Raw genomic sequence first — 61,494 nt, forward strand, 5'->3', positions numbered from 1 at the left:
TGATTCCAGAATCAAATCTGAGCAAACATAGCAAGGAACACTGTCAAAGTGCAGAATCTTTGAAGTGTTCCTGGCTATATTAGCTGCAGATTTGGTAATTCTGGAATCAGTGCATGATTGCTGCTCACTTGATGGTCTTGACAATGCAAAGTTGGGAAGATAAAGTCAGGTCTCCGAACTGATGGCAAGGTGAACCTCAAGTTTTGAGAAGCAGAGTGCAAAATAGTGGTGAATGAAGGGTTGTTTAGGGTGTAAGAAGTAGTGGAAAATGAGATGAAATTGTTAGTTTCTTGAGAGACATTGTAGAAAACTATTTTGGATTGGAAGCAATGAAAATATCGATGGTGATAACAGAAGAACCAGAAGTATTGAGTAATGAAAGAGAAAGAAGGAACCATATTGCTGCTATTCTTGCTTCTCTGCTTTGCATTTTACAATCGGTCTGAGCATTCCTCTACCTCTACGAATCCGAACATCACTTTAGCTCAGCCAGTATTATTTAGTCAGGAGTCTCTTTTAACTTTTTGTTGGCTTGTTTTTCTTTGAGAAGGCTGAAGAGGAGCATAAACCCATTGGATTCCTTAACTAGCAAGGTTCTAAGAATAGGTTCTGATTGATTTGAACTAACAAACTCGGAATTTCTTCTTTTGAGAATGAAAGATGGAATTCTGACTGTTGCAGCTTTAGCTTGGCCAAAGGTATGTGCCTAGCTAAGTTGAGTCCAGATATGCTTAGTCTTGATGTATGAAAACTGGTCCGGAAATACTCTAAAGGTCGAGTTTGTTAGGCATGAAATCGATATATGCGTGTGCGATGCAAAACCTAACAAGTAGATTTTATAAGTAATTCAGGTGCTAATCTCAGAATTGTCTATCTGATGTCTGTGTTCTTCTATAAGACATTCTCTGCGTTTCCGGAAAAAAAAAAAAAGTTGATTGATTTGCACACTAAAGATCGTCATTGCTTTGAAAAGTGATGCTACGCTGATGTGTAATTTATGATTCTTTTTTTCTACTTTTCTAATTGAAATTATAGTTATAAAACAACATCTGGAGTGATTCAGAGCAAAGTGTAGCACAGAAGTAGAGAGGTTAATCTATAAAAAAAAAAAAATGAAAGGTAAAAATGATATTATTTTGAATAAAATAATTTATTTTTTTTCCAAAAAACAATAGTTTTTTAGCAGGTTTAACCTGGTTTATTCATCTTAGGCTAACCCAAGATTTTTAATGGGTTAAACCAAGTTTATCTTTTCTTAATTTTTTTTTAAACTCGGACTAATGTATCTTTAGATCAATTAGATCCCGAGTTAACCACCAGTCTAGATTTTATAGCTAGAATCAATGACACATACTTGTCCACAGCCACGTAGTAAATTTTTCATTTGTAATTTAGACTTCACTTGCATCAATGAGTTGGATTTATCTTTCAAAAACATGACAGTTAAAATACTTGCCGGGAAATCTTTTTATTACCCGTGTCAAAGTCAAGAATTCCAGAGAACTATAGACATAAGACATCAAGATTTCTAACATCTTGCCAAGGAAATAATTTGCTAACTGGTCAATTATTTCGGCACCGAATCCTGTGATACTGTTCAGGATGACGTCTTAAAATGGAAAGTAAAAATTGGTATGGAAACACTGTTTCTTTAATACATTTCTTTAAAATTTCTTATTCCTGTTTATACTAAACTTTAAACTCTATATATATATAAAATTCCTGGCTGTGATCTGATGGAGACGAGTATGGTGCACCTACCAAACATATCTGTAGCCATGAATTCTTCTTCAGTTTCTCATGGAAAGTGGGAGAGGTGGGATGCTTTGTTCATGCCTGAAGAAGTTGTCAGGATCAACTTTGGTCTTCACCAGTACCAATCTCTTGAAGTTATCCTTGAAGTATTTGGTGCCCCAAACACTTGCTTCCTTAAAGCTTGTGTTAGTCTTCTTGTTCATGCCCAAATCAAGGTCCCTATAATTGACATATGCAGTCCTTGGTTGAATAAGGTTTCATGTACTCATAAACGTTCCTAATCCAATCTAGATGCTTTGGATCATTCTCTGAAGGATGATCCCAGCTGGTCATGTAGCGGATCATGAACAGAGTACCCTTTCTATGAGGGAAAGGAGTCTGATTTTCTGAAATTTTGCTCATCATTCCACCATAAGGAGTCAACGCTATATTAGGGCTCTCTTCTTCTAACAACCTTTCCCATAAACCTTCAAGTATGGTTTCAGATATGGGTTCTTTTGCATAGTCTGACTTGGCTTTGAAGTAACCCTTGTATAAATTCTTCCTTTCAAGTAGAAATTCAGGTGTTGTATCATTGGAGTATCCAGCTACAAAGAGCACAGAATTGATCCAGCTTGTTTCAATACAATCCTGTCTTGTCAAACCCAATTCAGGGAAGCTGTCTTGCATTACTTGGAGGAGTCTTTTGGCATCACCAAGAAACAAGGAAATGTAAGTGGTTGATACTGTTCTTTCTCCTTCGTTACCAGCACCAGCCAATTGTAAGTGAACTCTGATGAAGAGATCCTCGTCAAATTTATCAGCAACTTGTTGCCATCTATTAAGGATTTTGATAGCACCTTGTTCCGGGGTCTTAGTAATCTGAAAAACTGTCACAGTTGATGGAACTGGAACCAATTTTACTTTCCAGGCAGTAATGATTCCAAAGCTGCCTCCTCCACCTCCTCTAATTGCCCAGAAAAGATCTTTCCCCATGGCTTTCCTGTCAAGAACTCTTCCATGAACATCAACTATGCGAGCGTCGATCACATTGTCTGCTGCTAGGCCATATTTCTCATCAGATAACCATAAGCTCCTCCTGTGATGTGCCCACCAACACCTATGGTGGTACAAAGACCAGCTGGGAAACCATGAGTTCTGCTTTTCTCAGCAATTCTATAGTAAAGTTCACCATTTGTAGCCCCCGCTTGAACCCATGCGCTGTTATCATCGATATCGACACTAATGGATCGAAGGTTGGCAAGGTTTACAACAATGAATGGTTTTTCAATTTCAGAGACATAAGAGAGTCCCTCATAGTCGTGGCCTCCGCTAAGGACTCTAAGATGAATTCCCAGCTGCTTTGAGCAAATAACAGCAGCTTGGATGTGAGATTCCTGTAATGGAGTGAATATAAACTCTGGTTTTGGTAGTGAAGGCGTTGTGAATCTGGGGTTTTGAGCAGAAGATTGCAGAATAGTAGTGTATGAAGAGTTTTTTGGAGTGTAAAAGATGGTGGAAAAGGGAAAGGAGAATTCAGAATTTTTTGAGAGACATTGCAGAAAGCTATCCTGAATTGGAAGCGAGAGTAACAACGAAGGATGTAAAAATAGAAAAACAAAAAATAACAGAATGGAAGAACCTGAACAGGCCATTTTGCTTGTTTTTCCTGCTGCCTAGGCCTGTGTTTCAAGAATTTGTGTTGCAAGATTTGTCTTAAAGAGAGCTGTGATCCGTGTATCATTTGTCAAAACTCTATTTAATACTCTGTTTTCGGGGAACACAAGCCCTCTAAAATAGATTTGCTTGTCCATGACCATACATACCGTTACAACACTACTTAGATTTGATTTTTACTGCACATCAATTGCAGAATGTTGACCAAATAGCTGATTAAAACTCCAGTTAGTTGGTATAGACAAACTTATTTATTAACATGTTCTAATCACATTTGGTTCATCGAATCTTGTAATAATTGACTTTTCCAATAGCACATTTAGACTTGTAATCATTTGGAAACATAGTGCAAACTATGTTTTATAAAAATTTATTTTAAAAAAATTATATGTTTTGGATCGTTTTAATACGCTAATTTCAAAAATAATTTTTAAAAAATAAAAAAAAAATCATTTTGATTCATTTCGGCACGAAAAACATTTTAAAAAGCAATATCAACCACACTTCTAAATAGGCACTAACAATTCAACTCGAGAAGATAATATGCACTTTGAGCTGATTTTTTAAAAAATAAAAAGAATTGACCTGACAAAAATTTTTTAACATTTAAAATTTTCAAAACAATATAGTTTTTTATTATTTTCAATAAATTTTTTTCTTACTCGCTCAATTTATAACATACGATCTGATTTTCAAACTCATGATTGACACATTCTTCATATTTTTATATCTTTATGAATTCAAAATTATATACAAACTTTTTCACCTAAATAATAATAATAATTTAAAAAAAGTCACTTATATAAACAAAACAAAGTTCTACGCAACATGATAACATAATTAACCTCATAATATAAATTGATTATCTTAATACAAGAATTAATACAAATATCATAGCTGTAAAGGAAAAAATATTAATTACAATCAAAAAATAAGTTTTAAAAGTCCAACAAAAATGTTATGTTATAAGCCTGAAATTAATAAATAATAAGATGATAAGTTCAACAACTTAGTAAGTGGATAATGTTTAATATACATATACGAGGTAATACAACAATAAAAAATATATATACAAATATGACTTAAAGTTCTTAGAGTAAAGTTTCTCAAATAAACCATAATAAGAATATCATAAGGTAAAGCTTATTGAAAAATCAAAATGTAATGAGTATGATGCTCCGTACTGTGAGAAAATCAATTGTTACAGGTCGGTGACTCTCCCAAATAATTAGGGTTCAAATACGATGTGTATAAAGACTAATACTACCTTGTTAACATGGATATTTTGACTCGCATACTATATATTCATATCATAATCAAACAGAAAAATTCATATGTTAAAGTTCAACTCATAACATAAATAAGAAATAAATAAAGAGCTATCAATTCAAAAATACATAATGGTTAATATCGAAGATTTAGTTTATGCTTAATCATAAATAAAAAATAAATAATAATATAAAAATTACTAAGAGGCACGATCAATTTTATATTAACAATTTAAGTATTTATATTAATCTTTTATTATATAAAAAATTATTTGCTCACTTAACTTAAAAGTAAAAATAACTTCGAAATATGTGCGGAATACAATTCTATTAATGTCCTAAAATCAAATGGTTTTTTAAAAATGTAATTCAATAAAAAATAAATTATAAAACTTAATAATAATTCACCAAATTAACCTTAATTACACGTAAAACCAATATAAAAAACTAAAATTACAGTTATGGACTAATATGAAATCTTCTTATATTTTTAAAGATCAAGATGTATTTTTTTTCAAATTAAAAAATCAATCTAAAAATATTATAAATTCATAATTATACTAAAATTTTATCCATAATTCTTATTTAAATATCCAGAACCTCCAAAGACGTGGTTTCTTTTCCTAATAATTCTTACTCTATTAATTTTATTTTATTTTTAACATGAAATCAGGTTTAATAAACAATCTGTAGGCCTAATGTGAATACAACGTGTTTGACCAAACCATTCAGATTTTTTTAATGTTAGTGCCTGAACGTGACTTGTCTTTTTGCAATCTTTGCAGGTGGATAGAAAGAGACTTTATAGAGAACATGGAACACAAAATCCAAGCATATCTACCGTATAATCAGGGGCGGAGCTAGTTGTATTTTACAGGAGAGGTCAAAATTAATATAATAATATATATTATTTAAAAATTTATTTATTTAAATTAAAAAATATTAAATAAAAAAAAAATTAAAATGTTTTGCAATAACTCGGACCCTGCTTGCCCTCTCCTTAGTTCCACCCCTCTTATAATATAAAGAAAGGGCAATAAATATGTAGACTTGGAGTTGGAGGGGTGTCAACCACAAAGTCATATCTTACTATGGATTGAAACTTTGTCTGGCATTGTATTTCTATTTTTATTTAAATATATTTTAAAAGTATATTTAATTTGAAAAAATATTAAATTAAATTTTTAACATTTTTTAATGGTTTTAACATTGATAATATATATATATATATATATATTTTCAAGTAAAAAATATTTATAAAAAAATATTACATTATAATATCAAACATACATTTAATGCCTTTAATCTTCTCATAAAAATTCAAAATTGATTTCAACACTCAAGATCCTCATTTCTTTGAAAAATGATGTTATGTAGATGTATAATTTATGGGGGAAAAAATCTACTTTTCTGATTAAAACTACAGTAAATTTTGCATTTGTAATTTAGAAAAAGAAAAAAAAAAAAAAAGAGGAGAAGAAGACGTTAGTTCAACTTTAGTCTTCACTTGCATATATGAGTTGGATAAAACATCCACGACACCCCAAATACTTGCCGAGTAATCTTTTTATTACCACATTGTTCAAATGAAGAATTTCATAAAATGGTATCAAGATTTCTAACATCTTGCCATTTGCTATCTGGTCAAAATGCCTGAAAAACAAACTAAACATTCTAAATTTTAATCATTAATATGAAAATAATTAGAGAGTTAATATAAAATACAAATAACATTAGAACTTCTAAAAAAAAAAGGAAAAAAAAACGATAACAAAAATATTTATTTTTTCAAAAAAGCTCCAGCATTAATTTCTTATTACTATTTACATCAAAATTTAAACGATATTAAAAAAAAAATCCTGGCTGCGATCTAATGGAGACAAGGATGGTGCACCTACCAAACATATCTCTAGCCATGAATTCTTCTTCAATTTCTCATGGAAAGTGGAAGAGGTGGGATGCTCTGCTCATGCCTGAAGAAGTTGTCAGGATCAGCTGTGGCCTTCACAAATGCCAATCTGTAGAAGTTATCCTTGAAGTATTTGGAACCCCAAACACTTGCTTCCTTAAGGCTTGTGTTAGTCTTCTTGTTCATGCCCAAATCAAGGTCCCTATAATTGACATATGCAGTCCTTGGTTGAACATATGGGGTCATGTACTCATAAACCTTCCTAACCCAATCTAGATGCTTTGCAGAATTATCTGAAGGACTTGTCCAGATGGTCATGTAGTGGATCATGAACAGGTTGCCCTTCCTGTGAGGAAAAGGAGTCTGTTTTTCTGAGATTTTGCTCATCATTCCTCCGTAAGGAGTCAATGCTATTTGAGGAATCTCTTGTTCCAGTAACATTTTACATAATTCCTCAAGTGTGGATTCAGGAATTGGCTGTTTGGCAAAGTCTGATTTGGCTTTGAAGTAGTTTGAATATATATTCTTCCGTTCAAGTAAAAACTCTGGTGCTGTGTCGTTGGAGTAACCAGCCAAATGCAGCACAGAGTTGATCCAGCTTGTTTCAATACAATCCTGTCTTGTCAAACCCAATTCAGGGAAGCTGTTTTGCATTACTTGGAGGAGTTTTTTGGCATCACCAAGAAACAAGGAACCGTAGGTGGTTGATACTGTTCTTTTTCCTCCGTTACCAGCACCATCCAATTGTAAGTGGACTCTGATGAAGAGATCCTCGTCAAGTTTATCAGCAACTTGTTGCCATCTATTAAGGATTTTAATAGCACCTTGTTCCAGGGTCTTAGTAATCTGAAAAACTGTCACAGTTGATGGAACTGGAACCAATTTTACTTTCCAGGCAGTAATGATTCCAAAGCTGCCTCCTCCACCTCCTCTAATTGCCCAGAAAAGATCTTTCCCCATGGCTTTCCTGTCAAGAACTCTTCCATGAACATCAACTATGCGAGCGTCGATCACATTGTCTACTGCAAGTCCATATTTCCTCAACATAGAGCCATAAGCACCACCTGTGATGTGCCCACCAATACCTATGGTGGTGCAAAGACCAGCTGGGAAACCATGAGTTCTGCTTTTCTCAGCAATTCTATAGTAAAGTTCACCATTTGTAGCCCCCGCTTGAACCCATGCGCTGTTATCATCGATATCGACACTAATGGATCGAAGGTTGGCAAGGTTTACAACAATGAATGGTTTTTCAATTTCAGAGACATAAGAGAGTCCCTCATAGTCGTGGCCTCCGCTAAGGACTCTAAGATGAATTCCAAGCTGCTTTGAGCAAATAACAGCAGCTTGGATGTGAGATTCCTGTAATGGAGTGAATATAAACTCTGGTTTTGGTAGTGAAGGCGTTGTGAATCTGGGGTTTTGAGCAGAAGATTGCAGAATAGTAGTGTATGAAGAGTTTTTTGGAGCGTATAAGATGGTGGAAAAGGGAAAGGAGAGTTCAGAATTTTTTGAGAGACATTGCAGAAAGCTATCCTGAACTTGAAGTGAGAGTAGCAATGAAGGATGTAAAAATAGAAAAACAAAAAATAACAGAATGGAAGAGCCAGAACAGGCCATTTTGCCTTTTTTTTCCTGCTGCTTAGGCTTGGGCCTGTGTTTCCAAGAATTCGTGTGTTGCGAGATTTCTTTTATAGAGAGCTGTGATCTGCTGGGATTCTTATCTTAACATCACTACTTGGCACAACTTGTATCATTTGCTCAAAAATCTATTGAATATTCAGTTTTCAGGGAACTCGACTATAACAGATGAGTTTGTCAAAGACCGTATATAATTTTATTAACTTCAATTAGATTTGTTTTTTCCTGCATAATAATTGTGATATATAATAACTGTGATATCTTATTAAAAATATAATTATAACTGTCATTGATAGACTTTTTACTCGCATTTAATGCGTTATAATGACATTTGGGTCATCAAATTATTTAATTATTCACTCTTCAAATAACTCTCCTAGACGCAGTATGGATATCCCCGTCTTTGACCATGTCATCATAGAGTTATTTTTAATCTTAATGTTTGAAGAATAGCCTATAAAACCCTAAAAAAAAAAGACACAAGCAATCAGTTTGGTAATAGAATATTATATGCTCCCTGTTGACATTAGCTCTACATTGAGTTAGTTGAGAGTTTGTAGGAGAGATTTTAGCAATTGATTTACTTTATAGCCGTATAAATCCTAATTGTGGCAGAAATTCATAGTTTTTAAGAATCCCTTCTAGGAGTACTGTAAACTTAACACAATGAATGACATGAATGCAAATTCTAGATCTTTTCTTTCATTGATATGGTATCGGAGTGATACATAAAAAATTATTTTTTTTTAAATTAATGAAAGTTACTATTGTAACAATAGCAACAGCACAAAAGATGATGGCAACCCTTACTGATTTAGTAGAACAAAATCAACAAGAAACCACTGCTATCCTTAAAAATTTAACTACAAGAATTACTTAGGTTTTGTCACAAAACTAGATCCCAACCTCTGTAATAACATATGATGCTGCTACATCGATTACTATCAAACTTAACGGAACCAACTACGCTCTATAATCCCAAATCATCAAGATGTGTATCTCAGGAAAAGACAATCTAGGATATATAAATGGTGACCTTCCAAAGTTTAGAAGATGGAGGATAGAGAACTCTATTGTAAAGGGTTGGTTGATCAACTGAATGGACCCCTCCCTATTCAGCAACTTTATTCAGTTTCCAACGGTCAAATAGGTATGGAAATCAATTGCTACAACCTATTTTGACAAGAATGACAAATCCTAGGTATATGACTTGAAGAAATGGGTCACTCGAATAAGAAAAAATGGAGAATCCATCGAGTCATACTACAATGATCTTCAAGGCCTATGAAGGGAAATCGACTTTAGCCGCCCAAGTCCAATGAAGTGCACAATTGATATACAGAAATATAACACCTTGTTTCAAGAAGTTTGGGTTTATGTTTTCCTTGATGGATTAGATGTTAGATTTAATGAAATCAGGAGTGATGTACTTCAATTACAACCATTTCCAACTGTTGAACAAGCTTATGCCCATATCTGAAGGGAAGACATCAAACAATCAGTCTGCTCGCAACCACTAGTGGTCTTACTACTTCAGTTATGGCAACTAGAGAAGGGAAAACTAGTCCACTACTATATATGACCAAAGGACAAACAGGGTATGCAGCACCTAGGGAGGGGACCAATTTTTTTAACAAAAATTAAAGGATAGACAAAGGGTAGAGGATATGGTTGTTCTTATTGCAGGAACGTAAAACATACACTTGAAACTTGTTTCAAGCTACATGGCTATCCAGAATGGTGGAATGAACTCAAGGCAAAGAAACTAAAGGAAGCTAATGGTGGAACAGGATAAGCATCAATAGCATACGCAAAACCTAACTTTCTCTTACTCCTCTTGTGGAATCAAAAGCAGAGACTATTATTAATCACAGTGATCAAGGTAATGATTGTTATTACAACAATAGTGCTTTTATAATCTCTAAGGAACATAGAAAAAATGATTGGATACTAGACTCCTGTGCAACAAATCATATGATATTTAGTTCATATGATCTTGCCAATCACACAGAACCAAGAAGAACTAGTATTTCTAATGCTAATGCGGTCACGTATCTAGTTATATGGGCTGGAACAGTGCACTCGTCTTCGTCAATATCTTTACCCAATACTCTTTTAGTACTGTCTCTTACAAATAAATTAATGTTTGTGGGACAAGCTACTAAAAAATTAAACTGTATAGCATTAATGTATCCAACTTTTTATCTTTTTCAGGATATTCTCACGAATGAGATCATTGGGCGTGGTACTAAGAAAGAAGGGTTATACTACATGGATGATTTTAATTCTGGTAAAGTCAATACGATGAAACATTCATCCTGTACAAAGAAAAAACATATTTGGTTATGGCATGCTTGGTTGGGACACCCGTCATTTAGTTATATGAGGCAGTTATTTCCATAATTATTTTTTAGTCTGAGTTATTTAGAGTTTAAATGTGAAAGGACCATCTCATATCACAACAATACACGGTATATGTTGGTTTGTGACTTTTATAGATGATTGCACCTGAATGACATGGTTATGTTTGCTGAAACATAAAGGTGAGGTATTTGGTGTATTCTGTGCCTTTCATGCTATGATCTAGAACTAATTTTCAGCAAAAATCAAGTTCCTGATTTCAGATAATATAGGAGAATATGCAAACCAAGATTTTGTGAAATATTTTTAGAAATATGGTCTCCTCCATGAATTATCTTACAGTTAAACTCCACAACAAAATAGAGTGGTCGAACAAAGAATAGACACATTCTGGAAACTGCTCGTGCATTACTAATTAGGGCATACGTACCTCACCACTACTAGGATAAAACTATAGTAACCGTTGTCTACCTACTGAATTGCATGCCTTTTAAAATCTTAAGAATTCAAGACTCCATTACAGGTTGTGTCTAATCATGCTACATTACCATTTGTACTCATGTTTCCCCACGTGTTTTTAGATGTGTAGCATTTGTCCAACTACATAAAAACCAACAAAGCAAACTAGATTAATATGCTGATCAGTGCATTTTTCTAGGGTATGGTACAAATAAGAAAGGCTACTGTTGCTATAATTATACCATAAAACATACCTACATCACAATAGATGTTACATTCTTAGAATCTGAGAATTATTACTCATCACTAGTATCCAATTCTCCTCTTTAGGAGGAGATATAAAAGAAAGAACAGAAGTGGTGGGACTGCCTAGTTATAAAACCAACAATAATAATGACAAAAAGGGATGTTATAGGTGTTGTTGATCTTCCTGCAAAAGTCGGGGTACCAACAGTAATAGTGGCAGAAAGGGATGATACAGTGGATAATACAGCTATAATAGAAAAAGATGTTGCAGGAAGTGTTATAACAGACGATGCAATAGTGCTAGAAAATCTTGAACATCACACGCCCAGCAGACAAACCCCTCTAATCCTTGTACCCGACAATGATCATTCTTCGCTAGAGAATATCTATGAGGTAACCTCTCTTTCTTCACCTTCTAACCCTATTCTGGATACTCCTATTAGTTATCAATTACTTACCAAACATAATAGGGGTAAGCCTCCAGCTCAATACTCACCCAGCATTGAAGGAAAACAATCACAATATCCTATCTCTAATCATGTAACTACTCAAAAGCTGACCAAACCTCTTAGAGACTTCACCGATAAGCTATTTGCTTGTCATATCCCTCATGAAATTCAGGAAGCCTTGACTAATTCTAGATGGACACAAGAAGTAGAGGAAGAGATGGAAGCAGTGGAAAAGAACAGAACATAAAAACTTATTCCACTACCGGAAGGGAAGATGATAGTTGTGTATAGATGGATTTTCTTTATTAAACACAAAACAGATGGATCAATTGATCAATATAAAGCAAGATTGGTAGCCATGGGATATATATAGAAATATGGAGTGGACTATCATGAGACATTCTCTCTAGTAGCAAAACTAAATACTGTCAGAGTATTATTATCTTTGGCAGGAAATTTAGATTGGTCACTACACCAATTTGATTTCAAGAATGCTTTCCTTCATTAAGACCTTAAAGAGGAAGTGTATATGGACATCCCATCAGGGTATTCCTCATCCCTTACTTCTAGAATTGTTTGCAGATTACAAAAGGATTTATACGAGTTGAAACAATTACTATATGTTTGGTTTGGCAGGTTTAGTATGGCTATGAAAAAATATGGTTTTCAACAAAGCAACTTTGATCACATTTTATTCCTAAAACAACAACAGAGAAAGGTAACTACCTTAATAATTTATGTGGATGACATGATCATTACTAGAGATGATACAAAAGAAATGTATAAGTTATAGAAACAATTGGCTACTAAGTTTAAGATGAAGAGCTTGGAAGGACTTAAGTATTTCTTAGGGATTGAAGTGACTAAGTCAAAACAAGGCATATTTCTTTCACAAAGAAAGTATGTGTTAGACCTACTAACTGAAGTAAAGATGCTTGACTACAAGCCAGCCGACACCTCAATGGTTCAGAATCAAAAACATGGGGATTTTTCAAAGCGAGTTTCAACCAGTAAGGAAAGGTATCAACGATAAGTGGGCAAGTTGATTTATCTATCACATACTCATCTAGATATTTGCTATGATGCCAATATAATCAGCCCATTCATGCATTATCCAAGTGAAGAACAAATGGATGTCCTAGTTAGAATACTTCGTTACTTGAAATCAGCTCCTGAAATAAGGCTTTTATTTTCTAAAAACGACCATCTAGAGGCTAAAGGGTACACAAATGCTGACTGGGCAAGAAGCATATCTGATAGAAAATCTACAACTAGATACTTCACTTTTATTGGTGGCAACTTAGTCACATGGAAGAGCAAGAAACAAAAGATAATTGCCTTATCAAGCACAAAGGTTGAGTTTCAAGGGATGGCAAAGGGAACTACTTTGACTCAGAAGATTATTTTCAGAAATTGGTTTTGGTCCCAAATCAAGAATGAACTTGTACTATGATAATAAAGTTGCCATTAAAATATCTTATAACCTAGTTCAACATGACCGCATGAAACATATTAAGGTAGATAGATATTTTATTAAACAAAATCTTAAAGAATAAGTGATTAATTTTTCATTTATTAGATTAGAGAATCAGCTCGCGGATATCCTTATAAAGGTCATCTCCAACAAAAACTTTTAGAGCTCACTTGACAAGTTAGGCATGAAAGAAATCTTTGCACCAACTTAAGGGGGAGTGTGGGCATTAGCTGTATATTAAGTTAGTTGAGAATTTGTATGGAAGATTTTACCTATTGATTTACTCTACAGTTGTATAAGTCCTATATGTGATAAGAATCCGTAGCTTTCAAAAACCCTTTCTCTCTATATATATAGGAGTATTATTAACATAAAACAATGAATAAAGTGAATACAAATTATAGATCTCTTTCTTTATTAACACTCCCATGTTATTTAATATCTATTTGGTATTGTAATGGATTTTATAGTTATAAAATATAAAAAATTAAACTTATAGAGTTTTTTTTAATAGGATTGAAGAGAAAGTTTTCAATAAAACATAATTACATAAAATTTAACCCTAAAAACAACCAGACTGTTAGAATTACTAAGCTGAAAACCAAGAAAAAAAGAGTAAAAAATTGAAATAGTTTAATGCGTGCAACCATTTCTTTGTAGAGAAATAGCCAAGGATGCAAGATAGTATTTTTGGAATTGGTTTGAATCTTCTTGATTTGACTCGGGATATAATTTTGATGCTTATAAATTTGAGTGACGAAATTGAAGTTATAATTTGAAAAATGAGCTTCACTAGGTTCAATTTATGGGAACACCTCATCATGCCTAACCTCTCAGTTTTACCTAATAGTTCTTAAAGGTTTTAATTCTTTCCTTAACTGATAAATAACTAATTAAAGCTATTTTCTATATTTTTGTTTTATTTATATTAATTATTTTTCGTTAAATCGTAAAATCATTATATAAAGTTAAGGGAAGAAAATTAAAAGTCCTTCTATCAATATATCATTGTATATGACATCACTTCTCAATCATATCATTTTATAAAAAATAATTAATAAATTGAAACCTTTAATGTTTTTTATTCTCACGTATCACTAGCGATAATTTTATTAAACTTGATAATCACGAGTGCAACTCTTGATTAATTTGATAAAAATATATTTTTAAATGAATTAAAAAATATCTTTTATTGGAAAATATTTTTCGGTACTGTGATAATTTTTACAGTTATAATTTAAAAAAATATATTTAAAAAATTATAAATTATATTTTTTTAATCTATAATTAAGATAAAACACATATGGCACCATTCCACACTACTTTGCACTGTGCAGTGTGAACACAGGAATTTTGAATACACTATTAGGAACTGAGAATTAGGCTAAAAGACAACGATAAAAGGCCTAGAAAAGTAAAGGCCATGCATCTCACTAGTCTGGGCTTCTTGATCAATCTAATCAAATTCGTCGCGTCTAGGGCAAAAAAACAGTAATACCTATGCCCCATAACAGTCCTACATGTTATGACTCTCTTTTAAAGCCCAAGTACAGTAGTTTTTTTTTTTTTGTCTTTTTATAATAGGCTTTTTGTTATTACAAAGTTAATTAAAAGCAATTTTTTATTTTAATAAACATAAAATAATATTTTAACAAAAAAATTATTGACATATACAACTTATATGCTAGCATGTAAAAAACATTAGCACATGAAAAAATTCATGTTTTTTTAATTACTTGTATGATATTTTTAGCGGTCAAATATTTCCTTTTATCTATTGAGGTAACAAATAAAGGTGATATAATTTATCATTAATAAATATTTTTTTTCCTCTTTAAAATCATATTGGTCATTCAGATTTTCAAAGTTGTCCCTTTAGTTGTTATATTTCAATAATGGTACTTATTTTTTTTTTTCTTCTTATTCCTTTTATAGAATTTCATTTTTCAATTCTATTTTGTTATGTATTATTTTTTTTCAATTTAATATTTATTCTTTTAATTTTTTTATTGACCCTTTTGTGTAATTTTTATTTGCCTTTATTTTTTTCAATTTCATTTTTTTTTAAAAAAATAAACACTATGATTTCCTTCATTTTTGTATTAAGCTATCCCAATCTTATGATTTGGACTTTATGTTTAGCATGTTAATCTTATTTGACTTACCTTTTATTATCTAGATTATAAATTTTTTATGCTAACTCGTTTTGACTAAAAATTGAGATGTATTATTTTTTTATTCAATTACATCCTTTCATATTTATTAACTAAGAATTGAGATGCATTATTTTTTTTACCTAATTACATCCTTCACCCGATTACTTCCTTCCATATTTATTAACTTAGAATTGAGATGCATTATTTTTTTATCCAATTATGCCCTTCTATATTTATTAACTAAGAATTGAGATGCATTATTTTTTTTAGAAAAAAGGTTTTTTTCCAAGTAATCATGATTATTTTTTGTAAATAGTTCATTTACTATTATTGTTTTTTATATCATCTAATTAAAATAAAACAAACTTAGTTGATTTAATCGGATTTATAACTCGATTCATGAATTTTTTTAAAAAAACTGCATACAACACCTTAATATATTTTTTAAGAAGAAGATAATAATTTAGCATCGTAGCGTAACATTTATCATGTAGAGTATCTGAATATATAAAGAATATATAAAGAGAGAATATATTTAAATTCTAAACTACAAGGATTTTTAGATTTTGATATTCAAGAGTGGTATTATTGTTGTCAAAGAATTAAATCAACCAAAAAATTTAAGTTATTAAATAAGATTTTAAGATATAATTTGTATAATTCTTTAATATATCAATTCAAATAAAAACTCTTTAAATTTAAAATTTACACAAATACACATTATTTTATTTTTTTATTTTTATAAAATAAAATAAAATAAAAATAGTGAGTTTTGAATTCATGATTGCTTAGTTAATATATAATTTCCAAGAAAAAAACACTCATTTGAAAGATGAAATTTAGCCTCATGAAATTCACCTCAACAATTTTACAATAATCAACTCGTAACTGTTTAGTTATCAAGATTTTAATATTATGTTATAAAATCATTTCACTTAATAGCATAAACGGTTAAACATAAAATAATATTTTAATAAAAAAATTATTGAAATATATAATTTATATGCTAGCATGTAAAAAACATTAGCATATGAAAAATATTCATGTTTTTTTAATTGCTTGTATGATATTTTTAGCAGCCAAATATTTCCTTTCACCTATTAAGATAACAAATAAAAGTGAAGGTGACACAATTTGTTATTAATAAATAGGTTTTTTCTTTTTTTTTTCTTTTTTAAAATCATATTGGTCATTCAGATTTTCAAAGTTGTCCCTTTAATTGTTATATTTCAATAATGATACTTATTTTTTTTTCTAATTTTTCTTCTTGTTCCTTTTATAGAATTTTATTTTTCAATCCTAATTTATGATGTATTATTTTTTTCAATTTAATATTTATTTTTTTAATTTTTTTATTGACCTTTTTGTTCAATTTTCATTTGCCTTTATTTTTTTCAATTTTATTTTTTAAAAAAAATAGACACTATGATTTCCTTCGTTTTTGTATTAAGTTATCCCATCCTTATAATTTGGACTTTATGTTTAGCATGTTAACCTTATTTGGCTTATCTTTTATTATCTAGATTATAATTTTTTTATGCTAACTTGCTTTGACTAAGAATTGAGATGCATTATTTTCTTATTTAATTACATCCTTTTATATTTATTAACTAAGAATTGAGATGCATTATTTTTTTACCTAATTACATCCTTCACCCGATTACTTCCTTCCATATTTATTAACTTAGAATTGAGATGGATTATTTTTTATCTAATTACATCTTTCACCCAATTACTTCCTTCCATATTTATTAACTTAGAATTGAGATGCATTATTTTTTTACCCAATTATGCCCTTCTATATTTATTAACTAAGAATTGAGATGCATTATTGTTTTTAGAAAAAAGGTTTTTTTCCAAGTAATCATGATTATTTTTTGTAAATAGTTCATTTACTATTATTGTTTTTTATATCATCTAATTAAAATAAAACAAACTTAGTTGATTTAATCGGATTTATAACTCGATTCATGAATTTTTTTTTTAAAACTGCATACAACACCTTAATATATTTTTTAAGAAGAAGATAATAATTTAGTATCGCAGCGTAACATGTATCATGTAGAATATCTGAATATATAAAGATAGAATATATTTAAATTCTAAACTACAAGGATTTTTAGATTTTGATATTCAAGAGTGGTATGATTGTTGTTAAAGAATTAAATCAACCAAAAAGTTTAAGTTATTAAATAAGATTTTAAGATATAATTTGTATAATTCTTTAATATATCAATTCAAATAAAAACTCTTTAAATTTAAAATTTACACAAATACACATAAAATAAAATAAAAATAGTGAGATTTGAACTCATGACCGCTTAGTTAATATATAATTTCCAAGAAAAAAAAACTCCTTTGAAAAATGAAATTTAGCCTCATGAAATTCACCTTGATAATTTTACAATAGTCAACTCGTGACTATTTAGTTATCGAGATTCTAAAACTATTTCATTTAATAGCGTAAATTGTCAAGTGAGGTTTTATAATATAATTTATATTATTTTTAAAATAATATAAAAATAAATAAAAATAAAATATATTTTTTATGCTTTTAGTGCGTTTTTTATTGGGCCTCAAATACAAATCTGCCGGCTTAACCAAACACATTCCTCACTTCAATCCATTAATTGATTGAAACTTAACGATCCTAGTCTTGACTCGTAAATCACGTCTCATTCTTGGTTTTGTTTTTTTTAGTGACCAGGTGAAGGTCCATGCATTTCTAACATGTCGACAAAGGATCGACCTAACGTTTTGGCCTTGTCAACCACGTGTGCTAATTTAGTTTTTTCTAGAAAAAAGGGATGGAGGGTGTTCAATTCAAGATTTTAATTATAATTTGTTGATATTAAATTAAATTTAATGAATGATCTTGTAGTCACTAAACTCTAGCTTATATAATTATGTTTTTATTTACTTCTGGATTATGAACTACATTACTTGCTGCGTTTCTTTTAATCAAAACATTAAGCAAAATTTAATTTGCAGAGAAGGGAACATTTCATCAACTTTCTACTACATTTAGAAAACACAAAAGCTATTTTATTGCATAACCTGTATGAATAACTAGAAAACATTATCATATTTCTTAATAAAATCAAATTCAGTACAATATTGACCCCAATAAAGACATGGATATATGATGCTCCAACCAATTACTTATCTCTAGCTAATGAATCCCATGGTGTCCCTTTCCTTTCCCTTTTCTCGAGGAGAGTGGAAGAGGTGGGATGCTCTGCTCATGCCTGAAGAAGTTGTCAGGATCAATTTTGGTCTTGGCTTGTACCAACCTGTTGAAGTTGTTCTTGAAGTACTTGGTACCCCAGACACTTGCTTCTTTAAAGCTTGTGTTCCTCTTCTTGTTCATCCCCAGATCAAGGTCCCTGTAATTGACATATGCTTGCCTTGGAAACATGGAAACATAAGGTGCCATGTAGTTGTAAAGCTTCCTAATCCAATCTATATGCTTTGAAGCATCCTCTGAAGGACTTTGCCAGCTGGTCACGTACTGGATCTTGAAGAGGATACCTTTTCTATGTGGGAAAGGAATTGACGACTCTGAAATCTTGCTCATCATTCCACCGTAAGGATTCCATATCATGAAAGGAGTCACTTCTTGAAAATACCTTTTCCATATCCCCTCCAGTGCGGTTTCAGGTATGGGATGTTGGACAAAATCTGACTTGGCTTTGAAGTAGTTCTTGAATGTTGACTTGCCTTGAAGCAGAACTTCAGGAGTTGTATTGGCTGGGTAGCCTGCGATGTATAGCACAGATTTCAGCCAGGTAGTTTCGACGCAATCCTTTCGTGTCAAGCCCAATTCAGGGAAGCCAGTCTTCATGACATTGAGTAGTCTGTTCGCATCACCAAGAAACAAGGCATTATAAGAAGTTGTGACAGTTCTTTGACCCTTTTTCGCACCATCAGCTGCTTGTATGATGACTCTGATGAAGAGATCCTCATCAAGTTTATCAGCAACTTGCTGCCATCTGTAAAGAAGCTTAGTGCCACCCTGTTCCAGGGTCTTAGTAACTGTAAAAACAGTCACAGTTGATGGAACTGGAACCAGTTTTACTTTCCATGCAGTAATGATACCAAAGCTGGCTCCTCCACCTCCTCTAATTGCCCAAAAAACATCCTCTCCCATGGCTTGTCTTTCAAGAACCCTGCCACTAGCATCAATTATACGAGCATCAATGACATTGTCAGCACCAAGGCCATACTTTCTCATCATCGAACCATAAGCACCTCCTGTAATGTGCCCACCAATGCCTAAACTGCTGCAAAGGCCAGCTGGGAAGCCATGAGTTTTGCTTTTTAAACACCCCTGCCACTAGCATCAATTATACGAGCATCAATGACATTGTCAGCACCAAGGCCATACTTTCTCATCATCGAACCATAAGCACCTCCTGTAATGTGCCCACCAATGCCTAAACTGCTGCAAAGGCCAGCTGGGAAGCCATGAGTTTTGCTTTTTTCAGCAATTCTATAGTAAAGCTCACCAATTGTAGCACCTGCCTGAACCCAAGCACTGTTGTCTTCAATATTAACTTGGATAGCTCGAAGCCTGGCAAGGTCTACAACAATGAAAGGTGACTCAATTTCCGAAGCATAAGAGAGACCCTCATAGTCATGACCTCCACTACGGACTCTAAGGTGAAGTCCAAGTTGTCTACAGCAGATAACAGATGCTTGGACATGGGCTTCATACAGAGGTGTGAAGATAAACACAGGTTTTGGCACTGAAGGCAACAAGTACCTCAGGTTTTGAGCAGTAGACTGTAAAACAGCACTGAATGAAGAACTATTGTCTGGGGTGTAAAAACTTGAGGTAGGAACGGCGAGTTCTGAATTTTGTAAGAAGCACTGGACAAAATTATCTTTAATTGAAAGTGAAACTGTCACTGAAGAAGATAGCAGCAGAACTACAAGAGTTGAAAAAATACAAAAACTTGAAGGCACCATTTTGCCTCTTTTTTTTCCCCTGCTGCTTAGGCTTGTGTTCAAGAATTGAATGTCACTAGACTTCTCTTATAGAAGGGTTACACCGTGTTGATGACTCTCCATGATCTAATCCTAACGTCACGTTAAAGAAGTCAGCATAGGTTGGTCAAGAGGCAATTAAATTTAAGGTTAAATTCATTGTGTGATCCCTCAAGTCTCAACAATTGGTTAAATTAGCCCCTCTACTTTAATTTTTAGCTTGCCGACTCTTACATTTTGAATCCACGTGGTCAAGTGTGGATATCTCATGCATTTGGCTGTGTACACTTGGTAACGCGTGATACGCTTCTAACATGGCCGTACCGTAAAAATATAATAATGAAATATATTAATTTAAAAAATAAAAAATTATTAAAAAAATAATGAAAAAAACATATAAATTAATTAGATTAACTCTTTAAATTAGAGATAATTAAATAGAAAAAAATTAACAGATTAACCTGTCAAATCTGGAATACATATCATTAAAATATAATAATTAAATAGAAAAAAATTAATATTAACAAACTAAATTAAACAAAAAAATAATTAAAAATAAAAAAATAATAATAATTTTGAGTTAACTCGTTAAATTAGGTTAACCTGTCAAACTTGGAATCTGTGACATAAAAGTCTAGTAACTAAATAAAAATTTAATATTAACAAACTAAATTAAATAAAAAATTCATTAAAAAAACACAAAGAAAAAAAACTATAAAGATATTAAAATTTAAATAAAAATTAAAAAAAATTTAGAGTTTCACTGTGCACTGCTGCACAATGAAACACTATTATATGTTATAATAATATAATAATTATAATATATAAGTAATAAAAAAATTATATTGATTTTCCTATATTTTTTAGAGTATTATTAATAAACAGGAGTTGTAAATGCGACTAGATTTAAAAGTATAGATACATGAATGTTAACTTGTTTAAAATTAAAATACATGAATTAATTCTAAAATTATTAAATTCAATTTAAATTATAATTCAAAAATTATTAAATTCAATTTAAATTATAATTCAGTGTAGGAATCGAGTCATAGGTAATTTTAAAGTTATTAATATAATATAACTCACGACTCAATATAACACTCGATCACAGGTTAAGAGAGTTGATCCAAAATAATTTAAAATAATACCATTTTAATATTTTTTTGAAATGACTATGTCTTCAAAAAATTTAAGAAAAATAAATTAAGTTTTGATTAAATCATGAACGAGTAGATCAAGTCACAAATTAGTAAGTCAAACCAATATAATCATATCAAATTAATTTTCATTCAATTCAATTTAAAAATCAGCTTAAATCAAGGTTTTTAATTTGAAAATCAGCCTAAATTAAGGTCTGGTCAATTAATAATTAAGTTAAACCGCCAGGTTAAATCAGGTTTAATATCACAATGTAATTCAACTAAATACTGGATTGATTTACATCTCATAATTATACAGGGGGACTATATATTGAATTTACCCTGAATGTAAGGCTATGTGAATCGAACAATTAATGTTGACAAAGATTTCTATGATATTATCAACTACCGACATGTAACTCTACCTAAATTAACGTACAGGAGCTTGTCATATGGTCCCTTTTGGTATCCCCTAGGTATCGAAGCATGCAGGTAGGCAACATGTGGAGCACAGTTAGATATGGTTTTCATTGATGACTATAAATTTGATGATGAATGTGAAGGAAATATCTTAGCCCATGTTGGATTATAGTTAATGCTGTATGATATTCTCTCTTTTCTAATTGATTAATGATTAATTAAAATTTAATTATGAATGTGAATGAATTATCGTAGCCCTTGTTTGATCTTGGTTTATGCAGCCTAAGATTCATCATCTCAAATTTCTTTTTTCTCAGATAATGTCTTCTAATTTAACTCAGGCAATTTGAGTAATTAAACCAAGCATTAACACATGGTTTTTTTTTTATTATTATTATCTATCAACACAGAGAAGAACCCAACTGTTAGATTAATCTTCTACAGCTTTGCCTGATTATACAAGGGAGATTTAGCTAGCTTCCACTGTGATTTATCATTGGTGTTGTATTTTTAATTGAAACATCAATACTAAAAAGATTTTTTTTTTTCACCAAGTGTTAAATTATTTTATTTTGATACTTTTTCCGTTTTAAAAAAACTCATTTCACTTCTTTCTTATTAAATCACATTTAATTTGAAATTTGAAAGGACAATACTACAAATACAATAAAAATTACTATTATTAAATTCAGCATAGTAGGTTAAGCTAAGATTTAATCTAAATCAAGTTTTAAAATAAATTTAGTGAGAATTAATCTAGTTAAAACTGAACAACCGAAGTGACTTAATTAAAACTATTTTTTACTTTGAGAAAAATTTAAAATAATGTTATTTTTATTGGTTAATATTAATTCAAGTTAACTCATCTAACATATTTAAATTTAAATGAACTGGTGGGTCAATCCTAAATTCAATTTACTAAGTCAAATTTTTTAATTAATTCAGATTAATTCATGTTAAACTATCTAACTTATAACTAGAGAAAATTTATTAAACTTAGGTAAAAATTTAATAAAAGAGTTTTTGTTGACAATTCTCAATCATTTTTAATTTTAGTCTTAGAGTTTATATTAACTATAAATTAAAAAAGGAGGTAGTTTTATTGTATCGTTCATTATTTGTTCATTATTTATTGTAATAGTGCTTTGCTTTTTTGTTTTTTTTTTTCAATCAATGTTTTTTTTTTAACTTCATCCTTTAATTTATTTTTTTGAGTTATCACACTTTCATAACATAAATCATAAGATGGTGGGATAATCCAATTTGGCAACTTAACTCAGTTGACTTAAGTTTTTTTTTAGTTTTTTTTAAATTTTATTTTTTAATATTAGACAAATTAACTCAGTTGACTTAAGTTTTTTTTAATTTTATTTTTTAATATTAGATTAATTAAGAATTAGATTTTATAATTTGTTTTGTTTTGTTTATTTTATATTATGTTATTTTGACCTCGTGACCTGCGAATAATACTGATTGAATTAACTCAAGTTGACATAGGTTGTGTTTTGTTTTTTTAAGTTGATTTTTTTTAAATTTATCATTTAATACTGAGTTAGTTGAGAATTGAGTTTCATAATCTATTTTTATTTGTTTTCTATGAGGATATCTTAGTCTCACAATCAAAGTTACGAGTTTTGATATTTTAACCCTAGTTAAGTCAAGTTATTTTTTTTAAAAAAATTATTTTGGTCTCTTGACCCGAGTCACGAGTTAAAAAAAATATTTTGGTCTCTTGACCCGAGTCACGAGTCTTTCAACATTGGATTTACTTTTTATTAGGTTGTTCACGTCTTATGACTCAAGTCATGAATTTGACAGGTTAATTCAATTGACTTGGTTTTTTTTTTGTGATTTTTTCTTATAATTTTATTATTTAATATTATGTTTGATTAATAATTAAGCTCCATGATTTGTTACAGTTTACTTTTTATTAACTTATCCTTAACAAGTCAACTTGGGTTAACTTGACTTATTTTTTGTGTCTTTTATGTCATTTTTTGAATTAAAACTTTTATAAATTTCATTATTCAACATTAAGTTTGAAAAAGGCAATTGAGAATCGACTTCATAATTTATTTTGATTTACTCTCTATTGTATTATCTCAATATCATAATTAAATTCGTGGATTTGACAAATTAATCCTAATTAAACCAGGTTATTTTTTTTTATTTTCTTTCAATGAGGTTATCTCAATCTGATGATTTAGGTAATGAGTTTGACAAATTGACTCAAGTTGTTTTTTATATTTTTTTAATTTAATTTTTAATCATCCTTTAAAATTGAGCTAATAAGGGATTGAAATTTATAATTTATTTTAATTTATTTTCCATGGAGTTATATTGATTTTATGACCTAAGTTGCAAATTTGACAGATTAACTCATATCATTTTTTTAAGTCCTTTTTAATTTATTTATTTCAATTTCTTCAATATTAAGTTGATTAAGAATTATGTTTTATAACAATTTTATTCTTCAATATTAAGTTAATTAAGAATTATGTTTTATAATTTTCTATATGGTTATTATAGTCTCATAATCTAAATTGTATATTTAACATGTTAACTTGGGTTAATCCAAGTCAATCTAATACGTTGTTATCTTAATATAAAAAAATATCATTTTAATTTTTTTTTTAATCAAGCTATGTTTTTATGGGTTATATAAGTTACTCTTGGACCTATGAAACCAACTATATTATATCGGGTCAATTTTCTCATGATTTTTTTTTTAAATTAATTTAAAAAGCATTAGCAATATCTAAATTTTTTTTAATATTTAAGAAAAATTTCACTCAACCTCCAATGCAATATAAATAAATGATCTAGTAATCAACTGGTACTAGCCGGTTCAAACTTCAATGGTCAGGCTCTCACTCATGTTCTGGTTGAAAAATACACTAAATCATTAAATTTTGTTAGGCTGAAGTTTTCTTTTTCTTTCAGATTTCAACTATTCCTATGACTGTTTCATATTGCTTAGTCTTTAACCCCTGTAGCTTGAAGCAACTAGCACCTCAATTTGTTGCTGGCACTCTTAACTATTTGTTGCTTGAAGCAATTAGTTGAAGGAATCCATACTCGTAACATTTGCAATTTGAAGTAGAAATCAAAAAAGCAAAGTGAGTCTTGTGTTAAATGTAGACTGAAAACATTTCATTTGTTATTTATCCACTGAGTGGACATGAACTGAAAACATTTGAAAAAAAAAAACCAATCAGTTCCGCCCAAAATGGCTTCAAGAAACATTTCATTTCTATGCTCTTACTACCGCAGCAGCCAAACGAGAAAATCAAGTTGACTTCTCACCCCCAAAAAAAAAAAATCAAGTTGATTTTTGAATAGCTATTTTTCTCCAATTTTTGCAGCCAGAAAACCCGTTTTAGACTCTGATAATAGTTTTCAATATGGAAATTACTATTTCATTTATTTATTAATTTATTTTGTCTTGAACTTCTGGTTATAGATTTTCTTAGGACGAAATTGATTGCCTTTTTACTTAAGGCATTGGCAACATGGTTTGTTCATCTAGAAGAATGCGAAATTATTGTAATAAGACACCCAGTTGAAAAGAAAGATTAGAAATATTACAAAGAAAAAAGAAAAAGACACGTCAATTAATAAAGCTAAAGCATATGAGCAAGATGAAGTCTCTTCATTCTTGTCTTTATGATTTGCGTAGTTGTGTCTAATGTGAATTTTCTTTTTGTTTAATGATCATATTTGATCAATCATAATACTTTATATTTTAGACATGAGAAATTGATACCCACAATCCGAGTTAATATATATCAGAAATTTTTATAATATTCGAGTAAAGGAGTATCTAGAAGGAGGAAAAGACAAGGACTATATATATATATATAATTGCTTTTCGGCTTAAAATTATTAATTAGGGGAATTTAATGCTCAATAAATATGTATAGAAAATCACTTCCATAATGCCTGATTTGTCCAGGCAAGAAATCTCCATCGATTAATTAGAGTGTATGTGAACATGATTCAAGTGACTCTATTTTGAGTGAGACTGGTGATTGAATAAACACATTATGGTACCTCCACTTTAAACTCTCAGTCAATTCAGTCCCTTATCTTTTATGTTTTTTTTTAAATATACCCCTGTACTTTCCAATAAAGGTTATCTGAGACCCTCTATGGCATCCACCTTGTTGCGAACTGATCAGACAGATGTTACTTGCGCATTGGCTGAAGGATCTTAAATCGCAAGTAGAAGGACTGATTTGATAAAATGCAGAGTTAGGGATTTGATTTAACAAATATACAAGGTAAAGAGGACCATTGGTATCTATCTATGCAAAGCAGGAGGGGCTAGAACTGGAATTTGCACGCCTCCTCCATGATAAAGATGGTTAATTATTTATTAGGGATTCCATTGCGTAGTCACAGAAAGTGTGAGTTTTGTTAATAATTAGATTACTTTAGCTAAAAGATAGGTCTAAAAGGGATTCAGTAGTGATATTTCAGAAAACTACCCTCCTCTTCACCTACCAGAATGATTGATTGCGTAATTTCTTTTGGGAATTATCCATCCTATTAAGCCATAGTTATCCAACTTAACGCAATGCTCGGATCATGGATTGGTTCATCAACTAATATTATTTCGAGTTTTCAATGAATGAGCTCGTTTGAAAATAAAAATAAAAAAACCGTTAAAAATGACTTAATCATATCCCATAGTTTTGTTTAAATGAAGGAATTCTTTAGATTTTTTTAAAAAAAAAACATATCATTTTGAATAAAAATTTAATTTTTTAAAAATCAACCAATAAGTACATAAATTAACCTCAATTAATTTTAATAAAACATTGTTTTAGGTTTCTTTTAAATGAACGAATTTGTTTTGAAAAATAATTAGAAAAACAAGATGTTATTTTGAATAAAAATTAAAGAAATCATTAAAATAAATTGATGGTATTTCAAGTTTTATTTAAATCAAGGAACTCCATAGAAAAACTTTTTTAAAATTTTTGGTAGAGTGATAACTACGTAAGCAACACGTCAACCTTATGTAGTTAATAATATTTATTTTTATTTTTATTATTTTAGTATTAATGATATTGAGAGTTCAGCAGCATAGCAAAACAATAAAGGAAGTAGTTGTTATCAGCTTTATCGAGAAAAAGTCGATATCGTAAGTCTTCTGTCCTGTATATTTAATATTAATATACATCTTATTTAATGTATAAGACCATAATTGAGTATCAATCTTTTGAGAATTGATTTGAATATAAAATCAAGTTTGGACAACTCGCATTAAATTTGAGCTTATGATTATTAGTTTTTATTTATTTATTTGATAGTTAGGTAATATTAGTTTATAGGCTGAGGTAGGATTAAAAAAATAATTTCAACAATACTGCTCATAAAAATTTATTTAATACTATTATTAAATTTATATTTGAAACTTAAAATCTCCCAATTTAATTATTTTTTAGTTTATATTTAAAATTAATTATGTAAAAGCTGTCACGATGCATTCTAGTTAACTATAAATCTAAAATCAACTTATATGATCAATGAAAAAAACTTGGTTTGAATTTAAAACATATTAACAATAATATTTTTTTAATATTAAAATATTAATATATTTAATTAATCTAAAGAAAAAATTTAAAAAATAAATTTAAAATTAAAAAACTATTGACCTATGAAATTGAAAAAATAAAAGAAATAAAATGAAAAAAGGGTTAAAAAAGGACCTCCTTCACAATGGTGGCATGTTTTTATCATTTTTTTTTTATTAAAAGATGAAATTGTGAAAAAAAAAGATGAAAATAAAATAAAAAACAGGGGGCAATGAAAAAGAAAAAAAAAACAAATAAATCAAAGGAGATTGTATTTTATTTATACTGTATTTGAGATGAATCTTGTATTTAATTTGATAATTTAATCATAATTGCATGTCTAATTTCATCAAATTAAGTTGTAGAAGTGTCTAATTGGAAGAAAACAATGAAGCATCATAATATTTTTGAAATATTATAATATAGTTGAATCATTTAGATTCATCTACACGACATAACAAATGAAATTATTGGTGAATGGTGCTTATAACATCCATATCTTAACATTATCTTATTCAAGTTAAGTTCATTCTATTTTTTAATTATTTTAAAATAAATATATTAATGAATCGATGATATAGTTTTTTTGATTGAGTTTTAACTTAAATTGATTGGTTCATGAATTAACTTGAATTTTTAATTAAATTAGATATTTTTTTAATTTTTTTTAACCTATGCAAGTTCAAATTTTACATGAGCTGAATTTTAAATCAACCTAAAAATAAATACAAGTTTTATAACTAAATTTCAAAGTTTTCATCTAAAACAAAACTAATTTAAATTGATTGGATCATGAATTAATTTGAGTTTTTAATTAAATTAATTTTTATTTTATTTTTTTAACCTATACAAGTCCAAATTTAAAATGAACTGAATTGTAAATCAACCATAAACATATACAAGTTTTATAACTGGATTTCAAAGCTTTAATATAAGATGAACTTCTTTTTTTTTTTAACAATTTAAGCCTCTATATCCTTTTCACATTTGTGCCCTTTATTTCATAAGTCCAATAATTTAGAGCCTCGTGCTGATATTTTATGTTGTTATGGAGCTTCTTTGACATTCCTGTACATAATGCCCCATTCAAAAGAAAAAAAAAGAAAAAAAGAGAGGCTATCTTCAGCTTTTAATGTCCAACAATTTGACCACTTAATGTGTGAATGAAATATCTTCCCGAGTAAAAAAACATAAAATTTCTTTCGTAAACGAGTCACAGGATTCACATTTTCTTATAAATATTATTTTTTAAAAATAATTCTTGTTTGAAAATATATTCTTAAAAAAAATTATTTTTAAAATTAGAATATTAAAATAATATAAAAAATAATTAAAAATTAAGTAAACTAGTCTTTTTAAAAAACATATTTACAGCACGCATCAAACAGTTAAAAAAAGGGGCGTGACCCTAAAGAAAAAAAAGTTCATAGGGCATTGAAAATTAAGATCTTAAGGAGGTGATTGATTAGAAATGGGAGCATCAATCAAGATGATAATGACATGACTAGAAAATTGAAGCTCTGGTCTACCTTACTTGAAAGCAACAGATATTTTCCATGTTCAGTGGAACAGGATCATCCGCCATCATTCTTGTTCAGATTTTTCAAAGGAACGGATATGTGCATTCACAGAGAGGTTGCCGCCGCTTGATGAGTCTATTCGTTGATTTTTAATTTATTTAAAAATATATTATAATGATATTATTTTATTTCTAAAATTTTATTTTTACTATTAATATGTAAAGTAAATCTAAAAAAATTAATTTAAAATGAATTAATTAATTTAATTTTTTTTAAAATGTTTTCAAAACACAAAAATAAAAGAGAAACGCTATCTTTTCATTCAATACTAAATAAAAGATAAACGCCAATTTCACATTATCAAAAATACACATGATACAAGCACAAAAAACCAAAAAGAAAAAAAAATTCATTGTTTAATCTCCCAAAAAAAAAAAATGTCCCTCGCCAACCCTTGTGATTAATGAATGTCAAATATTTCAACTCAAGCCACCTATCAGGAGGCATTATATACAGGCAAATACACCGCACCATGCCTTCACCCGAGGACTGGTGTACCACTTTCCATTGCATTTAGTGGTCATTCTTTATACTGAAAGTCTAACATCTCGGTGTGTGCATTAATTCAACCACTATATTAATTTTACAAGGATCAATCATATTTTTCTAAGCTCTCTTTAAATTCTGGCCACTACTTTGGATTCATACGAGAAGCTGTGTATGCTCAGTGGATTGATTATTGTACTAGTAATTCTCAGTGCTGATAGCTTCCATTCCATTAAGAAGAGTGTTCATAATATAGCAACGTTTGCCGAGCAAGATCATGCTGTCAAAGAGCATACAATGGCGCGCTTCAGAAGTTTTTTCTCTTGGATTACGTTGGGTTTACCAAAGTTGTAGCCAAAAAGAGACGTTATAATAAGCTAGTATATAGAGTATGGATGCTAAAGATACAATAACTGTTTCAAATGTTTATTTATTTTATGATTTTGTATTTATCTCGTTAATCAAATATGTCTGACGAGTTCGTTGGTCTTGAATCTGTTATCTAGTCGAGACTATTATATATTTCTCTCCTTTATTATGGAAGATTACCCAAACGACAATCTTAGCGTTTGTGTCCTCATTAATTTGTCAAAGAAATTTGAATTCTATGGCAAGTCAACTATCAACTATTAATGTTAGTTTCTCGATTACTTAATAAAAAAGAAAATAGATACAAAAGAAATTGTTTAGTACTCCTAGCCCAGTTCCCATGTCATATCTGCCGTCATACTGTCATGGGTTTGGCAAATCTAATGTGTAAAGGGTCGGGGAATTTAACAAAGCACTTAGCTTAGTTAGCTATCGCTAGAGGAAGAGCCAAACAATGAAAAAACTGAAAAATTGTCATCGTGGAAGAAGTCCGTATTGGAGCTTTGCTGGTGCGTTGAAGCTAGCATCCGTTTCCCTCTTCTACTTTGAATTAGTCTTCATGTATTGTGGGCCGAATTCTTGGAAAGAAAGGGTCCTTGCATGCAAGATCTTTCACCAATAGCATTTTCCTTGTTTCTGCAATTTTTTTGCCCCCTCACAATGTCTTTGAAAAATATATATTATCATATTTTTCTTTCTTGAAACCCCAGCAATCAAATTCACCATCTCTCGATTTTTTTATTTTTTATTTTTAACAGCAGCAGTCAAGATAGTGAATTAAATGCAGTCGTCTGAGCTGCAGATTGCAATACTTATACGAAGTTCTGTCAATTCATCATGAGATATCTCACAAAAAGGAATCACAGTGGGATCATTTTTTGATATATTTCCATGAAATGTCGCACTCCAGGAGAAAGATAAAGTGAAACTTTCATCATTGTACCAAGTGATTGTCCCTGATTTGATGCAATAAATAGTGGAATATGCAGCATTTAGATAGTGATTGAAAACTGAAGTTGAATAGTAGACAAATAAAGCAATCACATGGCTCATTTCTGAATTTCAAAGTTTTGTCTGTCGAATTCAAGTAGGTGAGGAATTTCAGAATGGTTAGAAAATACGAGCTAAGAGTTTGAGACAGCAGACCTTTTCAATTGGATTTTAGTTGACTCTGCTGCTTTTGGTTGGTGAATGTTTTTGGTTAAGAACTGCTTTTAGTTTCTTGAATTTTATGCACTTGTATGACAAATCAAGCAAAGAAATATTGCAGATTTTGCTTAAAGATCTTATGTAAATGTATTCAGTCCGGTGAGCCATGGCTATCAAGGTGGTCTTCTGCCAAGAACTCTTGTTCAAGTAACTTGAACCGAGGAATATAGGCTTCCAGGTGGTCCAGTCCAACTCTGTCCTTCGGCTGTGGATCTACCAGAAGGCCTGGGATGTTTTCTTTAAGGCATATTAAAAGAGGCCCAGTTGTGCACAAGGACTCGCAAAACCTTAAGCCTAACCCAAAATTGGGAAGCCAATGCACACCTCGTAGTGGCAGAGCACAGGCAAGGAGCTGAAAAGAGGCCATTACAGAATTCTAGCTCAAAGGGCAAAACTACAAATGGAAGCAAACAATAGATTTAGATTTGGTGGTTCTTCGAGGTTTTTGACCAATACAAATATTTATTCTGCTGTTACACAAAATCCTGGTAAATTTATTTCAGGTTCATCTTTCTTTGCCCCCATGATGGAAGCACAGGAATGCTTTGTTCATTCCTGAAGAAGTTGGAAGGATCTGTTGCGGTCTTAACCTGCATTAGTCTCTTAAAGTTGTTCTTAAAATATTTCAGGCCCCAAACACTTGCCTTTGCAAAGCTGGTATTTCCATTATTATTCCTTCCCAAATCAAGATCTCTATAGTTGAGATAGGCAGCTCTTGGCGAGTTTGAAACATATGGGACCATGTAGGCATACAGTCTTCTCATCCATTTTAGATGTCTCTCTATTTCCTCTTCCACATCCCAAGTTATAAGGTACTGGATTTTGAAAATATTTCCACTTCTATGGGGAAAAGGTATCTCCGAGTCCGAAATCTCACTCATTCTTCCATATGGTGTCAGGATCAACATTGATGCCTCCTCTTCAAGGAGCCTTCTGTACAGCCCTTCCAAACCAGTTTCTGAAATAGGTTCCTTCACGTAATCCGATTTTCCTTTGAAGAATCCTTTAAATTGAGCTGTCCGGCTAAGCAGCACATCTAAGGAGTCTCTTGGTGAGAAACCACCAAAGTAGAGGATAGATTGGATCCAACTCATTTCGCTGCAGTTTTCACGCATTAAGCCCAACTCAGGAAAGCTATCTTGCATCACTGGTAGAAGTTCTTCAGCCCTTCCCAGAAACAACGACACAAAGGAAACTCGAATGGTCTTGTTGCCATTGGGGCTAGAGGTAGCAACTTCTATGGCAGCATGGAGGAAAAGGTCTTCATGGAACTTATCTCCAATGCTTTGCCACTTCTGAAGAAGATTGCTTGCACCTTGCTCCAAGGTCCTTTTGATATTAAAAACAGTAACAGTTGGAGGGACCGGAACCAGTCTAACTTTCCATGAGAAAATTACTCCAAAGCTAGCCGCCCCCCCTCCTCGAATGGCCCAAAAAAGATCTTCTCCCATTGATTCTCGATCGAGAATTCTTCCATTGGCATCAACTATCTGAGCATCAATAACATTATCAGCTGCTAAGCCATACTTTCTGAATATGGTACCGAATCCACCTCCGCTAAAGTGTCCCCCAACTCCTACAGTAGGACAACTGCCTGCAGGGAAGCCATGGACCTCGCTTTTGTCTGCAATTTTGTAATATAACTCTCCTATGCTTGCACCGGCCCCAACCCATGCCGTCTCGTTTTCGATGTCAACAATGATGGAGCTAAGTTTAGCTAGATCAACAAGTACAAATTCTTGATAAGACTCAAAAGACAGGCCCTCGTAGTCGTGACCTCCACTTCGGACTCTTATTTGCATGCCATATTCCTTGGCACAAACAATGGCAGCTTGAACGTGAGACTCATCAAATGGAGTGATGATAAATTGAGGTTTCACAATTGAAGTGTTCAAGAATCTATAGTTTCGTATGGATGACCGGAGAACAGACGAGTAATCGGAGCTATTTTTGGTAAGGATAACTTCTGAAACTGGATTGGAAGGCTGTATACGAGATGAAAAACATTGCCAAAACTTCTCATGAGCTGAACTTCAACTTGCAGGCCAAACTGATGGGGCTAGAAATATAAGCAGTAAAAAACGCATATTGAAGATTGTCCTTTCCATTCTTTCCTTCAGCTTGAGATTTAACAGCAGGTAAGATGTTGCATATTTATAACCAGTAACCAATGTTGGCTCCCGTTTCTTATAAAGAATGTAAAGATCAAAGTACATTCGAATATATTACACTAAATTTTCTTGAATGCACCAGCAAATAAGTCAGTTGTTATAGGATTCCAGATATGATCGATTTTAGAGGAATCGTATAAAATAGGCTGCAACAGTGGTGAAAGAGATTCTAATGTCCTGAAGCACAAGTCCTTATGCTGCCACAGAATCTATGACAGCAACTTATAAATTGATTATATGACAACCAATGTTAATTCTAATAAAAAAAAATGAATACATGGATTAAAAAATCTGAATATATCCCTTATTATTGGGAAAAATCAATTAAATGGGGGACCTTATTTCAAACTTTTGTGCTATAGAGATTCCTTGGTAATTGAGTTCTGACCAGTATAAATTCCAGACACGAGTCCTGAGCCCTGGTCAGCCTCAAGAAAAGCCATGGCCTATCCAAAGTTCCAATTTTTTCTCTTTCTTGGTTGACACTTAACACCGATTGGGTTAATGGATTCCAGTCAGAATTTTGAATTGGATGCTGGTGAGTCGACTTCAAAGAATATCCAAAGCTAGCTGCTAAATATTTTATTAAAAAATAATATAAATTATAGCTTAAATTTTATTTAATAATTTAAAATTTAAAATTAAATTATTTCTTCAATATTAAAATCTTGATAATCATATGATAATAAATTTAAATTTTATTATTTTTATTTTTTTTAGTAAAAATTAAGTATAACTTAATATAGATATGTGTAAATTTAAAGCTTAAAAAAATTTACTTAAAAAATTAAATTTAAAAATAATATAAATTAAATTTTATAAATTAGTTTAAATTTTTAAATTGATTGCCTTGCATTGAAAAATATTACAAGTTCTATATTTTCTTCGGTCTTTTTGTCTTTTGCCAATCCAACTTCGCATTTTAGGCGCCACCAACAAACCAAGGTTTCTTGCTGACAGGCCTAGGCTTAGCTTTCCCTTTCTCGATACAAACTAAACGCACCAATAACAAGCCCAACTGGACCGATTTCCTAGGTGGTCTAGCTAGCTCAACTGGCACTCAACTTTTCTCTATTAGGGTAAGCCCGAGATCCTAGTGCCATAGTTGGGCTAACAAGGCGGCAAAGCATCATGATGCGATCAATAATGTAGCCACTGCTATTATATTGAGGGCTATTATCTTCAATAATAAATTGGGTTTTCCTCGTATACCGCTCTCTATAAAAGCTAGTGTGTTTGAGATATGGAACTTTGTTTTATATACCCTCTCTTTATACAAGTTGGCATGTTTAAGACACGAGACTTTGTTTTGTAGGTGTTCCCGAGCCTTACCGTTCTTTGATTTTATGTGTGCAATCCTAACATATCGATTAATGAAAAATAATTCTGAATCCAAACACTCGATATCGGACTAAAGCAATTTACAAAGTTCAACGCTTCGGACTAAAGCAATTTACAAAGTTCAACCCTTTAATTTGCACTACAAAATCACGAGGTTCTCTCAGCCTAGGTTTTTGTATTAGTAGAGATTTATATCAATGTAACAACTTAGATGAGAGGTTTTGGATTCGAAGATTTATGCAAGGAAGCAACGGGAGGAAGTGGATTTGTGCAAGTCATTTCTTAAATTCAACCCAGTTGTATTAATTTGCTAGGAGGTCACTTCGTTGGCTTATTCTCGCTTTGTACGATTAATTTGCTAGGAGGTCACTTCGTTGGTTTATGCTCGCCTTGTATTGGGGAAATCTTGCCATAATACGTAAGGAGAAAGAGGAGCGTTTCATAGAATCATTGAGAATTATGACTGGAAACTATGGAAGAAGAAGCAGATAGTGAACTCTGAAGCTTTAACAAAAAAAAAAAAAAAACCGCAATATGTGGCAGATAGTGAACTCTGAAGCTTTAACAAAGAAAAACCGCAAGTCGACCAGCCTAACACTCGGTCATCACAGTTTAACACCGAGTGTTAGGCTTTCAATTTTAACCCAAACCTAAACCCTACACTTGGTAAAATCGAACCCTCTCTTCTAAAACCCAACTAAACTTTCTATGAATCTGAGATTTGAATGATGTAGGAGTGGTTAGTTCATTGGTTTTATGGAAAGAATTTTAATTTTTCAATTTAATTGTTGTTCATCTATTGCTTTTGATTGCTATTTCTACAATATTCAAATTCTGTGCATTCTTTTATACAGTAAGAGCATAAGGACACCACTACTCATCGCAGCTACAATATTCTAAACTTCTACATCATATATGTATATGACACGAGTAATTTAAACAAAAGTAATATTAAGCATTAAGAACATATAATAAGAACAAATTCCAAGAAGAATACATGTGAATGATTAAATTAATGTGACTTAGAGTGAATCCTTGATATCATTATCCAATAGTTTATGTAAATCTTGTATTTCTTATCATGGATTTTGTTTTTTTTTTAATGATTAGCGTTGTTTATAGTATAATTACATGACCAAAAGCTAGCGACTGGGCATCCATAATTTAAATCGAGATTCAAGCGTTTTGGGAAACCTACCAAATTGTAGATGGGCTCTGGTTTTTTACCTTACAGAGGAACTCTTCTACTGGTTCGCATAGTATATTCAGTTAGAACCCATGGCAACTTCTGGCCATGCTCCCTCAGTCAAAGCCCAGTCAATGCATGAAAACTTGGAGAATGAAATTCATAGCACTCAAATATGATTCGGGCTCCCAAAGTATTGCCAAACTGATATGATGGGCTGTTGATCACGTTGGTGGGAATGTGTAATGGCTGGAGTCTCTCTCCTTCTTGTAAAACTCATTTCAGTGAAAGGAGGTTAATTCGATGATCCAACTCGGTTTAGGTTATGTTTTATGTTAGACTAGATAGAAAATTAATCCCATCAACCTAAATCTAATCAAAGTTAAAATGAAACATAATTTAATTTTTAATAAATTTAAAAACAATAATTGTTCCAATATTTTTAAATTTTCTTAAAATAATATTATGTTAATTGATCTCGAAATAAATCAAATTTTATAACCATGATATCTCTCTCATTCTCGTCTTATTAGTGATAACTGATGATTTTTATATTCAGGATCTTCAAACCTTCTGGTATCATCGAGCTATATAAGAGAAAAGAAAAAGCAAACTGCTACACTTGCTATACCACTATATTTATTTCCTTTTTCAGATTGCATGGCTGGAATGAGCGTTGACATTTTCATTATGCCCAAAACCAGAGACATTCTGAACTCATTGTCACCCCCGAGTCCTGCATTCTAAACTCAGTCTATTCCTGCAATAAACCAACAAAGGTAGCTACCAGGAGGAAGAGAATGAGCATGAGGAGGACACCCCCTTGTTTGATTCATGAGTTATGGCCGAGGTCTATTATAGTCGACATCAATACAAGCCGCATGTGGTAGTTACAAAGCCAGTTGATGCAACTGGGACAGGGCACACAACACTGATGAAGAAGGATAATATCATCGTGAAAAATCTGTAAAGGAAAAGTTGGAGGGCAATAATTGTAATGGCCATGTGATGCTGTATACATCACGGATTGCAAAGTACAAATGTCAATCATAAAGCATATGACATTATTTTATTTACCCGAAATCAATATCAATTCTAAGTTAATTTCATCAACTCAATAGGTTAGGTTACTATTCTATTGACTCCATTAAAATTCTTAAATTTTTTAAAAAATAATAATATATTTTTTTAAATTAATCTAAGATTGATTCAACCAATCCATTATCTAAATTTTAACAAAAAAAACCTTAAAAATAATCACCGTCTTAAATAATAATTTTTTACAAGTGAAGAGATGTAAAAGGAATCTGAAGGAGGTGGACACAAGCAATTGTTTTTTGAGTATTATCCTAGTCAGCCATGTGGAGACCGGAGACTTGTCATATGTGTTTGACCGAAGACAAATTCTTGCACAAGAACGTATGGAATGCTTTTGTACGGAATTGAACAGAAAGCTAGCACATGTTCCTTCCTTGAAACCATGGCAAGAATCATGGGGTTTAAGCAGTCGACAGTTTTCTAATCAGAATCAGAATGTCAAGAGCCTCAATCTTCCATACATGAATGATAAGTGATAAGCTTCGTTTCCTCTTCCCTTCACATCCCTCATGTGAAAAGGGAGAAGGGTGGGGCATGACTTTGAAAATTTCTGGCGTTAGTTAATGCACCTTCTCTCATCTTCTGTGTTCTGTGGTCGTAGATGAAGTTGCTCTATCGCAAAACAAGTACCATTCATTCATGAGATAGCAACCGAAGAAAAATCAAACACTTTGGTACCAAGGGATTTCTCAATTTTCATCCTTCAAGCAGGCAACTATGTGAAGCAATGATCACAAGATTTACATTACTCTAAAGGGAGCCCAGAACATTTATTTTATAAATTATAGGAATAAAAAGAAAAGAACAATAATGATACAAGGGCATAATTCCACCAAAAAGCAATGATGTAGCCTTTAAATTAAAATAAAGGAGCTATGAATTATTTCCATTACAAACCATTTACCTAACCGATCGGTTAATCACTATTGAAATCTTCTATGCCTTTCTTGGTAGAGTAGGGATGCTCTGTTCATTCCTGAAGAAATTTTCTGGATCCACTGCAGTCTTTACCTTCACCAACCTATCAAAATTGTCATTGAAATACTTGTAACCATAAACACTACCCTGCTCAAAACTATCTTTATCAGGCACCATAACACCAATGTCAAGATCCCTGTAGTTCAAAAATGCACTCCTTGGATTCTTGGAAACAAATGAGGTCATGTAACTGTGAAGCCTCCTTATTTGAGTCATGAATTTCTTGTCTGCTTCCTTTCCAGCTTCTTTCCAGTTCACTGAATACTGGATCTTATACAAATTGCCTGCCCTGTGAGGGAATGGCGTTGCCGAGGCAGGAATTTCACTCATTCTACCACCATAAGGATTGAAGACCAATCCAGTCTTGCCTATGTCAATCATCTTTTTCCACAACCATTCTAACCCATCTTTTGGAATTGGTTTCTGAACATAATCTGATTTCCTCTTCAAGAAATTGGCATCATTAGGATTCCTGTCAAGAAGAACATCTGGTGATGTTCCGAGATCAAAATTAGCCCACCATAACACAGACTGAATCCAGCTTGTTTCGTTACAGTTCTCCTTCTTCAATCCCAACTCAGGAAATTCTTTTCCCAGTAAAGCCACGAGACTATCAGAATCCCCTAAATACAATGTCACAATTGATGCTCTAATAGTCTGCTTACCTTTCCTTGTCACAGACTGCAAAAGCATCCTCATGAAAAGATCTTTGCTTATTGTTGGAGCAACTAATTGCCACTTGTAAACAACATCAGTAGCATTCTGATCGAGTGTTCTTTCAACTCTGAAAACAGTAACTGTCTCAGGAACAGAAACAAGCTTGATCTTGTAAGAAATTATAACCCCAAAACTTCCACCACCACCTCCACGAATTGCCCAAAAAAGATCCTCCCCCATTGCTTTCCTATCAAGAAGTTTCCCATTAACATCAACAATCTGTGCATCCAACACATTATCAACAGACAACCCATATTTCCTCAACATATTGCCATAACCCCCACCACTTAAATGCCCACCGACACCAACTGTAGGACAAACCCCAGCAGGAAAACCATGAACCTTGCTGCTTTCCCAGATTTTATAGTAGAGTTCACCAAGAGTAGCACCTGCCTGAACAGAAGCAGACTCATCCTTGATATCCACTTCGATGAACCTTAGGTTAAACATGTCGAGAATGAAAAAGGGTGTGTCAGAAATGTAAGAAATCCCATCATAATCATGTCCACCACTTCTGATTTTGAGCTGGTAGCCAACTTTTTTGGTGCAAATAACTGTGGCTTCAACATGGGATATTTGAGTTGGAGTTACAATGACAAGTGGTTTCGGTGTTGCTGAAGTATTGTAGCGTGCATTTCTTATGTAAGCTCTTAAAACTGAAGTGTAAGCTGTGTTGGATTGTGAGTAAACAAGGTTTGAGATTTTGTCTTGGGGATTTGTATTTTTTTCTAGGCACTGAAGGAAAGATTCATACACTGATTCATCATTAGTTTTGGCAGAGAAAGAACCGGACGGTACATTGAAGACAAGAAGAAGTAAAAGAAAGGCTAAAAGGGTTGTTTCTGCCATTGTGAGATTAAGAGAATGATTCTCTGTGTGGGTTTTGGTTGAGCAACGAGAAAGTATTTATAGGAAAATAAATGTAGTCTTCTTCAATGCTCGGAAAGGATTAACGTCTTTTTAAGAGAAAATTCAAAATGGAAAACTCAGTGGAGAAAATGGGAATCATGTGGTGCTGTTTGGCAAGTCAGCACTGCTTGGATTGTTCTAATCTAGCGTGAAATCATTTATACAATACTTTACAAAGGGCATGTTGGCAAGCAGCCGAATTTTATTGCATCTTGTGCACTGACTGTTGACCCTTGTATATAAGATAAACAAGTATTTAGTTTTTTGTAATCGTTAAGAAAAACCTTCATGTTAACTCATATATTAATATATTGGATAGTTTTAAAACTGTGTTTTCGCATTTAAAAAAATTAATAAATTTTCTTGGAGCATTAGTTTTAAAATCTAAATTTAAAATATCATAAATTACCCTCTATCCACTATAAAATACTTCGTTTAAGTATATAAATAGCTGGGAAATGCAATGACGTGACACTAATGACACTAATGCCTGTTTTACGACAATATTGTAATATTTTGAAATATATATGCAAGGTCAGTTATGATTATTATAAATCTTTAATAATACTGAGATGATTTAAACTCATAATTATTAAAAAATAAATTTAAAATTTAACTAATTGAGCTGCACTTTAAATATATATTATTTGTTATATGGTTGAATATTTGAATTGATTTTTCTCAAAATAAAGATGGAGAAGTAAGGAACTGAAAAATTAAAACAAGGGATGGATTAAAAAAATCGAAGAGGGAAAGTTTTTTAATTGAAGATGAGATTAGGAAAAGAAGGAGGGAAAGATCTTATACTTGATATTCGAGAAGAAAATGATCGATGTATTCAAATCATTTGGCTAAAGGATTAACTTCTTGTATCGAGCATGCCAAGGGTTGACTTGGAAATATTCAAGGAAAAGAAAACAGAGCATAACAAGGAAAAAAAACAAAAAAAAAAAACAATATGCTATACTATTTGCTAACTTCAAATTTGAATTCTTGAACTCCTAAAAAAATCGTGTTCTTCCTCAAAATAATATACAGAAAATTATGTAGTTATGAAGAACTGTTCAGCGCCTGGTTTTCAGTAATTTCATTTTAATGTAATACTTATTTTTATATTAAAAAAAAAACTATCTGTCTGTTTTATTGTATCTATTTATATAGCCATAAGCGGGCACCGTTGAACCTATTGAATTAAGAGAATTGTGTTTTTTTTAAAGTGTTTTTAAATTGAAAATAGATTAAAATAATATATATATATATATATATTATAATATTAAGACCTTAAGAAAACATTCAGAAATTATCAATTTAATATTTTTTATACAAAAACACTTAAAAAAAACAAAAACCAGCTCGATGCCATACTAACACTACTAAAAATGATTGATCTGCTTGAAGTTTTTAACCCTCTCTCTTTGTTTTTAGTTCTTTTGAGAGTCTCCAAGCCTTCCGGTCCTTAGTGCACGTTGTTGGTACGATTTTTTAAAGGGCGGTTAATGATAAGACCATGAATGCATCCATAGGATTATGTACAACTCATTTACTATATATATTATTAATAATAAAATATTTTGGAGATTATAACAAAATCTTTGACCTGAGTGTTAGTACGAAAAATATATAAAAAATTTACTTATAATTAAAGAACAATATAAAGTTGGTGTAGATTAATTCAATTATATACTTGTTTTACTCACTATTAGAATATCCCATAGCTCTATACTCCATCTCTCTCTCTCTCTCTCTCTCTCTCCTCATGAAAAAGTCAATAAAAATGAAAAGTACCACCGTCTCTCTCTCTCTCTCTCTCTCTCTCTCTCTCTCTCTCTCTCTCTCTCTCTCTCTCTCTCTCTCTCTCTCTCTCTATAGAGAGAGAGAGAGACGGGGGGGGAGAGAGAGACGGTGGTACTTTTCATTTTTATTGACTTTTTCATGAGGATGAGGGTTGTTGGCTATGAAGCACGGGCTCTTGTATGGCTATCTAGCACTGTACAGTCTCCTTCCATCGTTTCCGTTTTTCTATTTTGTCAACTATCCATTCGAAGACATAGAGCACACGGCAAGGAGTTTCGTTCTGCTAAGTAAAAGTCGGCATCCCCAATACCAATATGGCTATAAAAAAATTGTGAGACATTAAATGTAATATAATTATTCTATATTAAAAAGCAAAAAAATAATTTATATGAATATGAATGTAATTTATAAAAATAAAAAAAATAAACATGTAATATAGTATTTCACATGAAAAATTTAAGAAATAATTAATATGAATGTAGATTATATATATAAAAAAGATATATAAGACTAAGTATTTGTAAATTAATTTTATATTTTTAGAATTTATTAAAAAATACATAAAATTATATAAAAAAACCCAGGTTTTAAGTTAACCAGCAACTCACCTAAGTTTTATAAGGCTAATTGCAAGCTCGAGATTTAAAACCAGGCTAAAACCTTGAGTTAATTTTATAATAATGACTTGATTTTTGTTAAAAAATTTATTAATCAATATTATATAGTTTGAAAGTAAAAGAAGTCATTTTTCATTTCAAAATCGCAACAAAACTATCAAACTACCCTTAAAAAAAAAAAAAAAACTAACGTCTAGAAAAGTTTTTACTTCTTCAAATTGATTTTTTCATTATAATAAAGTGGATAAGAGGCAACTTAGTATTAAAATAGATAAAAAAAAATTAAAAAATGATTGGTTATCAAGTAGGAAGTGCCTGTACCCTACAAACAATATATGCAACGTCTCTTGTCTACCAGAAACTATATTTCTTCATGTCATTAAATGTGCTGCCATGTTTTCTTTCTTATGAAATGACATGTCTGGTCAAGGTGGTGTTATTGGTGTGGTTCATCTTCGTCAACTTTTTTGTCCTCTATTTTTTTCTCTCCTCCTCGATAAAATCAAGTTGCCATGTAGAATTTCAAAGTTGTCTCTGGTTTGAAATTTTAATTTTAATTTTAATTTTTTGATTTTTAATTTTATTCTTGATTATTTGTAAAATTTTAACTTGTTTTTAATTACATTTTTATTTTATTGTATTGTTTTTTTTTTGGATTTTTTGATTAAATTAATATTTCTTTTTAATTTTGCCCATTAATAAAAAATTTGCTTTGATTTTTTATTTTTATTTTTATCTTTATTCTTTTATTATTTTATTTGTCTATTTGCTAATTTGATTTTTCTTTTTAATTTCATCTTTTCATTAAAAATAAAAATTATTTTTAATTTTTATTTTAATCATCATTTTTTTAATTGCTTTTTTTTTTGTTTTGGATTCTTTTATGTAATTAATTTTTTTTTTAATTTTATCATTTAATATTTGATTGATTGGGAATTGAGCTGTTTGGTTTTTCTGAGATGAGGTGTTTTTATTCTAATGATCCGGGTCACGAATTTAAAAAGTTTAATATATTTTTTTATGTATTTTTTTTAGTTTTCATCATTTGACAATACTTTTTTTAAAAAAAATATGCTTTGAGATTTTTTTATTTTATTTTCTATCAAATTATTTCGGTCTTATAAACTAAACAGCAAATTTGATATGTTAACTTGGGTTAACTCGATTTTTATTATCTAAGTTATATGTTTGTCATGTTAATATAGGTTGAATTGAACCGATTTATTTGTCATTTTCTTATCCAATTTCATCTTTTTGTATTTAATGGAATGAAAATTAAGCTATATCTTTTTTCTTCTTAGAAAAAAATATTTTTTTTTTAAGTTATCATAATTTTTTTAATAAAAAATTTAATTAATCTATTGTCATTGTTTTTTTTAATATAAATATAATCGTTTTAATATTTAATTCAATTAGGTTTATAACTTAAGATGTGAATTTTTCTTCTTATTCCGAAACATGTTTATGACACAAAACATTCCTTTTTATGCAAAAAAAAAAAAAAAACTTGCAGCATAACACAAGGTCCACAATCAATACTACTACTATTAGTCCTCCAGCAAAAATGGTTGAATGATAAAGATCGTTAATTTCATGGTTGAATGTTTGAATTCCAATTACATGCGTCCTTTGATCTCATTTATAAAAATATATAAATTTCATCTTTGTTATAAGTTTATAAAAATATATTTGAGTACTAATAAAAAAAATGTTTCCCTTTATAAGTTTTGTTATTCTTGTTTTTTTAGAGTTGAAAGAAAATGGCATTTATTTTCAAATCATAGCTAGAAACTGAAATTGAAACGTTCTAATACCTTATCACTAAGTATAAATCGCCTAATTCATTAACTACTAAAATTAAAAATAAACATACATTTTCAGCTTTGGTTTACCTTGGTTCTAAAACTAACTTATCTTAGATTTAGCTTGGACGAGGTTAATACAAAAACCCGATTTTTTTAAATAAAATTATTTATACTTTTTTAATTTAAATTAACATATTTATTTTGTGACCCGAGAGCTTTATACTGAATTAGCTCCTGAATTGAAGCCATGACCTGAGTTGATATCATTGTCACCAAGAAATCACATGCATCCACCGTCAGGACAAGATGCATTGTCGCCATGACAATGCATAATATTCTCTCTTTTTTCTTTGTTTTTTTTTTTTTAAACTATAGTAGAATGTGGATGCTATTTTCATTCACGAAGCAGGTTATTGGTTAAACCACGCAGGTATTTATGTTTTTCATTAAATTGGTATCATGCATGCTAATTAATAGCCACTTTCTAATATATTGTAGACTAATTAATTTCAAGGCAGCACGTAGGACCCTATCACATAAAAGTCAGTATCCACACTACAGTCGTAGCTATTCTTCCAAGCAGCATAAAGGGATGGAATGCTTTAATTATTATTAATTAATAAAAACTAATTAAAGCAACTATCTAACTTAAAGGAAAACAGAACTTAAATGAATCTTTCATTAAAAGAAACGGAGTTTCATTGCGTGAATTGTGTAGGCATGACTAATTGCGGGAGTGATTTATTCTATCTTCGAAAGAAGATATATATATAGCAAGAAAATACCAAGTGTTTTAAAAAAATATAAGAAAGAAGAAGAAGAAGACAGGAAATATAAATTCGGCACTAAATTGCCCTTTTTTCAGAGGGTGTGAGGTGTTGTTTCTACAGAGTGAGTGCATTATTACAATAGATATGAAAAGCATAGGACGGGTTCTATTACAAGGTTTTAAGTTAACCAGCAACTCACCTAGGTTTTAAAATTTTCCTTTTTATCAAGAAAGGAAAATGGTGTTAGGGTTTTCAAAAAAGATTTTAGAATCTTTTTTTTTTTACAAAAATTGGTAGAATTCTAAAAAAACTTCTTAAAACAATTTAGAAGCTAAAAGATTGAATTTATATATATATATATATACTTTGTAAAACAATTATATATATATATATATATATATATAAAGATTTTGAGTATGTTACAATATAAGATATTTTAATAATAAATATATTATCCGGCCCTTTATCATTTAGCATCTTCATATTTTAAAGTTGATATTCAGAAAAAAAATATTAAAATTAATTTAAACACAACTTATTAATTTAAAAAAATATATTCAACGAGAAAATTAATTCTCTATTGCTAAATACTTAAACTGATCCAAGCAAATATATTACTGTAAAATAAAGAAACCAAGCTAACCCTAACAATTTCTTACAACCTTAACAACGACAACTATCATGCACTCCAACAAAAAAAACTACAACTAAAAGCAAAAACCTTTCCAAACGGACCTTTCACACTTGCACAATCCACCAGAAAGAGTGAAAGAACATAACCAGAAATACCTTCACAAACTGGACATGGCAGAAACGTGCTGTTACCAATTTTCGACGTGAGAATACAGCTTTGCACTCGCTACAGAGTTAGAGTTGATTAGTATTTATAAAAATATCACTCCAAAATCACAAATTATTTTACACTTTAAATAATTATTTCAAAACTAGATTATTATAAATTATATGTTGTCTAAATACAATCTTTACTGGTGATTTATACAATCTATTAATAAAAAATCTATTATATCCTTTAAAAGAGAGGGATTAATTAGAGAGGAATTAGTATATTTGTTAGTGATATCTTTTTTATTTAGTGTTTTTCGAGTGTTTTATATAAACCATTTATAAAATAAAAGGTATAATATTTTATTTATAAAAAAATTTAAAAATACTATAAATAATAAAATATTATTTTTTTCTAATAATAATATCACATATATTATTTTAAGATAATTTTATAAATTTATTCAATAAATTGCTACTTGATTTTTCTAAATCTAAAATTATAATTTTTTGTATAAATTATATTCTAGTCCTTAATTTTTAAACTTTATTTATAATTAAGTCATATTTGTTTAATAAATATCTGACTAATGCTTTTTATATGTGTAATCCATTAGGCTCCCTAATAAATTGGTTCAAATATAAATTGTAATACTAAATAAAATATAATTAAATAAATTAAATAAATTTATTATTAATTCAATAATTGATTGATTTATATTTAAAAATTAAGTACAATATTTAACAACTTGTCATGATCCTTTCAATATTAAAAAAGTAATAAGTAACTTGACTTAACATTTTAGTAATCAATTTTTCAATGTTATTATTATCTCTGTCAAAATATATTTTTTTTCAATACCATAATCATTGATTCATAAATTAAGATTTAATTTTTTTTTTAAATTTCATTCTGCCTGCAAGGATTTGTAATCAATATTATTTGAAAATATATGAAATATTTTTTTAAATTTATCTAAAATGATGAATCTTTTTTTAATTAAATGCTTTTACATAGTTCATGTTATATTCAATGTTTAATATTTTTATTGAAATATTAAACCAAACCATTTCTTGCACAATAAATTGTGCTTTTGAGTAAAATGCACTACTTGCTTTAATTTCTTCTTAACTCAAGAAGCCATAATTTTCTTCTCAAGTCACATAAGCTGTTCTTGATTAGTAGAAAATAATAAAATTGAAATTGCAACAGAAGATTTTTTTTTTCTTGAAGTTCAAATTAATTATTCTTCAACACAGTATACAACAAATTCCATCAAACCATAATTAGAAAAATCATTTTAAAAAACTACAGGGAAAAAACTAACATCTTTATTTTTTCTTTCCTGAGGATAAGACTTCCAATTTCTGTCCTGAAACTGAGCATACTCAGACAAGCAGGAGATGAACTAATTCTTAGTAAATCCCTACAATCTTCATAGGATCTTACTGTAAGATGATGATTGAATTGGAATACTTTGTTCATACCGGAAAAAGTTATCAGGATCAACCCTTGTCTTAATTTGCACTAATCTGTCAAAGTTATCCTTGAAGTACTTATGCCCATAAACACTTGCTTCCTGGAATGTCCCATTTCCTTGGCTGCCAATGCTACCAATGTCGATATCACGGTAGTTGAGGAATGCTTCCCTCGGGTTCTTTGAGACATAAGGAGTCATGGCTTCAAAGAGAGTTCTTGTCAAATTGACATAATGGTTGGTGGTGGCAATCCCTTCTTGCTTCCAATTCACAGAATATTGGATCTTGAATATGTTTCCGGCTCTATGCGGGAATGCAGTTTCCGCCTCCGAAATCTCACTCATTTTTCCACCATAAGGATTCCAGAGCATTGCCACTTCTCCAACCTCAGCCATAACCTTCCATATGGATTCCAAACCTTCCTTTGAAATAGGTTCTTTAACATAGTCTGATTTCCGTTTCAGATAGTTCACACCCTTTGGAATCCTGTCAAGTAAAACTTCAATAGGAGTTCCATGAGGCATGCCGACCCAAAACAGGACAGATTCGATCCATCTTATTTCAGCGCAGTCCTTCGCCTGTAAGCCTAATTCAGGAAAGCTTTCATTCATCACCGAAAGGAGTCTTTCTGCTCGGCCAAGAAACATGGCAACGAAGGATGCCTGTATAGTTTTCTTCCCTTGAGTTCCATTTACAGGCTGTAGCATCAATCTTATGAAGATATCATTATCTAGTTTATCAGCTGCAATCTGTTGCCACTTCCAAGCGAGGTCACTAACACCCTCCTCCAGAGTTCTGTCAACACTAAAAACTGTGACAATTTCCGGGACTGGAACCAATTTGATTTTCCAGGAAAGGATGACTCCAAAGCTTGCTGCACCTCCTCCTCTAATGGCCCAAAAGAGATCTTCTCCCATAGATTTTCTATCAAGAATCCTGCCCCTGACATCAATTATTTGTGCATCAACTATATTGTCCACTGACAGGCCATATTTTCTCATCATATTGCCATATCCACCACCTGAAAAGTGTCCCCCAACGCCTAGTGTAGGACAGACACCTGCAGGAAATCCATGGACATTGCTTTTCTCTGCAATTCTATAATAAACTTCGCCAAGAGTCGCTCCAGCCTGAACCCAAGCACTTTCATCTTCAATATCAATATTGATCGATCGAAGATTGAACATATCAAGAATAATAAAAGGGACATCGGAAACATACGAAAGTCCATCATAATCGTGACCGCCACTCCGAATTCTGATCTGCAAGCCAAGTTTTTTAGAACAAATAATGGTTGCTTGGACATGGGATTCGTGCTTCGCGGCTATGATAGCAAGGGGTTTTGGTGTTGAAAGCGTCAGGAACCTTAGGTTTCTGGCATAAGACTGCAAAACTGTTGTGAATAAAGGATTTTCAGGAGTATGGATAGCATCAGAAATGGGATTTGTAGGCTGAGAATTTTCTGTAAGACATTGCAGAAAGCTGTCTGGAAGTGCAATCGAGTTTGGCAATGAAACTGAAATCAGAAGAAGTGAAAAGAACACAAAAGGACTCTTCATTTTCTGTTGGTCTAAGATTTTAGCACAAGATATGAGTAATTGTAGGTGTATTTATAGGGTGAAAAAAAGGTGTTAAGGCTTCATTGGAAAAACAAAAAAGAAAAATATTCTTTTTAATGCTATCTATATATATATATATATAAAGCTCTGGTTAATCCGACTATTCATATGTATTTTTATTTTTTCATATTTTCTTAATATTTAGAATTACTTTTCATAAATACAAAAGAAAATTATATAAATTAAACCACCAAGAGGAGAATTAATTAGTTTCTATTAGAATTGTTTGTAAGCTTATAAAATCTCTTGATACTAAAAAATGGAAAATATATTTTGAACTGTGCAAGCAACTACAAAATAGGGTAATTGATGCTAATCTTGTCTATATTTATCAATATTTTGAGCCACTTCAAGTTCCCGAAAATGTTTGTGCATTAAATGAGAATTTTATGTATTATATAAGTGAATTTGGGTAATAAATCGCATAATTCTAATAATTGTTGAAGTTTTACAAGAAGTGAATTTGGGAAGAAAATTTCGGAAATATTAGCATTATTCTTCAAAATATTCATATATAAAAAGAAAGCAACACTACGTTGAATTTATTTTTCTTAATATTTCTTGAATTCTTTCAAGACAGCATTATCAGTTGACCTGGGATATGATCATTCCAAGTTAAAAAAAAAAAAATCAATTAACTTAGTTAAAACTAGGGTTGATTTACTGACCCAATAAAAACTCAATTAATTCTTAATTTATTAAAATAATATTGTTTAAATTATTTAAAAAAATATAATTAGAGTTAATTCTTTCAATCATTAAACCAGGTTGATTTCGAGTCAAGTTATATAACTTTATATTCAACTTTATAACTAAGCACGTGACTCAAATACCACCATGTAATTATAATCACTACATGTGTGATCCTACCATGATTCTTCCTAGCCAGCTTCCCCAAGCGAGGATTTGATGAATGGTATATAAATTTAAATAGGCTAGAAACTAATAGGACTTTTAAATATTTTTTTTAAATTAAAAGTTCTAATTTTTTATGATTTAAGTTTTTTATAAAAAAATAAAATATTAATACCCCCAATACTTCAAGAAAATAAAATATATTTTCATCCATTTTGATGGGATTTCATGATATATTTATATATGACTTATAGCTATGAAAAAAGAAAAAAAAGGCAATAACAAATCATATTTATAGAAGAGAAAAAAAAAAGGCTGGACTAATGGGTGCCCTTAGGTTGCTTGTTAAGAGTCATTTAATGTTTTTAATCAACTCGTGTGTTTTATTTATTTATTTATTTATTATAAACACTTAAAACATTATAATTTAAAATAACAATTATTTGATGTATTTAATTAGCATGATTAATTCTTTAGAATATCCGTTAAGTATTATTTGAATGTATTTATTAGGTTTCATTTATTATTGGATTGTGTTTAAAATAAAATAAAATAAATATATTTGAATATGAATTAATCATGATAATTAAATACATCAAATATTTAATTGTTAATTTATGTTATAGTGATATTCCTAGCCTTTACTAATTATATAGAACACAGAAACTAATTCCTAACAAAACAAAACAAACATTATATATATATATATATATATATATATATATTGATGGACATCACATCAGAGGCGGCTCTGGTGGATGAGATTTTCAGGCAAGCGAAATGGTGCGCCTTTCTTCACGTCAAAGAGCACTATTGCGGCTGTGGAACTGCCACCTTTTGACTTTGCCACCACCACCCATGGAGTGATTACAAAGCAAGCACATTTCCTTGTTTTTATTTATTATTATCATATAATTTTTTTTTCCATGCAGATGTGCATTACTGGGAATGTTTACTTTTTACTTTTTATTTTTTAAACTACCTTTTAAATTATTTGATGGTTTTGTGAAAAAATTTTTTTAAATATTATTCTAATATATTTTAATAAAAAAATAATTTAATTTAAACAACTTCATATAAAAATAGCGAAGGTGTGAACACGATCTGATGGGTAGATGAAGGATTTATAAAGGTGTTTGGGAGTATAATTGTATTTTTTAAAGTATTTTTTCACTCAAAAATATATAAAAATAACTTTTTTAATTTTAAAAAATTATTTTTGATATCAGCACATCAAAATAATTTTAAAACACTAAAAATATTAATTTGAAAAAAATAAAAAGATAATTTTTTTAAAATATTTTCAAAACATGAAAATAAATAGAACTTATTAGCACATTAAAATAATTTAAAAATATTAATTTAAAAGAAATAAATAGAAATTTTAAAAATAAATAAAATACAAAAATAAATTTCTATTTTTACCCAAAACCAAAAATAAAATCTTAGCAAGGTATGAGAAGCCTGGATGGGATTGATGACCCATCAGGTTTTAGATTAGGGCTCACGTAAAGATATGGTGATGGGCTGGACAAGTTTTAGGCCCATTATTGAATCCACTGATGACACAATCAATTTAAGCCCAAAAGAGGGGTGCTACATCTACGCCAGTCACCTACCATTTCATAATTTCATACAAGAAGAAAAACCAGACAATGTAGAGAATTACTAGTTCATTTATGACGTTGTTGATGTGACTTTGATTTTATATATATATATATATATATATATATATATATTATTAAGAATATTTTTGAATTATCTTTTATGTTATAATGATTCCAGCTGGAAAAATCCAAACCTATTTTTTATTTAATTTAAATTTTAAGTTATTTTAATATAAATTTATTAATTGGGTGGGTTTAGAAACAAATCGAAGATAAAAAATTTTTTAATTTTATTCTAATTAAAAAAATTTATTATAAACTCAACTGCATTGATTTTTTTATTATTATATAATAAAAAAAATACAAGAACTGACTTATAATTAGCTTAATATTGAATGATAAAATTTTAAAAAACTCAATATTAAAAAATAAAATTTTAAAAAATAATAAAAAATATCAAAATAAAAAATAAAAGGACATTAACAAAAAAATATTGAGCTTGTTAAAAAAAACTCAAATATGCATGCTTGTGTTTTTTATACAACTTGTGCTATTTGTATTTTTTTTTAAATATAGTAAACGACAAGTTGTCTATCACATGGTATAAATAGTCTATTTTTCAGTGCTATAACCTGTAATTTAGCAGCATTATATATTAACCAAGTAATTTAGCAGCATCATGTATTAACCAAGTGAGTTGTGAAATAATTATGTTAATAAATTATTAAATATAGTAATTTGATTTAATTTTTTAGTATAATTTACTATCACATAACAAGAAATTGTTGTTTAGATTTGATCAATTGTTTCATTCGTTCAATAAAAAGGTGGTACAAAGACAAACATATGAGACATGGAATCACTTTTTTTTTAAAGTATAATATTGCATTAGACGACACCAAGATCTGCTGGGAAAGACATAGAAAACATAAAAAAATCTATTTACAATTCAAGCTTAGCAGGTTTATAAAATGAAATAATCAACAAAATTAAAAAACCAAAAATAAAATAAATAGCAGTTAAAAGATGCAAATTTAATGCCATACAATTGACAAGTAGACTTCCACCTTAATCTAGATTTGAATTAAAACAAATTATTTCTATCTTTTCTCTTTTTAATCGAAAACAAAATTTGATATCATTTGTAGGAGCCAGCAATGGCCTCTCCAGAGATCAGCTTTTGGCACCTTAATAAGTAAAGGAATAGGATTGCGCACCAGACTAAAACAAAAAAACTACAGTAGGTAAAAAAGAAGACCATCAAATGACCCCTCTAAACCTGCAATATCAGATTCTGCGACAAAAAAGTTGCACACAACACAAAGATTTGACAAGCTCGAATTGCCTATGAAGATTTTGATTATTCAACTCCTTTCTAGAAACAGAGCAATCTACAGATTATTGGCACGCACCTAAAAGGATCCTGCAACTTACCATCAAATGCTATAAGAGCCCGAACCAGCCTAAAAAACAATCTAGTTTCCCTAAAAGCCGCAACAAAAAATTAAAGAAATAAAAGATCCACTCATCAAGCAAAAATTAGAGCCAAGCGATAAGTTCAGTGTTTTTAAACACTCCATATTTAATTATGTGATCTGCCATGTGGTTAGTCTCACGAAGAGAATGAGAGAATGTCAATTGAAGTATATGAAAAAGAAAATAAACAATTTTTTCTTTAGTAACTTCTAAGTTATATCGGTCTTTATCGGACTTGTTATTATAGATTTTTTTTATTGGATCTCCTTAAGCTTATGATAAGTTTGTTTGATATTGTTATCTTTTAATTTTGAAAAGCCCAATTGTCTTATAAAATGATTTTGCTATTGTCTAGATATTTTAATATCTAGGCAACAATTACTGTTTAATTTTTTTTATTTGATAATATATTAAAATAATATTTTTTAAAATTTATTTTTAATATTAAAATATAAAAAATTAATTTAAATAAAAAAATTATTTTTAAAAAAACCCAATCTAGAGCCAAGAAAATCATAATAAAATACAAGAAGATAGGCCAAACAAAAGATTGTACATAAATTATTTATATTACATACATATTAAATATTATCACACCTTGAAAACAAAAACGAAAGATAATAGACGTAGAACTAGAGATTATTAAAGATTATTATAAGAAATATTATCAGCAAAATCTACATCTAATACAAAAACATACTAAAAAACAACCTATAACAGATGACTTGAAAAACCACAACTATAATATTGGAGATCAATATAAAATTGATACAAATCAACTCAATTGATATCAAACATATCTCAAACTGATTGAACGTAATAAAACTGATTAATCTTTACTATTCATTAAATCAGTTGATTGTCACCACAAGTCAACTGGTTGACTTGTTAAGACTAACTGATCAACCGACACCAACAAAACCAACTAATTGACCAATTTATTGAGATTTTAGAATCTCAAACTTTTAATCTTTAGAATTCTATAGATTGGTAAAAAACAAAATTCTAGTCCTCAATTATTTCATTTTAAGTCAAAATTAAGACCCTAAAACATCAATTACACCTCTTAAATAACCATATATCAAATCAATATATTAAATACCATAAAAACCCTTAAATAATTCTTTAAACCACAAACTATCAAATCCTCAATTGAAAACAATAAAAGAGAGATTCATGGTTGTTACTTGCTTTTCGAGACCTTTTTAAAACCTAAAAACTCAAGGTTAGAGCTGAATCTCCTAGTGAAAAAGAGAGAGAGGGAAGTCACGATAGGAAAAGAAAAAAAGAAGAAGGGAAAATCAATTCTCAGGCAAAATACTTCTCTTCAAATACTAGGTTAGATTGGGTTTTTAGATTCAGGTTCAATCAGTGATAATATAGGTTTTACACTTTTCTTTTCTCTTTCTTTTCCGGGACTTAATATATAGTGTTGTGAAGCCTTTAAATAGAAAACAAATCCATTCACTTAATATAAAATATTGAAAAATTTTTCTTTACTAATTGAGAATCTTAAATCTTGAAAATGTTGTGGTCAAGGAAGGAATTTTTTTTTCCTTTTCTTATTAAATTTAATAAGATTTGTAATCGGTGATGCTTTAAATATCTTAATTAAAACTTTCCATATACTACAAGTCCATCATAATCTTTTTAATTTTGTTTTAATCTCTATTTCTTAGTTTTTTTTTCTTATCATTTCATTCACTAATTTTTAAATTGATTTTTCAAAATTAATAAAATGACAATAAATTTACTGGATTGTAAAGAAAAGATTTCAGAGAAAAAAATTATGTTTTTTAAAATATATTAAAATAAAAAAATAAAAAATGGATTACAACAACTTTTACCGCATGCTACAACATGCTGTAAAACGCATTGCATAATACAATAATACGAATTAGGCATAATAATTGCCTAATTCTTGGAGGCAATGAATAATTTAATTTGCTGTATGGTCTGGTAGTAGAGTTCCTCTGATGGAGTTCTGATCCAACTAGCCTAGTCTTCATGAATGAATATTCCATTGAACAAAACATTCTTTTATCAACTAGAATAAGATCGACGTCAATCATGGAAAAGTTAACTAAATGTAGCATTAATGTATTTAATTTATTCATTTATTGTGCTCCTTTGTTTTTCCTAAACTGAATAAGGAGGAATACTTTGTTCATGTTTGAAGAAATTATCTGGATCAACTGCAGCCTTCACCTTTGTCAACCTTTGGAAGTTGTTCTTGAAAAACTTATGCCCATAAACTTCAGCATTCTTAAAGTCTGTCTGGTTGCTTGGATTACCACCAATGTCAAGATCTCTATAATTCATAAATACCTCCCTAGGGTTCTTGGTCACATAAATTTCCATACCAGCATACACATCTCTTAACCAAGTAATTTGGTTGTCGATACTAGCCTCATCTGCCCATGATGTAGAATATTGAATCTTGAAAAGGTAACCAGATCTGTGTGGAAATGCAGTTTCAGTTTCAGAAATCTCATTCATTTTTCCACCATAAGGATTCCATTCCATCCTTATGTTTCAATCTCTAAGCAGCATCATCTTCCAAATAGATTCTAACCCTTCCTTTGGAATCACTTTCTTCACATAATCAGACTTGGTTTTGTAAAAAGTTGTCACTGGTTTTGAAGGCCTGTTGAGCAAAACATCAATGGATGTTCCATTTGGAAAATCTGCCCAAAAAATTGTGGATTCAATCCAACTTAATTCCTTGCACTCGTTTTGCTTTAGCCCTAAAAGGGGAAAGCTCTCGTTTACCAATTGAAGAAGTCTATCCATTTGTCCAAGAAAGAAGCCGACAAAGGAGACTTTAACAGTCTTCTCATTGGGGCGGCTTCCATTCACAACTTGTGGCATTGCCCTCATGAAAAGGTCATTGTCTAGATTGTGAGCAACTTGTTGCCATTGATAAACAATATCAGTTGCACCTTGCTCCAAGAACCTGTCTACATGGATCACAGTAACTATCTCAGGAACCGAGACCAACTTGATCTTCCATGATAGAATGACTCCGAAACTTGCTCCGCCGCCCCCTCGAATAGCCCAGAATAGATCTTCTCCCATTGTTTCTCTATTCAGAATTGTGCCATTTGCATTCATTATCTGTGCATCAATGACATTGTCTATAGAAAGACCATATTTTCGTAACATATTCCCATACCCGCCTTGACTAACATGACCGCCTACGCCAATAGTAGGGCAAACCCCTGCTGGAAATGCATGAACTTTGCTTTTGTTAGCAATGCTATAGTAAAGTTCACCAAGAGTTGCTCCTGCTTGGACCCAAGCTGTCTCGTTTTGAATATCAATGTCGATGGACCGAAGATTAAGCATGTCGAGGAGGACAACCGGAGTGTTAGATCTATAGGAAAGGCCCTCGCAATCATGGCCACCACTCCGGATTCTAATTTGTAAACCATGAAACTTTGCACAAATAATAGTCGCTTGGACGTGGGATTCATGTCCGGCAGCTATTATAGCAAGGGGTTTCGGGGTTGTAGGTGTCAAAAACCTTCCGTTTTTTATATAGGCTTGTAGAACAGATTCAAATGAAGAACTTGACGGCGTGAAGATGGCTTCAGAGATGGGGTCTGAGGGGTTAATATGGTTATGAAGGCATTGGAGGAAGTTGTCAAAAGCTGGATCAGAAGTTGCCAAAGAAACTGAAGACAAAAGGACTGAAAGCATAGTGAACGCTACTGAAATTGAAGCCACTTTGAGAATAACTTTGTTTACAGATTTTTGATGTATTTATAGGAGAGAAGAGTGTAAGAAATCGGCCTTGAGCATTTTCTTTAAGGGCAGAAGTCGGTGTTCTCATGCCACTCGTTAATTAGATAGAATCCCATGCATTTATTAACTATCTTTTTTTGTTTAGATTTGTTAAATTAATGGATATAAAATATATAATGAATTAAATAAAAGTTAACTAATATTCTTTTTTACAAAAATATGATTTAAATTAAGGAGTTTCTGTATCTAGATGTCATCTTAAATCAACCTAGATACCATATAATTATATGTATAGAAAATGAAAATTGCTAACATGCAACTACAAAGATATCCAGATTAAATTTCGAATTGAGATTTCACAAACAATAAAAATAAAATAAAGATCTAAAATATAGATTAAAAAACTAATATAAGTTGATGGACTACTAACATTCTTTTACAACAATTTATTAGTAACTTTTTATTTTGATATATCTTTAACTTGATATACGTTTTTAATTAAATAATTTGAAAATAAAAATATTAATCAACTAATTTGCTTAATTAAATTCAAGATGGATCAATAATAGGGTTTTTCTTGTGGAAAAGTCATAGAAATTCTGATATTTGGATTTTTGCTTTACTATAATTAATTGCTTTTTCTGATTTATGCCTTTGCACACGGGCCTGGCAATTATATTATTTTTTAAAAGGCTAGTAATTTTTTATGCTGATCAATTAATTTGAATTGGAGTTATAAAAAATGACTGGTATATGTACCTCTCTGTGCGTGCTTAACACTACATTTTCTATTAATAAAGAGATTTAACAAAATCTGATCAGATATTTCTTGCCAAATTAGTTTCCCTGAGGCAGCGAATTTACCAAAATCAATTATTTAATAAAATTTTATAAGATATAGAAGATTCCTCTTACAGTCCCTTTAGCATTTATTGCTTTGCAATTATTAGTTAAAACATCTTTTGTTATATTACTAATAATATTTTGTTTAAATGAACTTATATTTTTATCCATTCTTTCCTTACACTTCTAGAAGGAATTTTGGTTGGAGGTAGTAAATGATGAGTATTATACCTCAATAAATTTTTATAATTATTTATTATGTGTTATTGAATAATTATGACTAGAAAAAATCATAAACATAACTTATTTGTGTAAAAAGACACGAGGAAGTTCTTTCTTGAAAAAAAATTTCGAAAATTAGTCTATTATTTTTTGCTGCATCAATTGCTATGATTGAAAATTTGGATGGGGAGACTCACAATGTGATATAGCTCACACAAAAATGTTATAATAAAAATCGATTATGAGTGGCCTAAACAAAAATGTTAAGTTAGGAGTCTAAAGTCTCTAGCACAAAGGTTTTAAAGACAAATGATGAAGTATAACATAATAAAAAAAATATTAGTTGTAGATAATGGTTGATAACTCGGGTTTGAAATCGAAAACAAGCCTTAACCTGGAAAAACTAATGTAGAGTTTTTTGAAAATATAAATATTTTTCTTAATTATTTTGATTTTAATTTTTATAATTTCAAAAACGAGCTCGTTTTTCTTTTTCTAATCATTTAAAGAAAATCTCATATTTCATGGGAATAATTATTTTTATAATCATTTAAAGAAAAATCTTGAATTTTAAAAAAAATATTTTTCTTAATTATTTTTATAATCTTGTATTTTACTTACAATTTTGTCAGGTATTGAATGGATCTAGTGCGAAATTTAGAAAATCTCTCGAAGATTGAAATATTAATTAATTACGTACAAGTCCTGACTGGTAAGCCTAAACAAGCTCCCGAGTCCGTCCATGAACTGCTATGAAGCCTTCTCAAGCATAGATATAAGATCTACTCTAGCCTCATCTAATCCAAAACCTGAGTTGTTAGTGGGCTTTGATTTTTCTTTTTCTAAAAACAAATAAAATTGCGTTGTTTAAGGGTTTTTTAAAACAAAATAATAATTAAAAAATCAACAGTCATAAATTAATAATTTTTAATTATATACATTCGAGAAAAAAGAAGAAGCTAAATACTAATAAAATTGTGATTATAACTTCTTAACCATGACAATACATTTATTTCTTGATTCCTGTCAGGATAAAGTAAAACTCATCTAAAAATAACAAAGGGCTATGCTGTTTCGGCCCTTTCTTTCTTGACAACCCAATCATTCATTAAATCACCAGAAAGGGAAAGAAACCTCAACTTAGAACAGCAAGATCTGTAAGAAACGCAGAGTAAAGAAAAAAACAGCAGCAGCAATAAGAAGAAACTAAACCTAATAAATTAAGTAACCATCTATGCTGTATCCAAAGTTTCAGACAGGATTTGTTAGATCCAAACATAGTTATTCAAGCAGTGGTCAAAAGTTAGGGTGACATTATTAGTCTTTGACCAAGAAAGGTTGCTAAAAGGTCTGGCTTCCGTGATCCTTTTACAACCTTAAGCCGTTAGCAACTCAAGTGACGGTTGAGTTTTAATTAACATCACTACATCAGTATCCATTTACTATTTTATTAAAATATATATTTCATAACTACACGATCATGATAAGAATTTGGTACTAAAAAAATTTATTCCTCCTAGTCTCAATTTAAACTTTAACATTGCTAATATTAATAATTACTAAAAATTTACATAATTTTTGATTTTAATATTTATAAAAATTAGTCAATATATATGCAAACTAAATTGATACCCCACATCAATTAAAAAAATGTAGATATTTAGCACTCAAATAATCAATATTTATTTATTGAAAATCCAAGTACCCTGGACCTCTCAAATGAAATATTTTGATGAATTAATTATATTTGATAGGATAAAATTAAAAAGAAAAAAGAAAAAGGAATTAGTTACATAGTTTTATGATAATTAAAATATTTTGACATGATTATAATTGATACAATAAAATTAAAAAGAAGAAGAAGGAATTAATCACCTAATTTTATGATAATTTAAAAAATATAATTGATTTTTCAAGTATATTAAATAAAAGATTGGTTATATAATAGAGAAGATGACAATCACTTACATTATACCTAGTTAAGTTGCTTTATATTAGTATATATTCATTTATGGTAAAGAATTATTAACCTTAAACAATGATTTTGGACGTAATTAAATCTAACAACATGATGTAATCCTTATTTTTAGAACATATATATTGAACCTGAAAGAATGAAAATTATATATATAACTTCTGATAAACATACATCGGGTTGACTCTTGATTAAAAAGAAGAAAAAACAAAATTTATTGTATGAAAATAATCCAACTTTTTTATTTGTGAAAATTTGTTGAAATCCAATATAAAACTTAGACTCCTCCATTCATCCATGCACAGGACTGAAAATTAATATCCATACACACAATAAAAAAAAACTAAAATCAAACAAGTCCATAGAAAAATCACAGCATTACACCTTTAGGAACATGGGTATTGATTACTAAAAAAATTATTTATTGACAAGTTCACCCACGAGATTATCACGGCACTAGGCTAACCCCAACACTTCAAATAATATCACAATGCGCATAAAATAAATCATAACATATTCTAGTTTATTCAAAATAACAAAAATTTATTCAAGATAAATAAAAGACCTTCTGGTTGTGAGAGGGCTGGATTTTTACGAGTCAAGTTGCATATCTGGTTGCGGTTGAGAATGAGTGGTTGTACGCTGGCTTGGAGATTTGTGATCGACAGCGGTGAAGGAGATAGGTGCAGATCGGGTGGAGAATGAGTGGTTGTTCGGTGGCTTGGAGATTTGTGAGTGACAGTGGTGAGGGAGATAGGTGGACAGCGATAGAGATGGCCAGTAATGTCAGGGCTTTCTTTTCGGAAGTAGGAGACATGTTTTCTATCTCTTTTTGGATCTTATAATTTCTGTTATTTAACTATTATAGTATTTTAAAAATTTTTAATTTTTTTATTTAAAATAAAAAGTTTATATTTTCCAAACATTTTAATATGGTGATATCAAAAAGAATTTAAAAAAATAAAAAAATTATTCTAATATATTTTTAAATAAAAAATACTTTAAATTTTTATCTTTATCACTATATCAAACAAACTTGTATAATTTATTTATATTTTTTTATTTACTTGTATATTTATCTATTTTATTCATTTTTTTTTTGTATCTTCTTGTCTTTTTATTTCATGATTGTTTTGGATAAGTACTCATACTTTCAAGTTTATTTTAGTGTTTTTTTCTTTATCTCATAATTGTTTTGGAGAAACATGTATTTCTTCTTATTAAAGTTTGAAATTATTGCCAATAGATTCTCAAGCTCCATCATGTTTTCCATTTATCTGAATTTTTTGTGATCGATATGTGAAGTGGAGTCACATCAATGTTCCCTCGTATCTTCGAAGCTATAGCGCGGCTTAATTTTGCTTTCTTTAAAAAACTTTTTTTTAATATTTTAAATTTTAAATTATTTTAATATATTAATTCTAAAAATTAAAAAAATTGTTTTCTTTTTTAAAAAAATATTTTAAATATTTAAATATTAAATTATTTTAATATATTAATTCTGAAAATTAAAAAAATTGTTTTCTTTTTTAAAAAAATATTTTAAATATTTAAATATTAAATTATTTTAATATATTAATTCTAAAAATAAAAAAAATATTTTTTAGAAACAACTATTATTATAATGTTGGACATTAATCAAACATTTGATGGCTGTATTTTTTTATAATTTTAATTAGTTAATATTAAAAATAAAATAATTTAAAATAAATTATTTTAATATATTTTTAGAAATTTTTAATATATACTAAACACAAATTTACAGAGTATTTATTATTATTATTATTAGCACTCCTGGAATATATTTTTTTAACCCTTAGGACTCTAGCCAAAGGCTGTGTAAAAGTTAGAGAGTAAGGAATGACCTTTAGTTTTTCTTTCTCTAATTTAAGGTAGAATATATTTTAAATAAATTATTTAAATATACTATGGTATATTTTATCGAGAAAATATATGGTTCAAATGACTCTATAAATAATGAAATAAAATCTAAATACAAAAACAAAAACTATATATTTTTATTATTATAATCCCCTAAGGATTTTGTTTGTCTAAGTTTACCACCTAAAGTTTCAGAATCTTGTCAAATTCATCCTAAACTACTCATTACAAACCTGAAGTAAAGAATTAACACCATCATGCGAAGAACCTTTACCTAGGGAATACTGGGACCTAACTATAACTTAGTTTCTATAGTTTATAGAAACTAAGTAATCAGTCCTCATAATTTTTAATATTCTATAGTAACTAAGTATTGAAACTTAGTTTCTATAGACTTCTTTTTTTTAAGAAAAAAACAAGTGGATAATATATATAAAAAAAGTATATGAGAAAAGAAGACAATTTTTAGGTCA

General features: G+C 30.1%; 5 protein-coding genes and 2 pseudogenes across 6 annotated transcripts in view; all 7 read right to left on the reverse strand.

Moving 5' to 3' along the window:
• Positions 1 to 3,579, reverse strand: part of LOC105112113 (tetrahydrocannabinolic acid synthase-like) — a 12,796-nt gene extending 9,217 nt beyond the window's left edge. Inside the window, exon 1 of the mRNA XM_011007702.1 lies at positions 2,943 to 3,579. Within this exon, the coding sequence (XP_011006004.1) occupies positions 2,943 to 3,389 (447 nt within the window). The 5' untranslated portion in view covers positions 3,390 to 3,579. The remainder of the gene's footprint in view (positions 1 to 2,942) is intronic.
• Positions 3,580 to 6,483: 2,904 nt separating this feature from the next.
• LOC105112114 (inactive tetrahydrocannabinolic acid synthase-like) lies at positions 6,484 to 8,313 on the reverse strand. Its single transcript, XM_011007703.1, has one exon. The coding sequence runs from the start codon at positions 8,206 to 8,208 to the stop codon at positions 6,607 to 6,609; it is 1,602 nt and encodes a 533-aa protein (XP_011006005.1). The 5' UTR covers positions 8,209 to 8,313; the 3' UTR covers positions 6,484 to 6,606.
• A 10,084-nt stretch (positions 8,314 to 18,397) lies between these two features.
• On the reverse strand, positions 18,398 to 20,402 carry LOC105112115 (tetrahydrocannabinolic acid synthase-like). Of its 2 annotated transcripts, none has more exons than XM_011007705.1 (2): positions 19,816 to 20,402; positions 18,398 to 19,654 (listed from the first exon to the last, which is right to left on the reverse strand). In XM_011007705.1, exons 1-2 carry the CDS (start codon positions 20,343 to 20,345, stop codon positions 18,547 to 18,549), a joined length of 1,638 nt encoding a protein of 545 aa, XP_011006007.1. In that variant the 5' UTR covers positions 20,346 to 20,402; the 3' UTR covers positions 18,398 to 18,546. The 2 variants fall into 2 exon arrangements, with proteins under 2 accessions (XP_011006007.1, XP_011006006.1); XM_011007704.1 differs by having other exon boundaries at positions 18,398 to 19,643; positions 19,805 to 20,402.
• Positions 20,403 to 31,543: 11,141 nt separating this feature from the next.
• On the reverse strand, positions 31,544 to 33,413 carry LOC105112117 (tetrahydrocannabinolic acid synthase-like; annotated as a pseudogene).
• Positions 33,414 to 37,664: 4,251 nt separating this feature from the next.
• On the reverse strand, positions 37,665 to 39,658 carry LOC105112118 (reticuline oxidase-like protein). The gene has a single exon (XM_011007706.1). It carries the CDS (start codon positions 39,486 to 39,488, stop codon positions 37,881 to 37,883), a length of 1,608 nt encoding a protein of 535 aa, XP_011006008.1. The 5' UTR covers positions 39,489 to 39,658; the 3' UTR covers positions 37,665 to 37,880.
• Positions 39,659 to 46,521: 6,863 nt separating this feature from the next.
• On the reverse strand, positions 46,522 to 48,366 carry LOC105112119 (reticuline oxidase-like protein). The gene has a single exon (XM_011007707.1). The coding sequence runs from the start codon at positions 48,353 to 48,355 to the stop codon at positions 46,754 to 46,756; it is 1,602 nt and encodes a 533-aa protein (XP_011006009.1). The 5' UTR covers positions 48,356 to 48,366; the 3' UTR covers positions 46,522 to 46,753.
• A 6,126-nt stretch (positions 48,367 to 54,492) lies between these two features.
• Positions 54,493 to 56,188, reverse strand: LOC105112128 (reticuline oxidase-like protein; annotated as a pseudogene).
• Positions 56,189 to 61,494: the final 5,306 nt, after the last annotated feature.

The sequence above is a fragment of the Populus euphratica genome, unplaced genomic scaffold (assembly GCF_000495115.2).
Source record: "Populus euphratica unplaced genomic scaffold, PopEup_1.0 scaffold324.1, whole genome shotgun sequence".
NCBI lineage: Eukaryota > Viridiplantae > Streptophyta > Magnoliopsida > Malpighiales > Salicaceae > Populus > Populus euphratica.

Coding starts and splice junctions, on each gene's coding strand:
- LOC105112118 (XM_011007706.1), bottom strand. CDS start 39,488: ATGGCAGAAACAACCCTTTTAGCCTTTCTTTTACTTCTTCTTGTCTTC.
- LOC105112114 (XM_011007703.1), bottom strand. CDS start 8,208: ATGGCCTGTTCTGGCTCTTCCATTCTGTTATTTTTTGTTTTTCTATTT.
- LOC105112115 (XM_011007705.1), bottom strand. CDS start 20,345: ATGGTGCCTTCAAGTTTTTGTATTTTTTCAACTCTTGTAGTTCTGCTG. Junction 19,655..19,815: donor CCAGCTGGCCTTTGCAGCAG/TTTAGGCATTGG, acceptor CCTTTGCAGCAG/TTTAGGCATTGGTGGGCACA.
- LOC105112119 (XM_011007707.1), bottom strand. CDS start 48,355: ATGAAGAGTCCTTTTGTGTTCTTTTCACTTCTTCTGATTTCAGTTTCA.